The 72,089-nt window shown below is 41.2% G+C and overlaps 2 protein-coding genes across 2 annotated transcripts; one reads left to right on the top strand and one right to left on the bottom strand.

Moving 5' to 3' along the window:
• Nucleotides 1-13,707: 13,707 nt before the first annotated feature.
• snx33 (sorting nexin 33) lies at nt 13,708-41,767 on the bottom strand. The gene is made up of 2 exons (XM_033635386.2): nt 40,191-41,767; nt 13,708-14,286 (listed from the first exon to the last, which is right to left on the bottom strand). Exons 1-2 carry the CDS (start codon nt 41,620-41,622, stop codon nt 14,033-14,035), a joined length of 1,686 nt encoding a protein of 561 aa, XP_033491277.1. The 5' UTR covers nt 41,623-41,767; the 3' UTR covers nt 13,708-14,032.
• A 4,540-nt stretch (nt 41,768-46,307) lies between these two features.
• Nucleotides 46,308-65,322, top strand: snupn (snurportin 1). The gene is made up of 9 exons (XM_033635387.2): nt 46,308-46,426; nt 49,722-49,886; nt 50,215-50,401; nt 52,645-52,749; nt 61,613-61,709; nt 63,145-63,242; nt 63,408-63,485; nt 63,998-64,078; nt 64,243-65,322. Exons 2-9 carry the CDS (start codon nt 49,729-49,731, stop codon nt 64,561-64,563), a joined length of 1,125 nt encoding a protein of 374 aa, XP_033491278.1. The 5' UTR covers nt 46,308-46,426; nt 49,722-49,728; the 3' UTR covers nt 64,564-65,322.
• The last annotated feature ends 6,767 nt before the right edge of the window (nt 65,323-72,089 follow it).

Consider the following 72,089-nt stretch of genomic DNA (forward strand, 5'->3'; position numbering starts at 1 on the left):
GACTAATAAATGCTTCCACTGGTGTGTGACGTGATGCAAGCTTGGCCATTTTTCCACAGGGAACAATATGGCAGCTGGATGGTAACAAACAATCTCAAATTACAGCTAAACAGTACACTAAAATATGTTCCTGAAAACATTTCAGGCAAGAAAGCAGTAACAGAATCTTGGTTTATGTATTTGATCAGTACTGCTTTTTTTTTACGGTTTGATCTCAGTTTTTTCCGCCTCCATTTTCATAATACAGGAAACAGTTTGGCACCCACATCCTGTTCACAAGCTCTTGTATTACAGCCAAACAGTGCACTAAAAAATGTTTCTGAAGACATTTCCAGTGAGAAATGGGCAGTACAGTGGTTTAAATTTAATGAGCACCGCCTAGTTGTACAATTTGATCTGAGTTTGAGAGAAATTTGATTAACATCTCTCTCCCTGGATTTGCTTCTTTACTCTTTGTGTCCATGTTGACAGGCATATGAAAATGCGGAAGTAGAGAAACGGCCCTAGAGCCGGCAAAAGTCTGCTGGAGATGAGCAGGGATCTGGGTGCTGGTAAGATGAAGGAAAGTTCATCACAGTTCATTTAAACACACTTCTCACATTATTATGATACAAACTTGATTGAAAATTAGCAAAGTATCCCTTTAAGTTCATACTTGATTAAATGCACTTTTTTTCCCCCACCACTGGGTGTCACATTAACATACGGCCTCACAGGGAGTGATCAGTGGTTTAGGACTATTTTCCCAAGTAAAATATGATGCTGGCTCATGAATTTGGTAAATTAGGCCATAAAAACAGTTTCCTATCTATTATCTGTGGAGCCGCTCCAGGCTGTACATCAGCCTGACTTCTTGGCTCTCTGGTTTTTCATTTTGCCAAAGAATTGTTCATGTTGATAAATGCTGAGTGGACCATCCTGAGAGCAAATCAATGAGTCAGGATTTAAATGTCTGTTTTTATTGTGCAGCAGAGAGAACAGAAAATGGGTATTTCATGATACACCCTGTCCTCTGTGGTCAGCACTGATGTCACTGCTGGGTGACAACCATGTTGAGGCTGTTGTGACATGATCAAGTTGTCAAGAGACCTTCAGAAAATGAAAGTCCACCAGAAAAACATTTTATTGGGACTTTCCGGAAGAATGTGGAAGCATTTCGGGTCCAACCCACTGGAATGTCCTCACTCATAGCCAGGCAACGTGTTTGAGACCAGCCTTGCTTTGGATTAGTAAATAAGGTGTTTTTGGCAACTGTATTAGGTGTGTTTAAGAAAAACAAGTGTTAATATGAACCTGAGATGGATACTTGCATCCACAGTGCCCTCCAGGATTATCAGATCAAACATTCAGTGTAACAGTAAAGCCAGTGCAGACGTGACCTTTAACCTCAGAGTGCAGCTTTGATCTACACAGAGCAAATTCTGGGTGGTAGTGTGTGTGAACTTGAGTTTTGATTATACAAAGCCAAACACACACTAAGTGGGACTGTCAATGCCAAGCTGAAAAGCCATATTGACCATTCAGTGGCTTTAATCTGGAATCTGGGTAAAATAAAGCACTTGAAATGCACTTTTCTGATCTGTCTGGACAATCAGATGCATCTGGAACCAGTCAGTCTGATGTCTGGGTCACCCCTCCCCCTCAACAATGTGTGGGTGGAGGGCAGTGAGACAGAGAGGTGAAGGAGGGTAGACAGAAAGACAGGCTCAGACTTAAATACAAAGACAGTGATGTAAGAAAAGTGTAGCCTAGTTAGCTCACAATGAAAATTACATAATGTCAAATGGGAGACAATGGACAATGCTTACATGGAGAATGACTGGAAAGAAGCATTGGATTGTGTTAGAATAATTTTCCCGGGCAAAAGATTGCGAGAAATTCAATATAAAATTTTTCATCCGCTAAACATAACCCCAGTCATCCAAAATTAAATGGATTTTAAGCTTCAGTGGAGTTTCAGTGTTTGCATTTGGAACGGCAGCAAAGAACCATTCGCTATGTAAAATATAGTGGAATAATGGCATCATGAGCAGAGAATGAAGTCAAAATCCCTCCATTTGGGTTGTAATCCGAGCGTCTCTTTTCTTTGTTTTGGTAGTTGGGCCGCTCGCACTTACATGTTAGTACATGGGGTGTGCCGCCATTTGCTAATGACATGCTAATTACTGTCATTCTGCACTGTACTCATAAGGCAAGTACTGCCACTGTGGGTCAGGAAAGGTAACACTGTTAGCTCTGTGAACATAGTTGCTGTTGTTAGCACTGCTAGCCGCCACCATTTTAGCTCAGCTACTGCCATGTGTGCTTGTGAAGTCAGAGGGGAGATTGGTGTGCAGGGAATCCCGGCTCAGACTCTAGTCCCCTGCATGCTGCCTCTACAAGGGGGGAATTTCATGCCATTATGCCACTTCATTGTTCTGTATAAAAGGCACAATGGTGGAATGGATGGACAAGTGTGACATTTTGAGGATGTGTTATGTGTGTGACTCACCACGGTACATTTAAAAAGTAGGTGGTAGCAGTTAGCAGCTATCTCAAAAAAGAAAAGCAGTAGCCAAAAAGGTCTGCAAAAATTGTTGTGACAATGAGGTTTGGGAGCCCCTTACCCTCGGAGCAGAGGACAAGATTAGCTGCTATATAATTGGTATAGTAAATTATTGTTGTGTTATTGTTTATACAGTGCTGCTGATGCGTTTGTTATATTTCACAGTAGGGGCCGATGCTGTTGTGTCACACGTCATGTCTGTCACTCCTCTTTTGCTTCTGGGATGCCAGTATGCTGTGTAAAATCACACACTGGAGCAGCATGATGCCGCCAATGTTTGTTTTTTTATAAAAATGCAAAGGTGGCATAAAGAAGGGACTTCGTTGCCGCCCCATAGCGCAACATCTGTGTAAAAAACAGCTTCTGAATGTCATATATAGCACTTTTAAGAAGAACTGGATTAGTCAATGCTCGTGCAAAAAAATGTAATTACAGCATATGGGTGACTGGTAATGACTCTGAATTCTCTACAGGTGTTTCAGAAATTATTAAAAACACATCTCAACTCGGCAGTGGCCATGTTTTCATCCGTTAAAAATCCCCTTAACCATGTTGTTGTCATCTGTTAATCAAACTATTAGCTGACGCTGACTGTATTTAAACAACATGAGTTACACTGGCTACATCTGTATACTGTGTACTGTTTATTCTCTAAGGGCTTTGATTCAGGATGAAGAATGAATGTTCAAGTTAAGAAGAAACATGACTCATTTGCTGAGAGACTTACTTCCCCACACGTGTCAGTTTATAACAGTTTATAAATAGATGTTCGTATTTTCTGGATCTGTTTCAAATTAGTTTCACAAGCGACAGGTCAGCGTTCTATAAAAGTTTCTTATGTCAAACAGGCTGAAAAATTGAAGCATTCCTATTGCAGAAAATCACACTTTATCAGAGTTTTTTTCTTGTGAAATATTTCTGCCTCTTCAGGGCTAAAAAAAATGTTTCAAATTAAACTGAGAGGCTAAAAAGTTTGGAACCTCTGCAGTAAGAAGGTGTCTGGATAATCCCATGTGTCTCTGCATAAAACCGAATTAGAAAAACTCTTACCATGACCTCTCTGGAAGGTCCAAATTAGGCTTTTACATGATTATAGATTATTGCCTATATCTGTACTTCAGTGAAGGGACAGAAATTACCAACAAAGAGTTGCAAAGTCAGGATTCGTCTTCCCCAAACTAACTCACAAATCTGGTTTGAATGTTGGCTTTTGGCCCTGCTGTGACGCTGGCCCCAGCAGCAGGCAGCAGGCAGCAGGGAGGAGGAGGGATTACCAAACCCACCATGTGTGCTGATTCGACCATCTGTTGCCTTTGTTTCCTTCACATGCTTGAGGAGGAGGACGCTGTAATCCTCTGCACCGTAGAGGTCAAGTCCATGTCAGTCCAGCCAGTCCACGAGTGAGATAACAGTCCTGTCTGATTCATGAAAGTGATAGCAATGACATATCCCTTTTACTACTGTACATACATATCACATACTTCAGGGGAGTTTATACAAGAGAGTGGGGGAAATTTGAGGTTTAAAAAAGTCTTGTGTGATTCATGTCTGCAGACAGCTGTACTGCTGCTGGGACCTAAATGCTTCTGTGCTCTGGAGCTCAGACTGATTTTTCATTAAGGGAAACAAATGAGCACTCTGGGTACGTTGTGTCCTCTGAGGTATCCTGCCGAGGGGCTGGAGGCGCACTTTTTCTCCCCAGGCTATGCTGACATGCTCCTTTCCTTCACTCACCATCTTGTTTTTTTTTTCTTTTATAGACATCTGCTGGCACTTTGGGCCGTAACACTTTTACCATGTGCCCCTGCAGCAGCAGCACTGCAGACCTGAGAGAAGAAATCCTTTCCCCTTAGACGAGCCAGGTGAGTTGCTTTGGGAGTTTTGGGCACGAGGAGAAGTTAAGAATGTGCTAAGTAATGTTAATGTGACTTGCAACATGACGCTCAAGCATGACGGGACCAGTAGCAACAGGACATTTTGAGTTTTTTTTTAAACAATTTTCACACCACGCTGGACCTGTTTCAACAACTGTTCCCTTCTCCTGGAAAAGAGGTAGTTAGCTCATCCAGGCTTCAGCTGTGTCTGATGGAAAAAGCCTAAAAGGAGGCAAAGTTGACCGGTTTTCATCTCCCCCACTTCCTCACTCACACAATTTGGGTTGCTGCGGAGAAGTGCACTGTTAGCATTACTTTGGCAAGGCCTCAAGGTTTTGGAACTTTTTTCCAAGGTGTCATTTTACTGCCATTGAGGCCTTTTTGCTTCACTAATATCCTCTCATAGAAGTGTGTGGCAGACAAACTTAATTAGTCTGAAAATCTGCTTTCACCACTCTCATTAGTGCGGTGATTTATGCTTCAAATTTAGATTTTCATGCCTCTGTCAGTCTTGGGTTTCTGACTGAACTTGCTGACGTTTCCGTCTGGCACATATCATTTAGGTGACATCACCTCGCCGCTCCAGTTGCATACCAAAACCTGAGAGAGTCTGAAACATACCATCAGACGCAGGCTTTGGGTTCAAAAAGAAACATCTGGATCTTTTTTCTTCTTTAAGTTGAAAAGGTTGGAAGTCATCAAGTGCATCTGTAACTGACACTAATACTCCTGACATACAGTGGAGCAGCTGCAGACGCAGCTTAGACGACTGAGAGGAAGTTTGACTATAAAGGTACAAAACAGTACGAAGGCACCTGTCGTAAGGGTTAAAACAGAAGAAGGAGCTACGTATAATGAGATCTATGCCAGCACCTCATTCACTTTAACAACAGCTGTTGATTCGAGCTGTCCAAATGAAATGTTTGCTTCCGAAACATCTGGAACAGATTAAAGGGAAAATCCAGGGTTTCACTTTAACGTATTGTGCTAGGCTACAGTTTGGCATCCATCAGCTGTCTCCAAGAATTAACGCAGCAGGAGGGCCTCACTCATATAAGGAAACTTTCAATAAAAATTTCCTTAAGCTAAAAGTTAATATCAGAATGGGTGTTAACTGTTTCTTGGAGGGTTTTCCTCAAGATCCTCCAGATTTCCTCAAAACAACAGATACTGTGGCTTTTAGACAATAGTGACTAACACATGCTGTCTGATGAGTTACAATAACTGAGCAAGAAAATATAGGAAACAAGCCTAAGGGCCCGATCTTACACAGCAGCGCCCCTCACAGCCCAACTGTCATCGTTAGTTTCACACCGATGAAGTTGTTATTTTTGGGGCTAGTGCCCACTTTGTGTAAGTAACAAACGTACTTACACTCCTCATTTGCATAAAGATGTCCGCTAGGAGAGATGCTATGCGCATTTATGCACGAGAAGCAGCATAACTTCAGTGATTATTTCAGAAGCTAAAAGTTTAGTTCTGTTTCCTCTGTCAACTGTATAACTAGTTTGTAGTTTTGCTGCTTAAATGTCCAACGATATTTGCTGCAGTGACATCACTGTTCTTACTCTCAACAGAAAACCACCCACTTTGCAGAATCCACCATGTAAATTGCGGTGCGTCAGATGCAGACGTACTTGGCTTTCAACGGAAGTGGGAGATGACCCTCTGATTTGTTGAATCTATGTAACATTCAAAACACACCTATGCATTTTGACTAAATACAACTCTTCCTGTGCCTTACTTTGTGCCCTGATAATGCACTGTTGAACGAGCAAAAGTGGAGCTGGACACAGCCTACATGCACTGCACCATGCACTATAAACTACTCTCACTGGCCACTTCATTAGGTACACCTTGCTAGGACCAGGTTGGCCCCTTTTGCCTTCAGAACCACCTTAATTCTTGGTGTCATAGATTCAACAAGGTGCTGGAAACATTCCTCAGAGATGTTGGTCCATATTGACATGACAGCATCACACAGTTGCTGCAGATTTGTCAGCTGCACATCCATGATGAGAATCTCCACCACATCCCAAAGGTGCTCTACTGGATTGAGATCTGGTGACTGTGGAGGCCATTGGAGTACAGTGACCTCATTGCCATGTTCAAGAAACCAGTTTCCATGCAGACATATGACTTGTGGACTATAATCAGACTACCATCTGAATGTGGCAGCAGAAATCCAGACTCATCAGACCAGGCAACGTTTTTCCAATCTTCTATTGTCCAGTTTTGGTGAGCCTGTGTGAACTGTAGCCTCAGTTTCCTGTTGTTAGCTGACAGGAGTGGCACCTGGTGTGGTCTTCTGCTGCTGTAGCCCATCTGCTTTAAGGTTGGACGTGTTGTTGGTTCAGAGATGGTCTTCTGCAGACCTTGGTTGTAACCAGTGGTTATTTGAGTTACTGTTGCCTTTCTATCATCTTGAACCAGTCTGGCCATTCTCCTCTGACCTCTGGCATCAACAAGGCATTTTGGCTCACTGGATATTTTCTCTTTCTGGAACCATCCTCTGTAAACCCTAGAGACGGTTGTGTGTGAAAACCCCAGTAGATCAGCCCATCTGGCACCAACAACCATGCCACGTTCAAAGTCACTTAAATCACCTTTCTTCCCCATTCTGATGCTCGGTTTTAACTTCAGCAGGTCATCTTCACCATGTCTACATGCCTAAATGCATTGAGCTGCTGCCACATGATTGGCTGTTTAGCTATTTGCGTTAACAAGCAGTTGAACAGGTGTACCTAATAAAGTGGCCAGTGAGTGTATGTGCTATAGATGGTTTGAATAGGTCCTTTTTAAGAGTCTACAGCCATGCTAGCAGCTCTGTGAGGGTCTACTTACTGTAAGTAAGTTAGTAGAATTCATTGTTTAGGGAACATGAATATCTGCAGCAAATTTCACAATAATCCATTCAGTAGTTGTTTTGATATTTCACTCAAAACCCAGTCAGCCTCTCTGGTGGCACTGCAGGAACAGTCCGGATCACAAACCTCTGTAGGCTTCAGCTTGTGGCAATCATAAATGTCTGTACAAAATTTCATGGCAATCCATCCAGTAATTGTTGAGATATTTCAGTCTGAACCGACCGTCTGACAGAGCGATGCCAGCCGCAGCATTACCATGGCTACAAACACAGTGAAAAATGCTCTCTGGTCAAAACATACAGATAATAGACCTAACAGACTGCCTCCTCCAACCCGACCTTGGATCTGATGTGAAGAATGCTGCTCTACTCAGACTTGTAGCAAGACGTGTGTACAAATCCGTGTGTGTGTGTCATTTATTTTGGTGTAACGTCACCGTGTCAGTATGTTTACGTGTACACAGAAATTTGGATAACAGCTCCTGGCTGTCCTTGTTTTGGTTATGTTCAGGACAAACTGTTTGTGTGTGTCATCACATCCTGCTAATAAATATCCTGATGCGTTAAGTGTGGATAGAAAAAATACGCCATTGGTGCTCTGACTGAAAACAACGGCTCATGGAAAGCATCAGTGTTGCTTTCAGTTGCTTTTTTTATACCTTCAATGGGAGTTATGTGGGTTATTGTAAATAAAATATGACGCTCACATGTTCCAGATATAAAACAGAATACTTGAGTGGTCCAGATTTGTCTGCCTGGAAAGTAACTCAGAGTATTGCTGCACAAATCCACAAAGAAGAGACAGACAGTAGGCAATCACCATCATTACTTTTATTACAATTTTTAGGTCCCCTTCCCTTAAATCAAGTGACAAATTACTTACTGGAAAATCACCATCTGTTATTTCAGAGACTGAAACTAAAGCATAGAGCTCCTGCAACTCACCCAGTCACACATCCATGTTGAGAAACAGTCACCTGTGTGAAATGCCTGGCATTTAACTTATCATGCAGCTTTGGAACATGAGAGGAGAGTGTCATTAGGAAACCAGACGGGGGCTGCAAACGCTTCTTTGAAGGGGTTCTCACTCTTTCTGTTGCACCTTGCACACCTTTCTTCTGCCCAAAATCTGTCGTTGTCTTTGGTTTCCTTTATAGTTTCTTTGTGGAATGTTGGGGGTTTTTTTTGTTTTGTTTTGTTTTTTTTGGTTTTTCCAAATGCTCTCTTCACATTTTCCTCAGAGTAGAACAGATTCAATTACAAAACCAGAGAGCACATTCAATTTCACTTCAACCAAAACAGAGTAAAAAAGGAAGCCCGGTAGAAAATGTCTGACTTCTTTGGTCTTAGAGAAACTGTGATGAGTGCAAATGCTGACAGAACTTTAAACAAAAACAATGCTGAAATATGAAAAGCAAAGGTTTGTTCAAAAAAATAAACATAAACAACACCACATTCAGACTGCAAAGAGTTAAAGGCTGCAGATGTGGACTGAACAGTACCAGTAACTGAGACACTCATAAGTGAGTCATGCACACACGCGCACGCACACACACACACACACACAGGGACCATTTGTTTGCTGAGAAACCTGCAGTCTGAATCAGCACTTTCTTTTGTTATGAGAGAACCATAATACGCCTCTAATCTTTAATTCTGAAACTCACCAACACCAGGCAGAAATATCACAAAATAAATTTTCTCACCCGCACCTAAACACACCACTGAGCGATCAAACCCTCTTCCATCAACACTGGAAATTGCTTCAGGAGAAAGTCACAAAACGTTTCCTACACTTCTTGAGGTAATGCATATAACTGCAATGCAGACTCCACATAAACCTCTAAAGTTAACACGATGCTAAAGATAGTCTTGTCAGACCGCAAGTTGCCATGAAATCTTCCTCTTGTTAAACAGGATGAGTAATGTTACTGGAACAACTCTTATTTGGTAATAAACACTCACTCAAGCCGTGAAGAATGGGACTCGAATCCTCAGAGTCACTAAAATCTTATTCAGTGTGGAAAATTAGTGCACTCACAGGCGAATTCACAAAAGGATGGCGCAGCTTTTGTGGCCGCAAATAAGACTAAATGAAACCGTGAAATTCTAAAAGGGTGACATGCAGCTCTAACTGTGCCAAGCAAATAGCATGTTGGTGCTCCTGTGCTGTTGGCATGGATGTAAATTACGTAACATGCATAGAAATTTAGCCACCTAGTATTTCCTGTTCCTCTGTGATGGGGCACAGGCAGATCTATGACGTATCCCTGCTAGGACCTTAGCAGGTCCTTGACTGGAATGAGATCCCCTGACATGATAGACAAGTTGTAATGGTGTATCTGTCCACCAGGCAGTGCAGTGATTATGGAAGCTGAAGTGGTTTATTGCAGCTGCAATCAGCTGATGAATCAGCTGTCCTGTACATTCCACCAAGGCAAGAGTTTCAGTGCACTGGTTTTTGTTTTTGTCAAGGAAGTGCCATCTCATGGTGACACCCTGAGAATGAATGGGTGTGTTTACAGTGGAATCTAGTCACGAGATGTCAGGCAACAGAAAGAGCTGGGGAAATTCTCAGTGGATGTGAGGTGACTGGCAGCCGGCTGGCAGCCACAAGGCCTTCAGTTAGGAGGGGCAATTCTAGGCGGCTACATCTGTACATTTGATGCAAAATTTGCCCCTTTTTACACAAATTAGCCTCCCTGCCAATTCACAAAGATCTGTGCTAGTTACAGTGAAAATATTAGCATCTTCAGAAAGTTGGTGATAACTGAAGCTCATTTAGCAACACATTTACTCATTCAATTCATTCGACCGTGTCACATATTGACGCTTGGTCGTGGACTTTCCACATCAAGATATGATGTTCAAGGCACCCTGGTACATGTCATGTCAACTTCTGCCTGTCCCATGCTTTGTCTGTTTTCAAAGTATACGTTTGTTTTCACGGGAAATGTACAGTTTGCATAAAGTCTCTTTCAAAATAAATGAGCTAAGTTGGTACAACATCGTGAATTGACGTTTTTTTCCTTTTACAACAAACACACATGGTTACATTTAGCCAACGCACGCAGGAGGTTGGGATTAGGCAACAAAAGCACATGGCTGGGTTTAGAAAAAAGAACAGGGTTTGGCTTTACAATCCTACAGGAAGCGAAAACCGGCCTCCTGGGTGAATGTCAGTGGCTGTTGGACCCATCAATCTCCCAAACGCCCAACTCAGACTTTTCGCCCTCTTCACTTGCGTTGTTGTTCTGCCATGTTTCCCAGTAATAATGATAATAAGGGATAATAGTAATGGCAACAGGTCGAGTATCATGCCGAGAAGAAAGGACAACTTTTGTCGTCGGTGTCTGATGCCGGAAGTCATTGCCCAAGCACCAATATTCGATGACTTCAGAGCGATACCGGGTTGCATTTAAAAGGGGTGTCATGCCCAGCACTCACCCAAATACACTTTCTCTCTGTCATATCTATATTCCTTGCCTGAGGTTTAGAGGAATGCCTCCTCACCTTGCCAGTCAGGACCTGTCACTTACATTTTGAAAATTTCAGTTTTCTTTTTCTCTCTGCCTACTGTGTTCTTGGTGCAAAGGCAACATTTATACTCTACTCTACTATACTTAAAAATCAGATGCAAAAAAGGGCAAATTGCACTCACTTGTAACTCAACTTTATGGGAGTGTTTGTGCTGTATCTTATACTGTATCTTTTGAGAATCAGACGTTGAGACAGGACAGATAGCAAGTGATGCGTGGTTCATGGTGCCATCAGCGGCTGCAATCCATTCTTTGTGCATTCGCCCATAAATCCGAAAAAGTAAATATAAAATGTGATACATCACTGTGATCACAGCTGAAGGAAGAGCAAAAAGATGTAAGCTATGTATTATTATTTAAGGAAATCTTCAACATCTTTAGGAAATATGCATATTTGCTTTCTTGCTGAGAGTTCGATGAGAAGATTGATGCCACCTCCATGTCTGCAGGATAAATTTAAGGCACAAAGCCAGTCACAATATCTTAGCATAAAAGCTGGAAACAAAGGGAAACAAAGCTACCCTGACTCTGTCCACATGACTAAATCTGCCTCCCAGGACATTTAAAACTCACTGATTAACACGTCATACTTCGTTAGTTTAATCCAAACAAAAAGTCAAGTGTAAGTTGTGGTTTTACAGGAGGTGACGTACTGTAATATTGTCATGAGTCATAGCCCCAGGAAGAACCACAAATTGACATTTTTGCTCAGATTAAACAAATGAAATATAACATTTTTAATTGGTGAGTAATACAAGCTTTGAGCAGAGCCAGGTTTGCTGTGCCTGTCTCCAGGCTTCATGCTGAGCTCAGCTAACTATCTGCTAGCTGCAGTTTAATACTCAAGAAAGCAAATAAGAGTATTTCCCAAAATGTAAGAACAATTTCTTTAAGTTATTATGGGTACAGTGCAGAGATAATCTGAATGATATAATGTGGCTTTATATGTTGTGTTGTTTTAAAATACTTGATATGAACATTAATTCATACTGTGTTTTGACCCAGACTACATTTAACACGTAACTCTAACAAGAGGAAGAATTTGGTCTTGTGTCAACTAAAAGATTTAATACAAACACTGAAATGCCAAGTTGACATTCTGCCTCTACAACCAGTCAATCCACTTCAACTATGCAACTACGTTTCATACTGGCTGACTAGATAAACCTGTTGCTACATAAAAAGATATCATTTTTTATTTTCCGCCGTGGAAAAGGGAACTGATCAGCACAGTAGTCGACTCATTTCACTTGCTCACCCACACATAAACACGCCCCCACACAATATGACCCACTAGTGTATATAAACATGTGCAAACTTGTTTCTAAATGCAACTCATTCGAAATAGTTTCCCCCATAAGACACAAGCCATGCTACAGACAAATGGTCCATTTAAAATACTCCATCAGAATGCCTCAGATCCTTAAAGGCACTTACTGCGTGAAAACCATAAAAAAGAGACATCACTGAACTGAATTACATGGTATCAGTAAGTCTTCCACGTGGTGCAAAGTTAAGAGAGACATTTGTGACTTGCACTGAGAGATACCAGAGGAACTGATGTGAATTTCAAAGCAGTGAACACCTGAGCGAGATGAGCACTCAACAAGATGATGGTGAAACTAAGTATGCAGTGCATACTTTCTTTTCATGGTCTGAAGAGTAAAATCAATGACATCAGTAAATCCTAAAATGCTGCATTACAAAAAAAATGGAATGTTAAATGGATGTTGGTAAATTCACCAAAATATTGTGTTTGTTTTCTAGAAATGTAGACATTAAAGGAGCAGTGTGTAGGATTTAATGGCAAGTAACGGTGAGGATTGCAGACTGCAATCAGCTGAAATTTATCCTGTATGCCAAGCATGAACTCCAGGTTAGGGGTCGTACACGTTTTCAATGTAGACGCACAACAGGCGCTCAAACAGTAGCTGACTTCTGAAATAAACTGAGTTCAACTTTGAAATGCAGTACTGCGCACCGCATGTCATGTGATGAGGAACAACCAATCACAGCCGACAGATATCTTTCCTGTCTTACGTAAATATCAGTCTGCGATAAATATGGAAAAGTTGATCATGTTAGTGCAGAGCTACCAGAGCTTTACATCTGTCCCATCGACAACAGACTTACATACTTATAAAGAGCACCTGGAAGAAGATCAGCTCTGCACTCAGGATCTTTAGGTAAACGGGCTGTGACATGGTGCTTGCTAAGGTTGCCTAGCAACCTCAGATGCAACCTGCCGCCGTGCTCTTGAAAGCTGGCTCCCAAAAAGGCACAAAAGTAGCACCCAGCGCCCAACCTCGCGTTTTCCAGGGGGTTAAAGACGTGGCATGTGTACAGCCTCTTAGGATCACTTGTTGTTTGTTGTTCAGGAGGTTTTTACCGGGAGCTGAAATATCCGCAAAGGCCTCTCCAAAACAAATGGACGCAGTGATTTGAACTGGTAAAAACAGAGTAAAGCAGTTTTGGCTCATCGCAGAGAGGCTGCTTACTACGGTGACCACCACAAAAACGTGGATGGCCCTATCTGGAGTCACTGTTTGGTTTCTCTGGGCTATTGTAGAAACATGGCGCACTCCGTGGACAAGAACCCGCTCCCTGTGTAGATATAAATGGCTCTTTCTATGGTAACAAAAACACAACGATTCTTATTTTCAGGTGATTATACACTCAAGAAAACATACTTGTTATATTATATTCCGTTTTTGCCAACATATCCCCCTAAATCCTACACACTGGACCTTTAAAGGTAACTTGAATCAGTCCCAGGAGAAGCCAAAGTGCATGATGTTATAGAGAAGGGGACAATTTCAGAACAGAACCCGTTTCATGGTGTCACACTAAAGAACAATCAACTATAGATTCGCTATGAATCTGAAACCTATATTCTTATTTTAATGTTACAAACACCTTAAATTATGTAAAATAAACAATATGCTGTGACACTGCCTATGTGATGTGTATTTCAGAAATAATAGGTACAGTAGGTTTTTAAAAAAAAACAAAAAAGGAAACTTTGAATCCATCAAAGTGAAAGACTGACCGGCTTTGCACGTCTTTCCAGTAACTACTGTTTCATTTATTTAAGTCTTTTCAAACTGAACCAAACAAAACGCCTTGATAAGAGTCAAGACTTCGATTACTCCTTTTCCGTCTGTCCTGTGTTTTTTGGCATCTTGAACTGGGCAGCAGTTCAGCGTCCTTACAGACAGTCATACATGCGCAGGGTGCGCTCCAGTTGCTGGACAACACGCTGGTAAAAGGCTATTTGCTCGGTGAGGTAGGCCTGCATCATGTCTTTGAAGTCCACCTCTCGCTGCTGATGGAAGTGGGTCATCTCTGCCTGGAGGGCAAACCCAACCGTCCGGCAGCGTTTCCTAATGCCGTCTGCCTCGTCTTGGTCCATCTTCCCTTCGTCACTCATCCGCTGGCTCTCCTTCACCTTGGCAAAGGCACCTGAGTCAAGATGAAAAGATGTATTATTTTAAAAACTGTAATATTTTAAACACATTGGTGTCATTTTTACCTCCATCAAGAAAGTTATGTTGTCGGTTTGGTTTCTTTGTCTGTCAGCAGGATTACAGAGAATCTACTGGCCTAATTTTCATGAAACTTGGTGGAGGGCTGTAGCATGGGCCAAGGAAGAACTCATTAAATTTGGAGCGGATCTGAACAACCTGGTCCCGCAGAAATATGTGAAATGACCACAACCTCTTAAAACCACATTTTAACTGAAAACACAATCTTTTTCCAAATCTTACCAAGTAGTGTTGGTGCCTAAACCCAACCGTGTTGCCACCGCGTAATTTCAACACAATAAATGCCAACACCATGCAATGTAGTGCTCAGAGGTCAGGGTCACATTGGATCGAATCATAGGGCAGACACATACTGTAAAACTTCAATTAATAGCCTGGGCTATTCTTTGCTGAAATCACTGAAATCAACGGGCCTGTATTTGGGACAAGCTTCTATATGGGACAGGCCTTTAGTTCGATTTACACGCTGTTGCTGAGCAAAGATCGCGAAGTACAATGAAATTGTTTATTTACACCAGTATGAATATTACTTGTGTAAAAATTAGGCTTCAGATAATAAATCAGTTATGAATCATTCATTTGATCTCGCTCCAACAGACAGCACATCAGAGAGAGACTGAGTTTTGCCGCTCAAGGATTAGTACACCCAGCATACTGACACAACACACTCTATCCTGGTAAAACAATACTCACAACTTGGATTAATTTTTTAGTAAAAACCCTTGTGATTCTTTTGATCTGAGGACCCTCATGGACTAAAGGAATGTTAATAACTTACAGGGTAATCAAGGAATAGACACATAATTTGAGACAGCCAACAACCCGGTTTTGTACATCCGAAGAACTTCTATTAAAAAAATGATTATATTATTATATTCTATTAAAAAAAACAGAAAAAAAGAACTGCTTGGTAACCAGACCAGGCATCTAATTGAGACTGAGAAATCTGTAGCTACACCGGGCTAGTAAGAGGGACCTGGCGTTTAATTGGGACTAGGCTTTTAACTGAAGTTTTACGGCCACTTTTCGTCAACATTGCAAAGAGGGCATTTGGCTCTGTCGCAGGTCTGCGCTTTATAAGCGCCTTTCTAGTTAGTATACTGTTATGGCACAAACAGTCAGCTGGTTTAAGGCCATCAAAATGACAAGGTTCACCTAAAGTGGTATGTGGTGATGCAGATAGTTTCGGGTTTACTTCCTAAATTTTTTCTGATGTTTCTGCGTCCATCCAAATACAACAAAAACATATTTTGTCATTTACACCTAGTTGGTAGCCATGTAAGAAGTTTTTGTTTCATTTTTTACTTCTTAAGATTTCTGCCTCCATCCTAGTTGTTTGTTTGTCTGTGCCACTGACAACATCGTGTCTTTACAGAAACATTATGTACTGGTTGTTCTGTATAATCCACTGAACACAACCGTTTTTACATAGGGACCACTTTCTACCAAAATATAGTCTTTCAGAGAGCTGCTGAAAGTGCAGCTGCTGACTGTTGTTAAATTTAACTTTTTATACAGTTAGCACCACAAACATTTCTATAAATCTGATTTCATAGATATTAAAGCGACAAATAAACTGGGCAAATATAACCGAAACCACTTGATCTAAGTTAGAAAATATGTTTGTTTTTTGCATCTGGTTGAACAGACATGTTAATGTCACCATCAACTAAAAACTCACTATTTTCAGGCAATGTAAAACTTATATAGCACGTCCCCGTAAGATGTTCGCAATGATAAGCTCATGTATGGAGTCACTAAAAAACTGTAAAATGTGAAAATAAGGATAAAAATAAAAACCCTATAACAAATGTTGTAATAAAATTTAAGTATAGTTAAAAACAGTCTCAGATTTTTATTGCTCTTTGGGCTTTGGGTGGGTCTGTGTCCATGTATGTTCTGCTATATGAAAAAAGCAAACTGCCACAGTAAAGTTATACCAATACCTCCGCCGTGGTTCTCAGCAGTAAAGACCAACATCTTAACTTTTCCCCCCACTGTAAAGCTTAACGCTTTATAGGTAGAGCACGGACCACAAAATTACTTTTTGTTTCAGTGCATACCAAACGTCTAGTTTCAGTATGATGTTGTAACCACATTCATCCAGACTGAACATGACGTCACTTTCCAAGGAAGAACATGGCAGCCTAATGGCATGTGGCCGCACTGCATTTCCCATAAGATTAGTGAGTCTCAATCTCACACAAGCTAAGCTCGATACCAGTAAGAAGACATGCACATAAGCTAACTAGCAGGACGAGTTTGCACAAGCTTGTTGTTATTTCTTTAATGTATCTGCTGCAGCGTTCAGGTTTTATCCATTAACTGTATCTGTGAGTTCATGCCGCCCTGGATTTTTCATGGAATTCCTGGCAGAAGTCTGGGAAAGCATGAACAGCACTTCCAGTCTGTTCCAGCAAGGAGGCGTGTGGACTACGGTCTGTGGCAGTGACCTACATTCATGTATTCTGTTTTCCACATGAGAGGAGAATGTGCATCACCAGATAGCATGTCTGTGGGACATAAAGAAAGGCTCTCATGGTTGTGTGTATGTGTGCGCGGCAGGGGAATAATAGAGGGGGTTGAATCAACATTTTTGGATCTGCTATTGAAAAATCTCATCACAAAGAAAACTTGACGTGTTCTCCCTCCCAGCTAAATCTGCTCTCTAAATTCATGCAAAACTATACTATTACAGCCACAACATACACGCCACAAAAAGACTCACTGTGGTTAAATATAAAGCAAGGCTGTTTAGGTTTCCTCCTATTCTAAAACCCACTTCTTCTTTCAACATGTTCGGCCCAGCTAATGCAAAATCTCATCACAAAGAGATCCTGATGTGCTCGTCCGTGAAGCTAAATCTGCTCTCTAATGGATGCAAAACTATACAATTAAAACCGCCTAATACAAGCTGCAAAAAGAAAAGCTGTGTAAGTTTCCTACAATTCTGAAAACCTATCCCTCTGTCTCACTGTAGGCTCTCTGTGTCTTTTCACCGAGTTAACAAATGCTCTATGATACATGGCCAGTGGTCTGGAAAATCACCAGATTTGTTTATCTTGCCCAACCAGACTGGCTACCGCATGTTTTATGGCTGTGGCCAGAGAGAGATTTGAACTATTTCACATGTGACAGCTTCATGGGTCTGTGCTGGGAAGATATTAGCACTCTGTGGGGGATTAGGAAGGAGTGAGAGGAGAGGAGAGAAAAGGACAACAGTGTGCAGGGGAGCTGAAAACAGAAATAAGGTTTCTTTAGCAGGGTTTCTGCAGAGTTCACCAAGTTAAATTTAAGACCTTTTCAAAACCACACAGAATGCATACTTAATACCTGTTTCATGATCGTACCTGCCAAAGTGTGAAAGACTGATGGAAAACCAGAGGGGAAAATATGGCTGAGAATGATTTATTATTACATCACTTTTTTTCAGTAGTTCCCAGCAGTAAAATAGTTCCTAATTATATAATTAATCCAATCAATGAAACCTGGACTTGTTTCAGAGGAATGGATGGATCAACCAATTTAAAATGATTAATGTCTTTATGTTCATCAAGGGGACAGTTCAGATTTTTTTGATGTAGGGTTGTATATTATCTACATTAGACTGCAGTTGGCACGCCCCAACAGGCAGTAGTAGCAACACAGAAGCTGAGCAATGTACAGCTTATGATATTAATGTAATTATTAAATTATATATTTTGGGTGGGGCAACACAATGGTTTGAGTTGAAGGTGTGAGTAGTAGTAGTAGTAGTGTCAGATGCTGTGGGCTAATGGGCATGTAGCTACTTCCATGTTTCAGATGATACGTCATGTTTGTAGTCGACCAATGAAGATGAGTTTACATATCACCTTGGGTTCGTCCTTCACCTTCTCAAAATGATCCCACACTTTGGATTTCCTGCCCGACGTGTTATTAACTAGCCTGTGGAATAACCGCAGGTACCAGCTCTGGAAATTAACCTGACTCCTGTCTGACTGCTGAGCGTGGACACTTCCTGTGTCTGTCCTTTCAACTTAAATTCCCACATGGTCCAGTCATATCGGTTTTGATTTATTTTGACAAAGCGCAGCTCCTAATAGAGTTTCACGTTTGTTTGTTTGTTTGTTTGTTTGTTTGTTTGCTTAGTCGCAGAAAAAACCAAAACGAAATGATATCTTGCAGGCTAATGACCTTTCTGGTCGGCTGATGTTTGGTCACCTATAAGGGGGCAGCCCTATGTCAGACAGCCCTTTGCGACAGGGAACTGAAGCCGCTATAGTGCTCTCTTCAATGCCACCAGACTTCAATGACAATAAACAGTAATTTTACCTCACTGAACACAGGAGCTGCTAGTCTACCACGACCTGGATTGTTTAGATTGTTTGTGTTATTGTATGACTTTGGTGACTCTAAACTAACCCTTTTAAACTCCAAAGTTAGACAATAACACAAACAAACAACTGATTGAGGCAGTGGCAGACCAGCAGCTCCTGTGTTCAGTGAGGTAAAATTACTGTATTTGTCAATGAAGTCTAGCTTTGAAGAGAACATAGATAAGTTTCATTTTCAGTTCAGTTCCCCGTCAGAAAGGCTTGTCTGACAGCAAGATAGAGTGGTGAAAAAATTATAAAAAGAGCCTACACTTAAACTCATATTCATTTTTTAGGTGACTAAAATACTTTTTGTTACTGTCCCCGTCCATAGCAGCACATTGTTCAGCTTCCATGATGGGACTCCTGTCTACTTCTACAAACTGGGGTTGTGCCAACCACTTTAGGTAATATACTGACGACGGTTAAGTGCCTCAAAAAAAAATCCGAGCTATGCTTTTGAGTTATTGCCAAAATCAACAATTGTGCATTATGACATGTTTGCTACAGATCTGATGTTGCTGACTGAAACTTCCCACTTTCAGTTTAAGTATGTACATTAAATTAGGCACATTTCTGCCTATGTCAAGCAAGAGAAAATATTTAAGACTTTTTCATACCTTCTGGGCCTTTTTGGAGGAAAGTGAATTCAATGCTTTCAGTCTTTTTAGCCCTGCAGACACCCTGACTAGTTTAATAAGTCACACAGTATGTGTCTGTATGAGACAGGGAGAATAAGAATGAGGACGGTCGAGAGTCATTATGGCCACAACCCTCTGGGGAACTGAACTCAGGCATCTGCTAAATTTCCCATTACCACAGCCCGAGGTCACTGTGGGATGAGTTCAGGAAGTGCATAACTTCTTCTGTACGTCTTCATCTATCTCCTATCCGTCTGACACAAACATGAAATTGAGAACGTAAGTCCTTCTTTAAGATGTGTGTGTATGTGTTTACAGCATGTGTGCTTGTAGTTAGTGTCGATGACATGACAGCCAGCATTATTTTTCTCCACAGATTGCAGATTCCTCTCAGATCCAAACTTTAGCACACAGCAGTTTTAAGACGAGTGGGTCTAATTTTAAGTCATTCTCATCTGGGACTGTTTCCAGTCACTGCCAATTAAATCATTCTTCCTGTTTAATTCTTAAGTGGAGGTGTCATTAAACTGGAGAGGAGCCTCTTTAGTTGAGGATAGTTTGTATAAATCAGCTGACCCCTGTTATGTCTATGTAAACAGGTCACAGAACATACCATGGGCTGATAGGTGGTGTGCTAGTATCAACTTTAGACATGAGACTTTGGTGTAGTGGGTATGTTTAGGAAGTTACATGTAACGTGACTTGGGCCCAATCCCAGTACACCCCTTGCCCCTACTATTTTTTTGCCCCTCTGTTTTGTACATTAAAGAAGGAATGTGTCTCAAATCACATACTTCCATTAGTACACTTTAATGTGGCGCACTAATTTCAACAGGGTAGTGTCACACAGCCATTTTGCATTTACCAGAAGTGACAATGGCTTATTTTTCACTGCCTCTTCTTCTTCGTCGTCTTCTTCTTAAATGGTGAATTGCAAACAGACGGTGGAGCATTATCGCCAACACTGTCTCCACCCACACATAAACCAAACTTATGCTACAACGTCAATGCTCGTAGCTAAGAGCAAGTTAGCTAGCTAGCAAACATAACTGATGGCTTCTATTTAACAACAGCATTGGTACTTAGTGCAAAACTGTTGTCCCAAGCCGCCATGTCAAAAGTTGATAAGTTTGCTACATCACAAAATGGCCACCGTTGAGTGTGAGAAGTGTCCATCACAGGGTTGCCAACTCTTACGCATCTGGCGTGTGACACACACATTCACCTTCCATCTCACGGTCTCACTCTGCCCAACCAATTCTCACGCCAGCGACGAACGCTGGAAAAAAGGCTGGCAGCTGAGTATTTTAAATTAATTTCAAACAGCCGTCGCGCCTGGTGGGCGGAGTTGAAGTTTGCAGCCAGACTTCAGAGAGAGGAGAGGGGTAGACCAGCATACCGATTGAGTGAAATGGAGTGCAGCCAAATGTTTCTGTGGAAAACAACTCTCTGATTGCCCACCTTCCTTCTCCCTCCAGGTCACCTTGGTGAGTAAGTGGCTTCATTTTGAACCGCAAACCCCTTTTGACAAAGTTCACTGCTAACAGTGATAACATAGTCAACAATGCTAAAGGGATTTTACATCTCAATACTGAGCCACTGACTCACCGGGGCAAGCTGGTGTTACTAGCGATAATGGCTAACGCTTGCTAGCTCCGACCAGACCCAGGTGGTGCACAGTGCAGTAAACTGTCGAGTAGTAACCTACAGATCAGCATGTGTGACCGATGAAAAATAACCTCAGTGGTCAACTGATTAACCGTTAACTGCTGACATCCTAGTCCGGACAATTGCAAAAGAAGGCATGTAGCCCTCTAAAGAGAAATCACCACTGAAGAAGACACAAGTGTCTGGCAACACCTTGTTACATTGTTTGTGTAAATGCCAGCATACCAATGACAAATCAGGGTCTTAAAGGGTTGTCCCATTTCATAGGGTAAGTTTTCAACAACCACCCATTGTAACTCTGTTCAGAGAGGCAAGGTGGCACTCGATAACGAGGGGTAGAGGTAAAATCTGAAATGATTAGGCCCTGATTTGTCTAAATTGTCAACCAGATGAATAAAATACTTTTTAAAATAAATCTCCAGCTTGGTTCTTGCAGTATAATAGCTCATGTCAGTGCTGGAAATAGTTAAGTCTGTTTTCCTGCAAAGTAATTAGCCCTTTTAATCTCTTCCTGTAAAAATGATTATATTTCCAAAACAAAGCCATTAGGAAACTGTTATCCAGGATGACCTTAAATTACCCCATCCTGACAAATTAAGATATGCTCCTTCAAAAGTTGTACTTTCTCTTTAGAGGTTTAGTTGAGTACAATATCTAATTTTCCAAATCATTACTTATTGCTTCACAGTCCCCTCAAGGTGTGTGAGTCTGACAGTGAAACAGTACAGCACAGCCACCAGTGTGTAATGACTTCATTGCTGCAATGCAAACCGCAAAACAAACAACACCCTTATTTTCCCTTCAAGACTTGGAACTGGGCTAAATTTCTCTCTTAAAAAGTAAAAAGTAAAAATATTTGGCAGGTAAATTGCATGGCGCTTTTAAATATAAGATATGGTTTGGTAAACCAAGTGACTGAAAGAGACATTACTCATGTACATTGTAACACTAGAATACAGTCAAGTTTAAATACTGCAAGTCTGAAACCCTTAAACTGCTTTATTGTCCAAATACTGACGAGAGTGTGGCGTCGCCTGGTATTCCATTTCCAGTTTGCGTAATCACAGTGAGTCAGTATACTGTAAAACAAACTAAAGACTTCAAACACAGGAAGGACTAACGTGACGGGGAAAGATTAGTGGATGTTTTCTGCATCGGACAGACGAGTAAACAGAAACATTTCTCAACTGAGGACAAATGAGGCTTGTCACCACAAAACACTGACCATTAGTAAAGGGCTGTGAGTGTGTGTGTGAGTGTGTGCGTGACGTCTGAGTCAAGCACCACAGTGAACTGATGAGACTTTTGTTCTCTGTTGACCTCTCAGAAAAAAAAGTCAGTGAAAATAGCAACAACAACAAAAAAGGCTTCTTTCTTAAACATATTGACCTGGTCATCTCTATATTCCCAGGGTCCTGTGTTCTTGAAATAAATCATATAAGATTGGTAATTGCAAATGAATGAAGGGGAGATGGACATTTCAAATGAGAATTAAATGCTAAATATCTGTTCAGCCACTGAACTTTCTAAAGAAAGAAAAATGGTGTAGATTTCAAGATAACATCAGTAGCCTATAGCGTATAGGTGGGTGATTTCAACATACTGACCCAGGGAAATACACATTGTTGAGAACATAAAACCTTTTGAAAGGTTTTATTAATGCATCAGTTTAGGAGGATATAAAACTAGGGAACGTAGGGACCCAAGGAACATAGATAAACCCCCATATTGGCAATACAAAATGTTCCCTTAGCTGAGGTCAAAGCAGAAAGTGGCAAAAAAAAATGCATCTGTGAATCTATGTGGAATGGGTGCTAGAGGCTTGCTGACGTAAGTCGGGTTTCCATCCAAATGTAGCTCAATTTTTAACCAAATTTTCAGAAAATTAAAAGAAAAAAAAAGAAGAAGCAAATTTGTGCACTTTTGCAACCACTACCGTTATGCTAGTATTCAGAGGTGGTTCATTAAAATGAGCAGTAAGTGGTGCTAATTTTCCAGTTGAATGCCGTTATACCACTGCAAAAAAAAGAGGACACAGCAAAACTGTATTGTAACTTCAATGTAGCACTAATGACTCTACATTCAGTGAATGTAGAGTCTGTAGGCAAACCCCAGAGATCTTGCCTCTGGAAGAAGAGCAGAAGAGCCCTGGTTTCCGGTTGTAGGCTGTTTGTAGTCCGCGTGATATTGACCAATCACGTTTGAGCCAGCTGCAGTTGTTGCCAGGTTAAACGGTCCATGCGGTGAACTAACGAGGCAGAACATAATTGGCATCACTGCAAACTCTGAATCCATCGCAATGGTTCAGCATATTTACTTACATATAAACGGAAGTTGGAAACGGAAATTCGCCTCCTCCGCCCAAATCAAACCAGAATGCCAAAAAATCGGGGGTCTGCCCCCAGAGGCTGTATCACCGTCTGCCAGAAGTCAGACGCCGAATACAGCCGAAGGGTTCCAAGAATGGTCAAAGGTGTACCCAATCAGAAGCAACGTGTTTACAAACCAAACTCTGGTAGATCGCTTCTTACTATACATACTTTTTACAACATTTTGTCGGGGCTGAACGCAGCCCTGGAAGACCTGGAAATGCTAACCAATCAGAGCATACTGGGCTTTTTCAGGAAGAGGGCTTAAAGAGACAAGCACTAAAACAGAGCGTTTAAGACAGAAGGTGAATCTTATGTTCCAGCAGAGACAGTATGAGGAAAAAGTGTTTTTGAAGCTTAAAGTAAATAAATATATTCTACTAGAAACCCAAATACAGGTATGAAGCTAAAAATGAGCATCATAGGTCCCCTTTAAAAGTGGAAATGACTGGGCCTTCAGTCTATAAAGACAAGAAAGATCAAAGTAAAGAGGCCACTGACATAAAATCTTGATGGAGGAGAGGAATGGAGAAAAAGCAATGAGGGGAAAAAAACAGGACGAGATGTGCAGAAAAGCTGAAAATCTGAAAATAACAGAAAGGGGAGGCTTGAGAAGAGAGGAGAGGAAAAAGAAAAACTGAGACACAGCCTCAAGAATGCATGACAGGGTCAAAAGGACTCTGCGATATCTACCAGTGTTTAATGTGGGCCTTAAAAGCCCAGAGGATCCACAAACATGACAAAAACCACTGCTGAGTAAGCTAACAGTAATATTGTTTACACCAGCCAATCAGATACACAGATAAAAACAGAGCTGGAGTTTGTGTCCTGAGCTGGAATGTGCTCCCAGCCGATTTTTGCCATCTCAAATATCCTTTGGCCATTTATCTTCGGGGCTAATTGGCTACGGGACACTGAAACAAATATTTCCAATACTTTGATTTTTTTATATTACTTCAGGGTTGAGGAATGTTCAAAACAGCACCACCCTCTCAAGCCTGCACGGAGAATTAGTTACCAGAAATGCTTAATCTCAGTGATCGGGCAACTGTCTCTGCACGCTCGATAATTTTCTGCGCACATCTACGACTCTTTTGACTGTGACTGTAACTGTTACACTCACAGAAATAAGACGTGAAGCTTCCAAGAGCTCCAATTGAAGATCCTAATTAAAGCCATGCAAAGAGATGTTCAACAGATGTTCTTTCTTTTTTAAATGTGTACAGTGAATCTGATATAAAACTATTATATACTTAAGTTTCGCACAGATGGTGTTGTAAATCCACGCTCCTGTCAGACATGTTCCTATCAAGATGCATTTGTTTATGCTCAGCTCTGATCTTGAAGGGAAGTGTTATTAATCACCCCTAATACCCCCGCATTTATCTCAGCATTCCTCTGCAAAGGGATTTATTTCATCCCTCTTAAGCTCAAGTTTCATACATTTGTAAAAAAAGAGGGTGTTGTCACTGAAATCAAAACTTGGACTCGATTCCGATAAAGAATATTTGGGATTTCCAGCTGCCATATGAAACAAAATGAGCTTCATTATGTTGGCTTTTTCAAACTCAGCCAGCCTCACCAAGATCGGATATTTAAAAAAATCTGTCATCACACATCACGTAAAAGAAATAATCATGTCAGCATTAACAGTGACATCATAATCCATTTGTATAACTTATCTTTATTACTCTAAGCTTTGTGAGACAAGAGTTGTGATGTCCTACAATCCCTCCAGGTCTTAAGGCTTTCCGTTCTGTTTCTGATTTGGACGTTCAATTAATTTCAGTTTAGACTCTTTTGTTATGAAGCAGATGTATCATTTCCTCTGTGTGTTTGCCCTGTAACTTACGTCTAACTGAGGAGTGTTGCAAGAACTTGAGAGAGACAGTAAAATAAAGAAAAATGCAAGATGTCCCTCTGATGAAAGATGTCTGGCTGATCAGACTGTCAGCTGTAATTGGTGACACAGTGCGATGTGGATATCCAACCTCAACTGACACGTCCTAACAAATTAAAGACTCGGTCAAATGACAAGGGCTTTCCATTGTCCTAACTTTTACGATGGTGTTTTTCATGACACAAGACCAGAGAATGCAACAGCTAACAATGCTCTCCTCTGAAGGATGGCGTCTCCATGCCAACCACAAGCATCGTGTCAGCGCTACCATGACTACAGCTATGTTGGCAGACACCCAGACCCTCTCTGACAGTTTAAGCTTCATTCCTGTCAAGGGAGGGAAAAGATTAGCAGACTGGTGGCGACAAAGAAGAAGAAGTTTTAGTTTAGGGTTATTTTAGCTGCAATGGAGTTCAATGGACAGAGCCAGAAAAACAATTAATGTGTGAGCTAACTGGTGACAAGATGCCAAAAAATGGATTGATCAAAACATGAACAAATACAGATGCCAATGACTTCTATTTTCCATTTATTCATAACAATCCAAGCACTCGGAGACTTCCAAAAACCACTTTCCTGTTGGCGGGTCGACGGGGAGTGGAGCCTATCCCAGCATGCAGTGAGCACTGCGTAAGAGGCTGGGTACACCCTGGGCAGGTTGCCAGTCTATCACAAACATATAGACTGGAAAAAACCCATTCACATCTGCAAAGCATCTTCAGGTTTTCCAATTAGCCTAACCTGCATTTCTTTGGGCCTGAGGACATCTGTTCAGACAGACAGAAATAATAACAACATAGTACTGACCTCTAATGTCTCATTTCCACTACATGGTTTATCTTGACTTGACTCAACTCACTTGTAGTACAGGGCTCGGGCATTATCAGAGTATTACGGTATGGCAGGGTATTCAGAACTTCTGTTGGTATGAATTTCAACAACTGAAAAATACAGACACTCCACTTTCTATTAAACTGATATGGAAATGCTGTATTGTAGTGCACAGCACGCACCACCAGAGGTCAGTCTCTGGAACAAGCAGCTGAGCTGAGATGGATGGCGAGTGCAAGTGGTGAGGATAACGTTAGAAAGCCTGGTACCCCCTCAGTGTTTGTGAAAGTCTCAGCTTATTGCTATAGAGATGCTGCATGAAACTGCCTTCATCTTCAATGTGACACTGATTGCTTTCATCAGCAACCAGAGATCAGCAACATCTGCATTTCGTCACATGAACAGCTTAGTGTACGTAGTGTATAGTGTCGTTTTGTGGGGTGCCATTTTTTGAAGTCTGGGTCGAGTGAATAAAAAAATTGCAGCTGCTATTGAAGATAGCTTGGCTGTTTAAAAATGACAGGTTTGTGAGGGATGTCCCGTGTCGGTACGGTTCTCTCTGACCAATCAGGAGTCTGCAGTGTTTTAACTCAACCCTCTATTATTGGCTAAGTTCACTTGGAACCTCGACCAAGATGGTACCAAAAAAAAAAATAAACAGGTACTGTACACAGCTTTTGTTAATGGAATACCAAGAAAGAGCGAGCCGAGTCGAGCCGTGCTGTACCATGCGGTGGAAATGGACCATAAGCGTACTTGGCAGGCTTTCAGACTGAAAATAGTTCTGCCTTTAAGCTGTATTAATTAACGTTTTGGCCACTGGACAAAACACCTGAGGTATATCTATTCACACATCAGACACAGAGCAACAATAGCATCCATTATCTCTGTTGGGATGTCAATGGTAAACTGTTAATCAGTTCACTGCCTAGATTACTTTTGACCAATTATGTATGTAAGTCTTTAAGGTAATTCTGCTACTCTTCAGTTTACTGCACTGCGAGTCACCGGGATTTATGGGAGACAGACAGACAGCTGCATTAACCGCCCACCCTCCAGTCTCCACTGGTTAGCTAGCCTTGGCCATTCTGCACTGCACACCAGCTAGGTTGGATGGGAGCTAACCAGCAGCACCACTGATTTGGTGATTACCACTGGTAATGCTAACCCAACAACGTTACTGTATAAACATTGTGCCCACCCTCTGGTTTCCCACAAGGTCGCTCTAATGAGTAAGCTGTTCAGTTTCAAACTGCAAGCCCCTTTTTAGCATCACTGTTAGCTCCATTAGCAGTGTCAGCACAGCTAGTGGTGCTAACATAATTAACAATGCTTAAGGGGTTTTGCAGCTCAAAGTTAAGTCACTCACTCACCATGGCTACTTGGGGGAAGACTGGAGGGTGGGTTTTGAAGCACAAAGCATTAAAATTTCACCTCCTAAAAATGGATAGCGCTTTGAATTGTGGTGATAAAGCTCACTAAGTCAATTGAGCGCTAGCCCAAAAGGAAAAGCCTCTTGTATTTCAAGTCATGTTGCTTTTTTTTTTTTTTTTTTAAAGATGTGTTTTTGGGCATTTTGCCTTTAATTGATAGGACAGCGTGTGAAAAGGGGAGAGAGAGAGAGAGAGAGAGGATGGTATGCAGCAAAGGACCACAGCCTTGTTCATGGGGCGCCTGCTCTATCCACTAAGCCACTGACGCCCCAGTTTGCATTTTTTTTTCCTTAAAATTTAACAGCATAGTGGGGCACCCAGTGGCTCACTTGGTAGAATAGGTGTCACACGTACAAAGGCTAAGTCCTTGCTGCAGCAGCTGCAGGCTCAATGCCAACCCATGGCCCTTTGCTGCATGCCATCCCCTCTCTCTCCCCCCTCACGCTACCAGCTCTCAAAATATCTACTATCAAATAAATATGAAATAAAGACAAAAATGCCCCCCAAAAAAAGAAAGGAACAGATTAGTTGATGGTTAATGGGTGTCTGGCTATCAGAAGCAAAATAAATTGAAACTCACATCTCTACTCTCCACCAGCTTGTTCAGAAAAATATCTGTCTCTTTAACTTTTAAATGCTCCACTGTTTTCTCTAGCTAGTGGCTAACCGTCTGTTCACCATTAGATGCTGGGCAGGTAGCCGGCTGAATGACACTGAAATGCCCTCGGTCCTACCAGGAATGGGTGCATACATGGACTTTATTGGCTAATTCAGTCCATGCCAAATTACGTTTCATTGTGTTGATGTAAAAGCTGAACATTACCCAACTTGACACGGCTCAGGCACCAATGTAGTTGTCTCATTGAAATAAACAAGGAGGCTGCATTTGTAACCCAGGGCTGTTCTTTGTTCGGATGTGGCCTTGATAGCTACAGACTAATAGGTTCGGCTGTGTTGTAATTGAGGTCATAGCTTGTGGTGATGTTGCATCGTACACTGGGAGGTAAAAGGAAAAATGGTTTTGTCCAATTTAAGTTCATGAGCAGGACAGAACATATATATATATATATATATATATATATATATATAGCTATTAGTCTTTTCAAATATAAGCTAACTCCTCTCTTACCTCATGCCTCTTTCAGTCTAATGACACTGTACCACACAATCTGTGGTTCTTTGAGAGGAGGAGGGGGGTGGCGGTGGTAAAGACCGAGTTCTTGGAGACATCTGTAATCTCCTTCAGTGTGAAACAGCAGTGCACTGGGGCCAACACAGACAGGAATGCAGAAGCATGTGGATACACAGTGTGTGTGAAGAAGAGGGCCTAGCCTTTGTCGAGATTTATGAGTACGCAAACAGGAGAGAGAAAACATTTGCTCTCCATAGTCACCACAGGCAGAGACGGGGACTGCAGCCAACAAAATAACATACAATCAATGTTCAAAAGGTGCCATAACTGGGCCACTGCACGCTCCTGAAACCCTCGACTGGTTTCACAGCCTTCCTGCTGACAGTGCTGTATTTTCCTGTATGTTGTAACCAGTGTATGGAATGTTAATCTGTAGCATGTTTATCAGACAATATAAATACAGCAGCACTTTGAAATATTAAAAAATACTGAGAGCTGTTCAGACAAAACACACTGAGACACTGCACAATCCCAAAACATAAAGTAAGACAAGCCTCTGTTGCAAATCAAGGAGACATTCGACACATACATTTCCTCAGAGCTGGCGACAGAAAATCTTTTCCTTCGAACTGATAGAGCCTGCATGTGTGCTGCAATGTGTTGCCATATGGAGGACAACTAACCTCTTGTCCAGATTAAAAGTCTGGCTGGTGTGCTGGAGGCATCCCAGGGGAGCTAGCTCATTCTCAAACTGAATAATGCTCTGCTCTGGATCTCAGAAGGTTTTATCCCACTATCAGCAATAGCTGAAGTGAGAAAGACCACACTGTCTATACTGAAGAACAATCTAAATGCCAAAAAAATGAGTCAAGATAAAAGGAAAGCAGCTAAAGTTTGGTACATTTTATTTTGAAAAAATGCACTGCAGATTACCACAGCACATTTGTCACGACTTTTGTTTTGGTTTTATGTCACTTATGACCTTTTACTTCAGGATTCTAAACTGCAATTACTCCAGTGTGGCCTTCTCTAGCTAAGCCACCACTTGAAGTTCAAATTTAATCATCTTGTTTTGAGTTATCCACAACAAGTTAACTGTAATTGTTGCCGTACTTTCTTTTTTTTTTTAAAGATTATTTTTATTGGCTTTTTGCCTTTATTGACAGGACAGAGGGTGAAATGAGGAGACAGAGAGAGAGCGGGGACTGACATGCAGCAAAGGGCCGCGAGCCGGATTCGAACCCGCAGCCGCTGCGGCGAGGCAATGCCTCTATACATGGGGCGCCGGCATTATCCTCTACGCTACTGACACCCCTGTTGCCGTACTTTCTTAAAGTGAACTCCAAGACTCAACATGTCATTCTGGGGACACAGGTGATGCAGATCCAGGTCTCCTACAGAGCAAACGCCTCAGATTTCATCTTACACAACGTGTGATTAGATCAGATCAGACTGATACCCACACTGCAGGGCGGGTTGGTTTCACTCTATTGTGGAGCCTTTTGTGTTAATTCAATGCTTCATGAGGTGGTTTTGTCTCAGATTTGTGCCTCAGATGTTGCCAGATACAAAAACTACGGAACATGATATCTGCCTCACTCTCTCGATTAGTTGACACGTTAAAATTGCTGTCAACATAACCTTACTTCAAGAGAATACACATTTAATATTTAAGGCTAGATTGATTCCAGACAATGGATATGTTACATTTGCAAGATATTATGTAGCAGAGACATTAAAATGTATGGTTAGGGTTAAGCACAATAAGCACGTGATTATGGCGAGGAAAAAATCATGTTTTGGCTCAAAGCCCAGACACACCAAACCCACATCAAAGAACTGGTGGGGACAAATGCTGACTGTTGGCTTATGTCACCAGTGTCTTGGTCAAAAAGTTGCAACTGAACACGTCACAAAGACTACAGCCAACTAGCACCTATGTTCTGCGACTGACTCTAGATAGCAGCAGGCCATGGTAGATGGTATTCAGTGTTGGGAAGATTACTTTTAAAATGTAATAGGTGACAGATTATTAGTTAACCTGTTGTTACAACTAATGTAGTAAGTAATTTAACTGTTTTAAACACTTCATCAAAGTAATGTAACTTATTATGTTTGATTAGTTTTTGATTAGTTTTTTAACAAATGTTGAAAGCTGAAAAGTCCTATAAATATAAATTTAAACCAGTCAGTGTGACCCTCACAACAGTGCTCAGCACTGTCAAACTTTTATTACTGATCAATGTAAAAACAAGATGGCAGCCATCTCTATCAAGTCTGCAGCCAATCTCGACACAAAAGTACCCTGGAAATCCAGAGTTCTCGCGAGAGCACAATTTGAATTTGCTCAGCGAGTCACTCTGGCAATCAGTAATGATGCTCATTACCCATGCCGTTGGAGCCGAGCTGCACCAATCACATCGGTGTATCTGATATAGGCGGGCCAGAGGCAAGCTAAACAGATGACAACAGCACTGCGACAACAAAGTCCGGAATCAGTCAGTTTTTTGAAACGGCTTTGGCCGCTACAATGAACGAGTTAGACTTGGCTTTTTCTCTAAAAGAGGAACAGAAGACGGTGCTCGAGTCTTTCCTTTGCAAGACGGACGTTTTTGCTGTTTTGCCGACCGGATCCGGCAAGAGTCTAATTTACCAGTTAGCTCCGCTGGTAGCTAAGCGCTAAGTATTGTTCTGATTGGTCGTAGTGTTATCCAATTGCGTGCAGTATGCATGCTTGGTGCCACCCCTCGAGTTGGGCCATTTGCATTACTCATAGCCAGACCCTAAATCTTTCTAGATTTGGGTCTGGATTTCCAGGCTAACACAAAAGTGGACAAGGTCCAAAACCTGATCACACTGTATGGTTGAAACTTGTTGATTTTACTGTTATCCCATTTGAGGACATTTGGACTTCATCACCATCTTATTTGTGGACAATGAGACTTAATTATCGTTGACAATGTTTAGTGTTTTGTACTTATCAGGTCCTACTGATAACAAATTCGCTGGGAAAAATTAAAAATGCAAACCAAACAAAAGTTCAGGTCTCAGGAGGATATAATGAAGAATATAGAATGTTATATTCTACATATAAGCTTTTTACCCTAAGAAATATATTGGGGTGAAACCCTTGTATAATCGCCAACATTTTGATTAGTAAATGTAATTTAATTACACAGTTTTTCTCAGTAACTGAAACAGATTACACTCACATTTATTTTGTAATGTAATTACATAACTCCATTACACTTACTGTAAGTAGTAACTCCCCAACTCTGTTTGTATTCATCATTCAAAAAGGGAAACCGGAAGACTGACAGGATGGATTCAAGATGCTAGTTAGCCAGTTAGCAAATTAATACCACAACCCCATGTTGAAAGAACAAATGATATTTTCCGTGTGCTAGTGAACAATAACACAAATAGTTACAAACTGCTTCTGCTTGAGGGCTTTAAAAATAATCTTACCCAGTATAATGAGTTTGTTTTGATCTGACGCCCTTTTGACTTTAGCTGCTTGTTTACGCTCCTCTTCTCTGTTTCTTTTCTCATGCACTGAGCTGGGCTGCCAATCAGAGTGATTTCATTAACCAATGGGCTCCGTCGTGCCTGATGCAGACTCAAAATGCTGAATTGGCCAAAGAAAAGCTTTCAAGGGTTGACTTCTTTCTTTGTTTGTTTTTTTTTGTTTGTTTTTTTTATATATACTTTATTAATCCCCCTGAGGGGAAATTCAATTTTTTCACTCTGTCATTCACACACAGGTCCGAAAGACACACACATGCACAAACAGGACCTAAGCATGCACAAAGTGGAGGGATGTCAGGGTGAGGGGGCTGCCTTGGTCAGGCATCCCGAGCAGTTGGGGGGTTCGGTGCCTTGCTCAGGGGCAAAAGGAGGTGAACTGGCACCTCTCCAGCCACCAGTCCATGCTCCATATTTGGTCCGGACGGGGACTCGAGCAGGCGACCCTCCGGTTCCCAACCCAAGTCCCTATGGACTGAGCTACTGCTGCCCCCAATGGTAAAGGACACACTGCAAAACTAGGACGACAGTTGACCATCAGCGGCCCAACACTTGGTCCTTTTCAGCCCTCTAAACAGACTCAGAGCAATGACTAGGCATATTTTTTGCGCATACGTGCACACTCCAAGAAAACTCTTTGCTTTAGAGACCCCTCTGAAGCAAACCAAACTCAGACCACCTCCCGAAGCGTGGTGTAACGCTTGCAAGGATGCAGGACAAGAAGTAGTTTTAGTTTGGTCCACAGAAGATACTGCACGTCTCCAAGTGTGGAATGTAGAATACCTCAAACAACAACAGTCTACAGCACAGAAACACTAAGGTTTTCCTCTAAGAGCAAGAGGCTTCATAACTGCACTGCATCAAAGTATAAACAAAACTACATCAATATATATTATATATAGTGTGAGTAGAAAGAGGGCTGAGGCCCATCAGACCTGAAGTGGAGTCTCTTTTCTGTTTGTTCACTTTTTGGTCCATTTTAAGAGGACTGTGTTTGGTTTGCTTAAAAAGGGTTATATGCGAAAACACCCTTAGTGTGTCAGGGCCCTAAAAATACTCAGTTTTGGTGGCACAATCGTGGCAGGAAACACAGCCATGTCAGTAAAGTACAACTGCTTTCCATGGCACTATACCCACTGGAACAACAGCTACACATCATTTAAAAACACTCATGTTTGGTGGCTAAAAAGCCAGTGAATATGCAGCAATGTCTCGCTAACAAACAACTGCTTTTGTTGTTTGTTGGTCTTGGACAGTAGTCTGCAGCCTGGTAGACGTCTCACCTAGGTGTCACGTCATCCACCATCCTCTCCACCTCAAGATGACAGTCCGCTCATGTACTGCATCACTTCAGAAACACTGATATGATGCGTATAATACATACACATGTAATGTATTTGTAGTTTGCAGAAACAACAATGCATATGAGTCAGCACAATAAATTTCAGAGAACAGGATTACCAAGGAGTAATTGTAACAGGCAGTGCAAGTGTAGCCAGCAGTGCTCACATCTGCTCACACTAAAGCATCAGAGGCCCTTTTTTGAATAACAATGCTATGTAATGAACCCTATAGCTCAAGACTCTCAATTGTATTCAAATGAGATCAAGGTCTATGGGATTAAGTCTGGCAGAGGTTCAGAGTACAGCAGAGCACAGCTAAGAGTCCACGCCTTTGGACCAAACTAGATTTACTTTCTCCATTATTGAAACCAGGGTGCTGCCCAGACAGACAGTTCTGATGTGGATGTCTTAAGGGGGAAACATGAGGGGGAAAGATGAAAAGAAGAAGGACGTGAAGAGGATAACAAAACAGACAGACCAGTAGATTGAGCAACAGTAGAAACCAAAAGAGAAGAAACTCAAAGATCTGCGGAGTAAAAAGCTAAAGTAGGACAAAGAGAACGAGATAAAGAGATGTATGAAGCACACCCTGACATTTTTCTGACATCACCCCAAACCCTTCTCCTCCCTAGATCCATTTTATCAAGGCCACATGCAGCCCCTGCCCAGCACCACAGCTCAGAGACAGTTAACATTCCTGCAGTTCACATGCTCATCAGGATCACTGTTAACAAAAAAAAATCAGCTCCTATAGAACTCAGTGAAGGGAAAAATCAGGCAGGAAAGAAGCAATGAGGACATGAAGAGGAGGAGGAGTGCACCGGAAAAGGCTGACCTCAGTTCTGTGTGTTCTGAGTGTTGCCACAGCTGTATCTGGTTCAGCAGAACACAAGTCACATCAAGGGGAGTTATCTGGACCGGCAGGGAAGACTCAGCAGAGGGAAAAGGTCTCTGACTGCACAAAAACACTGCTGCACAACCTCCTCGGGCACTGTATTTGTTGTCTCTTTGCTAAGGTTGGGTGCCGTTTTACAATTTTTTATGCTGTTTCCAATAGCTTCAGCACAGGTATGAAAATTATACTTTTCTTAAATACATTGCTTTGAGGAATATATACATTTTATACAGTCACTTTTTTCATTTAACAAGTTGAGCTTTGAAAACAGCCAGTTGCACAAGGTATCGCCTACCTTAAATAGTCCAAACTTGGCAAAATTAGGATTTAAGATAGGGACTATTTGATTAAAGAGTAAGTAAACAACACCACTAGGTATTTGTTGTTGACTTTTAGTATCAATATAACGACCAAATGAATGAATGAATGCCAACTCTTTGAAGTATCAAGGTTCAATACACAGCCTTACTCTTGGCAAGCATATGGAAAGGCTAGAATAAAGTACTGGCCAGCTAAGTTGCAAAAACAAAAATGCATGAAAAAAAGCAATACATGACAGTATGTTAACAGCATTTGCCACAAGATTACCTCGTTTATTAAACTAAAGTTCAGTTGACTGTTCCCAATTGGTCCAGCCACAGGTCCAGATTTCTCATAGTCATTAGTTTAAGGTCCACACAGTTTATTATATGAAGCATCATACTTGCATTTGGCCATGTCGTCAAGCTAATTTGCTGTCACTGGTAAGTAGCTATCCCTTGGTTACTCACCACTCACTCTACAGCAGAAAATGGCACTTCAAAATAAAAGCTCTGTGCCGGAAATTCACTGTACTTCATAATACATTTATTTATTTATTTTTTACATATGACACATTCGTGAGTCACTTGCTGTCCACTCAGAATGAACCCACGACCCACTTTTGGCCACGACCCACTAGTTGGGAACCACTGTATTAGATGTTGCAAACAATACCTTTGTTTTATTGGCATGATGCACACAATTGACCTGTACACACGATATATAACCCAATCTTGCAGCAGAAATGTTTGGATGTACAGATCCGTTGAAACTTTGCATTTAAACAATACTGTGGTTAATGCGTGGCTAAGTTTAGGCACAAAAAAATCCTGAGGTGGAAAAGCCCTTCTGTGCGGAGTTTGCATGTTCTCCCCGTGGGTTTTCTCCGGGTACTCCAGCTTCCTCCCACAGTCCAAAGACATGCAGGTTAATTGGTGACTCTAAATTGTCCGTAGGTGTGAATGTGAGTGTGAATGTTGTCTGTCTCTATGTGTCAGCCCTGTGAAAGTCTGGTGACCTGTCCAGGGTGTGCCCCACCTCCTGCCCAGTGTCAGCCCCGCAACCCCCAACAGGATAAGCAGTTACAGAGAATGAATGAATGATATGATGTATATGAAATGTACAAATGTAATGTATTTGTGATGAGCAAAGACGTACAATGCCAACATTTTCTTCTAGAAACTGGGCTGCAATATCTCTGATCATCTCCTTTAAAACACTTCTGTTCATCATCTTTTATGGATTAAAAAAATCCCTTAGTGTTAATATAAATGCCCAACATGTTTGCAAAAACAACAATGAAATACCTAATTATACTTTATCTCTTTTCTCTTCCTCCTAGTTTTAATAATGTTCCCTTCTGCGATGCCAAGTGACTTTTGATGAACAGTGTGGCTACAATTGACTAAGTGAATGGTAAAACAGGCTCAGTAGTGTCAGTAACACAGCAAATTCCGACTAAAGTTTGCCAAAATTAGCCACCACAGGCTTGATTTGAATTGAGCAGACATTATTGCTTATGAGCTGAACTTTTCATTTGAAGCAGAAAGAACATGTTGTTTCTTCTTTAAAAAGTTAGTGTTGTTTCAAAGTGTCAGTTTGCCAAAATTAAGGAGAGACATATTTTTCTACTTAACCCAGTGGTGCACCGCCAAGCAGATATTTTTGGGATATCCACCTTTGTCATCCCAATATAACGAGAACGAATGGAATTTCCTGTGTGGTGTTCCAAGCATTTAGAAATTAAATTTCAGAGCCAGATATCTCAAATCTTTGGCACGTCACAGCCTGACACCACCAAGGTTGAATAATAACATTCACTTTTTTTGTGATTTGGGCAGACTGAGCCTTTAATATCATTCAGATGGCTTTGTTTTGCTCATTTATCGGTGGTGGGAGTAACTGAATGTAACTAGCTGAACTGTATCCCAGATGACCTCTGTGATAATGTTTGCCAGCTGTTTGAAGGAAGATAACATTTACCAGTGGTAGCAGCCCTTTCCTTCCTCTGTAACTAACTCCAATCAGCTGATACTGTTATTTGTCTGAGAGCTGACACAGAACGCTGATATGCCACTGCTCTCATGGGCCAATCTAAAAAGGCTGAGAGGAGGAAAAGGCCTGAGTTGCAGTGCAGACCTTGGCAGAGCTAATATTCCACCATGAGGTTAATGAAAATCAGCCGTCACAAACGCAGTCGTCACAAAGTATTCAAATCAGGAATGTACAGTTACAGGGAAATGCTGTGCTTTATGATTCTGATTACTGATTAAACATCAATATGCTTTTGAGAGTAAAATAAGCCACTGGCTCCAGTGAAGGAGTGACACTTTGCAACAGACATAACAAGTGAATTTCCAACATTAGCTGCTTATAGCATCTCTTGTCACTGTGGGCATTAATGCTATGATTCACAGATGTAAGTACTGATAATGCTCAAAAGAAGCATCACCTTGCTAAATTTTGCCACATTTATATGTGAGAGGTATGTGTGATCTTTAAAGTAGGTTTGCAGGAAGTGTTGGAGACTCCAGTGTGAACTGTATCATCCTATAAAAATAGTGATAACAGAACTCTTTCTCGGTTCGTAGAAACCTTTGCATCTGCCCAAAACTATGTTTGGAGTTAAAGATAAAATGGGCATTTGGCATACAGTATGTCTTGATGTTAAGACCACAAGGAGAAGGACAGAGATGTCAAGACAGTTGCCTCTGAGAACCCCAAATTAAAAGACCACAGGAATGACAACTGAACACCAAGGATTTAAAAACAAGCTATCTTAAAGACAACTACTAGGCTTGGGCAGTATCAAGGTATTATGGTATAGCAGGGTATTTAGAATTCCTAAAGGTATGATTTTCACTACCATCAAAAATACAGACACTCCTCTTCCTATTAAACTGATACGGAGATGCTGTATTGAGATGATGTATTGTAGCGCACCGCACATGCCATGACAGGTCAGTCTCTCGTGATGGAAAAGGCTGCCGAGCTGAGAACAAGGGTGACTGAGATTGGTGAGGATCTTAGTGTTAAGAACTCCCCTTTTTATTGTGTCTAGGAGGAACTAGGAATAGTCGTAGTTCTTAGGCCTTTTTTAGTTTTTCTTTTAGTGTAGGTACTGTCCCAGCACAAGAGGGATCATGAGTGATGGAAGTGTAGGGTGACTGTCAAAAAAACTAGCGAATGTAGCACCAGCAACCGCCATTTTAAATGCTATTAAAAACCTGTTGGTCATGTAAACCAGTGGTTCCCAACTGGTTCAGCCACGGGTCAAGATTTTATCTTAAGTCATCACCTCAAGGTCCACACAGTTTAACACATTCAGAGTCATACTTGAATTGGGCCATGTCGTCGAGCTAGTTAAGGAGCTGTCCGTTATTCACTCACTCTACAGCAGGAAACTGCACTTCAGAATAAAAGCTCTGTGCTGGAAATTCACTGTAAATGAAGTGTGTTTTTTACAAAATTGACATGTTCACGAGTCACTTGCTGTCCATTCAGAATGGACCCGTGACCTACCCTGGAAATCCAGAGTTCTTGCGAGAGCACAATTTGAATTTGCTCAGTGAGTCACTCTGGCAATCAGTAATGATGCTCATTACCTATGCCCTTGGAATCGAGCTGCTCCAGTCACATCGGTGTATCTGATATAGGCGGGCCAAAGGCGAGCTAAACAGATGACGACAGCACTGCGACAACAAAGTCCGGAATCAGTCAGTTTTTTGAAGTGGCTTTGGCCGCTACAATGAATGAGTTAGACTTGGCTTTTTCTCTAAAAGAGGAACAGAAGACGGCGCTCGAATCTTTCCTTTGCAAGAAGGACGTTTTTGCTGTTTTGCCGACTGGATCCGGCAAGAGTCTAATCTACCAGTTAGCTCCGCTGGTAGCGCTCTGGATACGTCACCCTGTGTATTGTTCTGATTGGTCATAATGTTATCCAATTGCGTGCAGTGATATTTACAAATGCATGCTTGGTGCCGTCCCTCAAGTTGGACCATTTGCATTACTCATGGCCAGACCCTAAATCTTTCTAGATTTGGGTCTGGATTTCCATGCTACCCGTGACCCACTTTTGGACTGCAGTCCACCAGTTGGGATCCACTGGTATAAACAGACAACAGAAAACACAAACAGCAGCTCTTAGTAGGGAAGAAAAGGGGTAGAAAACAAGGACAATTGAACTGAAAGTAAAGTATAGGCTTTAAATATACGTGGCGGGGGAAATACAACCTGATTTGGACTTGCAATACCATCAGTCAGCTTACATCACTTCAGCGTTCTTATTAGTGGTGCAAATGCAAACAGAAAAAAAAACCTTTGAAGGTATGTAGTTCTCAGGGAAGCTTCATTGTGAGCGGTTCCTCTCAGGAAGTCCCTAGAACTATTTGGTCAGACAGCGCCTAATGTCACACATCCAACAATGACTTCTGTCTCCAGCAGCTCAGCTTTTAGGCCACATCTTTTCTCCTAACAAATCCTGTCATATACTGTATATCCCCAAGAAGTATCAGGAGGCTCTATCTTATTCAGTTACATTTTGAACCTTAAGATCTAACAGCAATTTTGAGGAACACCAGCATCAGAGTGGCTAAGATAAGCTGATAACATATCTCTTACACATAAGCCACTCCCTGTCCGTGTTACTCAGGTGTCCTTGTCACATCATGGTTGTTGGTTGTTATATTGCACTACAACAAAGCGCCTGCCTATTGGTCTCATCAAAGTTTGAGCAGAACGTAGAGCTATTTAAGGTGAACCCACTAAAAAACACACACCCAGTTTTAAACAGAATATCAATGGTAGTTTTGCAGCATCGCTAATTCCGTAAATAGTTGAACTGAAGGAGGTGGAGCAGGTGACCTCAGATGCTGTAGGAAAACACTCTGACCTAATATTAAACTCTACACACACCATGTCTGTGTGTGTGTGTGTGTGTGTGTGTGTGTGTGTGTGAGATGCTGGAGGCAAAACCTGACCTAATCTGTCATCCATAACAAAATAAATCGCACAGATTGAGAAGCAAAACGTGATCACGGGCCGTCAGCTCGGTTTGTTCCCAATGGCAGACACTTTGTATATTATTATTATTAGTAACTACTATTGAAGCTTTTGCAACACCAGTGCAGCTGCTGCTTGTCTCGACTGTAGGACGCTACAGCACTTGGTTGTGTCTGGGTTCATTGATAACCTGCTTGCCCCTCTGATAACTCCTATTTGCTGTGTCATGAAGAGCTCGTTATGTGGCCTGATGGCTAGAAAAAGGAATGAAAATCAGATGGGAGGCTGCGGATACATCCAAACATCTGTGTTGATTATGGATGTAATTATTAGTATGATTTTTTTTATAATTTCCCTGTAATGGTGTTTGCATGCACGATGACATCAATGACATCTCACACATTTAATCTACTGGTGGATGATTTTACCTTTCTGTAGATGAATAATGTCGGGGAAGTTGCCCAGCAGGCCTTGGTAGAGTGACAGCTTGTCCAGCATATGGAAGAGGTCATACTTAGGTTGCTCTGCGAACATCTCTCCAATGTTCTCGTAGGTGCGGCCTGTATGGGAGATGGCGTTGTTGAGGGCCTCGGAGCTGTGGGGAGGGTCCAGCATGAACGACTGGCTGATGGACTGGAATGCATTCCCCAGCCGCTGGAACTCCTTCCTGAACCCACCCAGGTGTTTACGCACCAGCTCCGAGGCGACGTGCGTGAGCTGCATCACGCTGTCGTCCATCTTCTTAGCGAAGGCCTTGAAGGTGTCAACGCGCTCCTCTACATCCTGAAGGTCCTGGTGTTCATTGGGGATCTGGAGGGTCAGCATGAAATGGGCACCCACCATCTCATCTTTCTCCGCTCGTCTCTTGCCCAGTTTCCACTGCTTGTCATCAGCGCACATCAGAAAGTGTTCAAAGCCTTCGTACTGGGAGAGGACTGGGTGACTGGTCATGTGGTTCATCCACAGTATCAGCCGTCTCTTACGTTTCTCGATGAAGTCTTCCTCGAATCGCCCCGTGGCCTGCTTCTCGGGCAGGTGAGGCACAGAGATCACAGTGAACTTGTGCAGCAAGCGGTTGTACAGCCAGTCAAAGTGTTTGTAGCGTCTGTAGACAGGACGCCCAGTGTGGCTCGGCGTGACCCTGTACGAAATGTACGTCTTGATGCCCTTGAACTTTGTCTGTTTTGTGGGGTCTTCAATGGAGCAGGAGAAAGGCTGTGGGTTGTCCTTCCACACGGGCCCCACGGGACCCATCTCGATGGTGTACGACTCAGCTATCTTTGCCATCATGGGCACGTCCCCCAACACGAACGCTTCGACCCCTGAGCGCACAAAGCTGGAAAATCTGTTCAAGTTCCTGCCCACCATGCTGCCTTTCCTCGAGCTGGAGATGCTGTCCTGTCTTTCCATGTGCGGCTTGGCCCGGTAGTGCACATTGGGGTTGTTGGACAGCGGGCTCTGATGGGCATGTCCATTGGCTCCTGGGCTCCTAGTGTGGTCACCATCGTCCACCACCGTTGACCTGTCGTCCCAGTCGTCCCAGTCATCATCGTCGTCGTCATAGTAACTCTGCTGCAAATGCAGAGTGGTGTTTGGGGTTGAAGGGAAGTAGGAGGAGTCATTTCCTAAAGATCCCGCCGGGCTTATGGAGCAGTCAGTCACATTAGAGTTGGAGCGAGTGCGAATAATCTCCACATAGGACGCAGGGAAGAGACCCCTCTCCCCTCGGCTGTTCTCCCCCTGAAACCAGCCGTCCACCGACTTCTCGTCGAAGATAACCAGTTCCTCATTCTCCTGGATGCTGATCTCCTCTTTGTTTTCACTCAGGAAAGTGTAGATCGCTTTGGCTTTCACTGACATCTTGATACTCCAGCGGGTCCAAAAGCAAGAAAACTTCTACATGCACATAGTGCCTAGATGATGCTGCTGCTGTCCTGATGCATGCTGTGTTGGAAACACTAGCTCACTGTAATATTTAAACTCATCTCAAATTACATGGCAGCTGTCAGATCAGGTGTGCAACAGCAGAGTATGACTGATGTAAATTTAATGATCTGACGCTTGGTAAACACAGGAGAAGTCAACAGTTACGTAAAACTATTACACCAACAAAAGAGTCTAAAACAAACCTCCTGTGCCCACGAGCATCCTCAGCCCATTGAGATTATCACTCTATTGTCTTACTATCTAATATGTGTAAAAGTCTAACAGTAACTTCAGGCTATAAACGCTCTATAACACACAAACTTCCTCATAACACAAGGACGCTTCCTCCTTTCCTAACACAACAGGTTCAAAAACAAAACTGGTTTCACAACAGAGCTCCTCCAAAAGCACCGACGGTGGCTTTAATCCTCAAAAACCGGACAGCAGCTTCGCCTTGTTCCTTTACCGGACACTTGTTTCTCATCCCGGAGCCTAGAAATGATCCTCGGTGCAAATATCTTGAAGACAAAGTGGTCCGGTGTGGTGAAAAACAGAGGGATGAGTAATGGTATCCCTGTGCATTGTGAGCCCGCTCCGCATTCCCTCACACTGAAACTTGCTGCGTTTTCCTTGTAAACAGGTTCCTGCGCATCTTCAGTCGATCCTTGAAAGTGGAGGAACAAAAGCAGAGTCAGCACCCAGACAGTGTCCTCCTGCAGAGGATCAACACACAGCACAGCTCTGTATTGTTTCTTTGGGTTTATTCCTGAGCGCGCTGCAACAAAGTGACTCTTTCCATGACGTGACGCTTCAACAATTGGAGGCAAGTTCGCCTTTTTTTCATCAGCTCCTTTATACTCTTTGTGGAGCAGAAACTGGCTCAACACCGCCCCCAACAGGACAAACACGTTATTACAACCTGCAGCACAGATTATCCAACAGATACTCAGGCTGCAGATGATGATCATGACTGCTGTATCAATCAGTCAAACTTTATTTATATAGCACTTTTCATAGAAGAAGAATGCAACACAAAGTGCTTCACACAACAAAAACAATAATATTTTTCACCTCTTGAATGTATATATTTATAACTGTTACTCTTATTCTATTCTTGTTTTATTCTATTGATGTATATATTGTAGTTAAACTATAACACTTACAGTCTCAGCACAGTGACGATATATATTTTATTTTTTATATTTTAATATCTTAAGTACGAGGGTTAACACTGTGGCATAATACACCTTTTATTTATATTTAATGCATATTTTCATTTTTCATTTCTATTTTATTTTATTTTATTGCTTTATATTTAAATATTACTATTTCATACTCTTATTCTTACTTCTCATAATTCTCTATTCTTTACATTGGAGCGACTGTAACAAATCGTAATTTCCCCTCAGGGATCAATAAAGTATTTCTGAGTCTGATTATGAATCAAATTGACTTCTTTAGTGAAATCCACCAGTATAATTTATATATATATAACTTTGTTCATATTCCAAACAGAACATGTTTAAATTCAACTTTAAATTTGTGTGTATATTGCACTATTTCATATTCGTAATCAAAGTGCTTCTGAGGACAATTAAACTAAGAACATCCCTCAAGTACAGTTTTGAGGTACTTGTACTTAAGTATTTTTGTTTTATTTACATTTCAGAGGCAAACATTGTACTTTTTACTCCATTACATTAATTTAACAGTTCCCCTCAAAGTTTGAGGTTTTACAAATCATCTGATCAGTTTATAATAAGTATTATCACAATTAATAATGTATGTCTTGTTCTTGATTAAACCAGTGGTTCCCAAATGGTGGGTCATGGTCCAAAAGTGGGTCACAGATCCATTCTGAATGCACCGCAAGTGACTCACAAACATGTCAAGTTTGTATAAAACACACTCCATTTTGAAGTCCAGTGAATTCCTGGCACAGAGCTTTTATTCTGAGGTGCCATCTCCTGCTGTAGAGTGAGTGACTAACAGACAGCTACTTGACAGAGACAACAAACAAACTCGACGACATGTCCAAACCCAAGCATGATGCTGAATATATTAAACTGTGTGGACCTTGAACTAATGATCAAGGAGAAATCTGGACCCTGTGGCTGCACCATTTGGGAACCACTGGATTAAAATGTCCAAATGTAGATTATATAAAAGAGTTCAAATTAATTTTACTTTGACCAACCATGTTGAAGTAGACCCACTGCTTATAACTTAAAACTTACATGACCATTTTGCACAATGAGTAATTTTACTTTTAATACTTCAGTGATAACAATTATGTATTTTAAAGGCAGTGTTTATTATGTGGTACTGCTACTTTTACTTAATGATCTGAGTAGTTCTTACTTACATACCCGCACAAACACAGTGGTGGAATGTAACTGACGCAACATGTGCTCAACTACTGTACATCAGTACATTTTTGAAGTACTTGTACTTCGGTAATTCCATTTTACTTATTGGCCCACCTGCTTTTTGTACTCCTACTCCACTACATTTTGAGGGCAAATATAGTGCTTTTTGCTCCACTGCATTTATGTGATAGCTTTAGTCAGAAGCTACTTTGCAAAATATGAATAAACTAACAAATTATGATATATTATTATGGGTCAAACTACAGTGTTTAAAGTAATTAAAAATGAGTCCCAGTTTAATGCAGCTGCAACATCACTGTCATTCTAATGTCCAATATATAATATGCATTGTTCTGAAAAAAGTAATTCTCCAATACTTTTGGTACTTTGCGCATATTTTATTTCACACCAGACCACAGCAACCAGACAGAACAAACTACAGACACCAACATACCAATACAGTGACAGAAAACAACAACGCCTGGCCTGAAAAGGGGATGGACGAAGCATAGCTTTTAAATTTCCATCCCCCATTTACATACATACATAAAGACACATAAAGACACCATCAAGACATACATAACAACAAATAAATAAATAAAAAAAAAACAAGCAAGCAAACAAACAAACAAACAAACAAACAAAAACATTACAAACTCCTTCAACAGTCCTACATTTGTCCTATATTTATCTATTTATTTTATTTAATTTAACCACCCCCATCTTCCCTACTGTACAAATCAAACATCTGTTGTTTAAACTTTCTTTTAAACTCACTTAGGCTTTTACTATTTCTAATGCTTTCGGCCAAACTATTCCACATAATTACTCCACAAACTGAGACACTCATAGATTTAAGGGTTGTTCTTGTGAGCTGCTGTGCCAGTTTATGTTTACCCCGAAGGTCATATCTCTTGGCACTTTCCCTTTCACAGAAAAGTCCTTGGATGATAACAGGTAGTTGATTATGTTTTGCCCAATAGGCAATTTGTACAGTTTTTAATTTAATCAAATCTAGAAATTTCAATGCAGCTGCCCTCAAGAACAAGTCATTAGTATGTTCATTGTACTTTACATTGCAAACGATACGGATTGCTCTTTTCTGTAGGATAATCAATGGATGCAAATTGGTGTTGTATGTGTTGCCCCAGACCTCCACACAGTAATTCAAATAAGGAAAAACAAAAGCATAATATAGTGCAAGTAAAGACCGATAATTTAGTATATGCTTGACTCTTCACATGACACCAACACTCCTTGCAACTTTGGAACAAACATTTTTTATCTGAGGTTTCCAGCACATTTTTTCATGGATTATCACTCCAAGGAATGTAGTTTCTTCTACTTTTTCAATTATTACATTGTCAATTTTAATTTGAACCAGGACATCAGTTTTGTGTTTATCAAATAACATAATCTTTGTTTTATCCAAATTTAGAAATAGTTTGTTCAAAGTGAACCAGTTTTTCAACTTGTTAATTTCATATGTGGTCGTTTCCAGGAGTTGCTGTAAATTTTCGCTGGAGCAAATAATGTTGGTGTCATCAGCAAAGAGTACAAATTTCATCACAGTTGATATCAAACAAATATCATTAATATACAGTATAAATAAGATGGGGCCTAATACCGACCCTTGAGGTACACCACAAATTATATCCCTACAGGTTGAAACATGATTATCTATTTGTACAAATTGCTGTCTCTCATTCAGATAGCTTCTCAGCCATCCTAGAGCAATACCCCTAATACCATATCGCTCTAGCTTGCTTAACAAAATTTTATGATCTATGGTATCGAATGCCTTTTTAAGATCAATGAAAATACCGACTACAAATTTCCTTTTATCAATACAATTTGTTATTTCTTCAACCAAGTCTATTAACGCCAGAGCAGTTGATCTTTTTTTCCTAAATCCATATTGGCAGTCTGAAAATAAGTTATATTTCTCGACAAATACGTTCAACATATTAACAAAAAGCTTTTCTATAATTTTTGTAAACTGTGAGAGGAGTGAAATGGGCCTGTATTTTGTAAAAAAATAAAAATAAAAAAAAAAAAGTTTAAAAAGTTTATTTTGATGCTTAGAATGCAGGACTCTTACTTGTAACAGAGAATTTTTACATTGTTATATTGCTACTTTTGCTTTAGTAAAAGATCTGAATACTTCCTCCACAACTGCACACACATAGATGTAAGAAAATACAAAAATCACAAACCCTTAAATAGACCGCTAACTCAGTATCTCTGCAGAAGTTCGCTCTGGCCAAACTCCGGGATAGTTCGCTGCTGCAGTCGGCCAACTCAAAGTCGCCGCTGGTGGGAAAGATGACAGCGTGACGTTTCAGCAGCAGCCTCCCTGAATGTCCACGGTATCTATTTAACTAATGATGTTATTAATGCTTTTATCTGAACAAATCTGCCGTCTAATACGTGCTCTGGGCTTCATAATTATGTGTAGCTAGTTGGAAATTAAAGCGGTGACGCTAGTGTTGCTAACGACTAGCCGGCTAACTGTATGCTAGCAGGTTTAGCACGATGCTAGCTGCTAAGATGACTGGCTGACTAGGTGCAGCGGTAGCTAGCAGCCTGTCATACAAGGGTCACTTTTATTATATTTTATCACCTATTTTAAAAGACGTTTGTTGTCTTGGCGTTCTACGAGTGCGGAGATTACAGCGAGGTGGCTAAAACGTCCTGTAAAAGGGACATTACGTTAACAGTTACATGATGTAGTACTAGCTACGTTACACTAGCTTAGTGTAACGTTGGGATTAAAACTAACTAACCAGGTAAAGCCCCCTGCTTCTTCTGTGGTGCCTAAACTGTATCTAAGGAGTTACTGGTGGAGGGCACAGACATAATAAATGTTTCAAGTATATGAGCACATGATCCGATGTTGTCAAAAACTGAGAGATTATGCGATTACATGTTTACAGTAGCTCTGCTATCTGCTATATAGGCACACAGTGTATATTTTGATAATCAGTTCAGTTGCTATGAAGCTTTTATGGCTTCAGCTTCTCATGTCTGAGGATCTGCTGTTTTGTGTCGTTAATTGCATGTAAATGGGTTTTACACTGTTGGCAAAACAAGTAATTTGAAGACATCACCTTGAACTCTGGGAATTTGTCACTTTTTTCCTCTGACATTTTATAAACTAGACAAATATTAAAGATAATCAGTAAATATAATTTATTGCAGCACTGATTCATACATTAAAAGCAGTAAATGATATTCTGATATTCATGAACCTGTGTGCCATCATGCAAACGTCAAACAGACTGGCAAAGGGCTGAACTGCCTAAAGAAAATGACACCTTTGTCTCAGATTCATAAAAGGCTATAATGTAGTATTGGTGTTTCGACAGCATCACTATTATAGTGCAGTATCGTTCATCCCATCCCTCAAAGGAGTAGATTCCATCTTGTGAAGGATCATGAGTAAAATGGTCTCAGTAAAAATATAAAATACAAACCTCTTTCAAAAACCTGTTGGAGTTTGTGCAAAATTAAAATGCCTTTATTTTACATGGCAATATGTATTTAAAATGATCAGTGCTTTGCAACAGATATACAGTCAGGTCCATAATTATTTGGACAATGATACAGTTGTCATCATTTTGGCTCTGTACACCACCACAATGGGTTTTAAATGAAACAATGAATACCTGCTTAAAGTGCAGACTCTCAGCTTTCATTTAAGGCTTTTTTCAAAAATGTAGTATGAACTGTGTAGGAATGACAAGCATTTCTTCACACAGTCCCCCAACTTTAAGGGCTCATAAGTATTTGGACAAACTAACATAATCATCAATTAAACAGTCAGTTTTAATACTTGGTTGCAAATCCTTTACAGTCAATGACTGCCTGAAGTGTTGGACACATAGGCATCATCAGATGCTGGGTTTCTTCCCTGGTGATGCTCTGTCAGCCCTTTACTGCAGCCGTCTGCACTTCCTGCTTGTGTTTTGGGTGTTTTGCCCTCAGTTTTGGCTTCAGCAAGAGAAACGCATGCTCAGTTGGATTCAGGTCAGATGATATGACTTGGCCATTGCAGAACATTCCACTTCTTTGCCTTAAAAATGTCTTTGGCTGCTTTTGCAATATGCTTCAGGTCATTGTCCATCTGCACTGTGAAGCATCGTCCAATGAGTTTTGAAGCATTTGGTTGAATCTAAGCAGATAATGGTGCCCCAAACACTTCAGCTTTCATCCTGCTGCTCTTGTAAGCAAGACAAGACTTCACTAGAATAAATACAGAGGGTTTATCACAAGATGCAAACCATTGGTTAGCCTTAAAAATGGAAGGCCAGATTAGAGTTTGTCAAAAACCATCTAAAAAGCCTGTACAGTTGTGGACCAGCATACTATGGACAGATAAAACAAAGATCAACTACCAGAATGATGGGAAGACAAGAGAAGGAAGAAGGGAAGGAACTGCTCATGATCCAACGCACACCACCTCATCAGTGAAGCATGGTGGAGGTACTGTTATGTCATGGCCATGTATGGCTGCCAGTGGAACTGGTTCTCTTGTATTTATTGATGATGTGACTGCTGACAAGAGCAGCAGGATGAAAGCTGAAGTGTTTGGGGCACCATTATCTGCTCAGATTCAACCAAATGCTTCAAAACTCATTGGACGATGCTTCACAGTGCAGTTGGACATTCACCTGAAGCATACTGCAAAAGCAACCAAAGACATTTTAAGGCAAAGAAGTGGAATGTTCTGCAATGGCCAAGTCATATCATCTGACCTGAATCCAACTGAGCATGCGTTTCTCTTGCTGAAGCCAAAACTGAGGGCAAAACACCCAAAACACAAGCAGGAAGTGCAGACGGCTGCAGTAAAGGGCTGGCAGAGCATCACCAGGGAAGAAACCCAGCATCTGATGATGCCTATGTGTCCAACACTTCAGGCAGTCATTGACTGTAAAGGATTTGCAACCAAGTATTAAAACTGACTGTTTAATTGATGATTATGTTAGTTTGTCCAAATACTTATGAGCCCTTAAAGTTGGGGGACTGTGTGAAGAAATGCTTGTCATTACTACACGGTTCATACTACATTTTTGAAAAAAGCCTTAAATGAAAGCTGAGAGTCTGCACTTTAAGCAGGTATTCATTGTTTCATTTAAAACCCATTGTGGTGGTATCACTGTCCAAATAATTATGGACCTGACTGTAGGTCTTCTTCAGCAGGTCAACATCCTACAGATTAGATTAGAGTATTATTTATTTTGAACATGTAAACAGAAATGTCATAAGAAACAAAGCAAACAAAAGATTCTCAACACAATTTCGCAATTCGGTTTACATTTCCGTAAAGGAGTGGGAAGAAGTACATACCTACAGATGATAGTCTCCCCCTGCAATGAGCCCTTTACAAGATTGAATAAGCAAAGTAAAGTACACCTGAAGTATCCAAAGAGCACCTGTATGTGATCACACAAAGACCCAGCAGTGTTTCTGCCCCGTTGTCCTCTGGCATCAGTGCTGTTCCCAAAGATTATGAATAACTTTTGACACTAATAATGGCTCTGTTTTCCAATTCAGACTTGTGTGATACTTAATTGAATTCATCAACCACCTTTTCTCACAGTAGAAGCAGGGGCATTGGATTTACTGTCTCGATAAACTTACATGGTTGTATTGATTTTCCAGAGTCCCCATGGATGACCTGACCCAAGCCCTCTCGGCCAGCTTTGCTGTGTCCAAGGAGCCCAACAGCACAGCCGCCCCCCACCCTCGGCTGGCCCAGTACAAGAGCAAGTACAGCGTGCTGGAGCAGAGCGAGCGACGGCGGCGCTTCCTTGACCTGCAGAAAAGGTAAACATCCTCATATTTATATTTCAATATTTGACTGTGGAGTTTTCCATTGTTAGTTCACAGTATGAAGCCGGTTCCTTCTGGATTAGAATTTCTCCAACCTCAAATCACGACTCTAAATCTTATCTATCTAATCTAATCTTATTGTAATACATAATATAATGGTTTTCTGCCCTTCACACATCTGTACTGTGCCATGAACACAGTAGTGGTGTTTGAATGACCAACATACCTTGTGTACAGGTAAATCACACAGATGTTTACGTCTTTAAAATAATGCCATAGCGCATGTATCTGAATGAGCCTTTTTTTCCATCACTAATTTCAGTAAAAGGTTAAACTACGTCAACCATGCGCGGCGTCTGGCTGATGGGGACTGGACAGGGGCAGACAGCGATGGAGAGGAGGACATGGAGAAAAAAGAGCAGGGGGAAAAGGAGCAAGATGGCACCACAGAGGAAGAAGAGGGGATGGAGATTGAGAGGAGGAAGCTGCCAAAACATTATGCAAACCAGGTCAGTGTTTGATGTGTTATTACCCAGACATATTATTTGTATTCACGTGTGAAAAGCTGCTTCGACTCAGAGATTCCACGATAAAGCTGCAACAGCTTAGCTCTTTTTCATAGAGAATACAGAAAGCAAACAGTGGTGGCATAATGCCCCAACAGTGTGTGATTTTAGATTGTACACTGGAAGCAAAAGAACCGAGATGTGTAACACTGCAACGCCAGCCTCTAGTGTGGCATGCAATGCACGCCTCGGGCAGAGCTTTAAAACAGTAACAATAGAATATCATGACAGTAACAATCTTTTACTGTCACTCAGTACGTTTACATGACACTTGAAAAAAACGAATTATTGCCTTAATCCGACTATAGCTGGACAACTGAAGTGCATGTAAATGCGTTACTCCTATTAATACCGGAGTTCTCCAACTCCAATTGAGACACCCAGATAATGCGATTGGAATTCGATTTTCTCCGGCATGTGTACACCTTAATCGGAGTTAAACTAGACAATGCATGTGCACATGCTCCACACCCCCCGCGCTGGCGTATGACCCCGGAACAGACAAGACATGCTATTGTTGTAGCCCTCCAACAGCATACGGCGTTCTTGTCTGTCTCTCGAAATCACCATGACCACGAGGGATAGTGTGCACCTTATTTGCACAATCAGTAACGCCTACATTACGTACGAAGCTATGAACAAAACTGTACGATTATCCATCTTGCTGTTGTTCGAAAATGCTCGTCTGCCACCTGACTCCAGTTGTTTATTATTAAGTGACATAATAGGTCAACCAGAAAGGGGGCCGTATTAATCCGCTGAAACGACGCATATCGCCACCTAGTGTTGAGGAGGAGGACACGTTCCCGTCAGTAATTCGATTTTCTCAGTTGCATGTAAACTGGGACAAGGACAGAAGTCCGATTAGACGCCAAAATCGAATTTTGAGCATAGCTCGATTAAGCTGTGCATGTAAATGTACTGACTGTTATGTAGCAGCAGATCTCGTCTTCTGTTAGGAGGGTAAGGAGCCCCTGGACCTCATTTTCTTACCAGTATGCTAGCTGCTAACTGCTTCTAGCTGCTTTTTAAATCTCCTGGCAGTGAGTCACACACAAAGCGCATTTATACTTGTGTGTCAGCTCTCTGCAGAGCCTATGCACGTTGCCTGCGCCATTGTGTGTGGTGTGTCTGTGTCACTCTGCAGTTACATTAGTCGGCGATGGGGTTTCTGTGAAGTGCTTGAAAGTTAAGTTGATTCAACACACACATTAAACACACATTAAACATGGCTTAATGGAGACAATTTCAAACACAAGTACACAAATCAGCTTCACTGTAACTCACAGCATTCACAGACAAACACTTGTCTTTATCTGGACACATTTTCCCCACAAATACAACATGCTAACATTATTAGCACAAGCCTAAGGCATTTTACTTTGTAAAAATTAGCCTAGCAGCTAGTGGACATTTCCTCTACTCATGAAGCCAGGGACAACAGCAACATTTAACAAAGGTAACGTTACAAAATTCAGCTACATTACAACTCACAAGGTTCACTGACAAAACAGCTGTCTTATACTAAACACGTTTTCCAAACAAATACAACATGCTAACGTTATTAGCACAAGCCTTGTATAAATTAGCCTAGCGACAAGCGGAGATTTCCTCTGCTCATATGAAGCCAAAAATGCTATTTTTGTGGAGGCTTTATTGTCTTCACAATTTATTGTTTCTTATCTGTGAAATCAAAGTAAATTAAAGCTTTGTTTCCACTGAGGGAAATGGTTTCATCTTCTGCGTCGCCGCAACGTGTAGTTTCATCTCTGGGGAGGTGCATGTCAGGTTACAGCGGAGGGTATGGCGCAGAAGTATAAATTCCTCATAACACGTCAACAAAACCTCACACTCCTCCTGTCCTGCCGGCTGTCCCTTTTTACACAGATAGCAATTTTGAAGTGTTACTACCCCTTCTGTGTGCTTAAAGGCGAGACAACTCTGCCTCCCATTCCACAATTATACCTTTTATACATAACGGTAAGGCGGAATAACGTCACATTTCTTTTCTATTGCATTCTTCATCTTAGCCAGCAGAGGGAGCCAGAGTTTACAGAATGACCCCCCAACAAGCTTTTTGAATGCCAACAGATTGGACATTGTCATTTTTGGACTTTTTTTTTAATGCAGTGTTGATGAAGATGAAATTTAGATTTGCTTTTAACAAAGTTCCTCTTCCTCCTCAGCTCATGCTGTCAGAGTGGCTGGTGGATGTGCCATCAGAACTGGACACTGATTGGCTGATGGTGGTCTGTCCTGTGGGGAAAAGATCTCTCATTGTTGCCTCCAAGGTGAGAACCTGTCACTGCTTTTCTGTGATGTGTTACTGCAGCTCCTGAATTTCTGTATTCAGCGAGGAGTAACATGATTATTTTATGGCACCACATTGATAATTCACCACAGAGCTGTCAATCAGACACAAATGAGATTCTACAAGCTGCTTCTTACTGGCTTTTGAACTGGTTTCCATCTTGGCTGTTTTTTGATGTGTCATCTTCCAGCCCTGATGGAAAGTCTCACCACTTTCAAAAACTTGATTAACATAAACAACAGCCGTCAGGATATTTCGTAGTCTGGATGCACTGTCACGACTGCGCTGAATCAATATTATGAGAAGATTATTGTACTTTGCATTTATTGCTTGTAAATTCAGCACTGCATTCCTGGTATCGAGAGGAAGACAGGATGAGTTGTGCCTGTGAGTAAGATGAGCCAGCCTGTCTACGCAACATGAATAATGTGGGAAGAATTCTCCTGAACCTGTCGGAGAGAGCAGTGAAAAGGAAGTAATTTCATTATGAAACCATAAAGATGTGCTCTCATAGTATGGCATGAATCATAACATTATTATTTTTTAATGTATTTTGAGTCTGAGTTGTGATGTGAAGCAGTTTCATTAAAATAAATCAATGCAGCTGCACATATAGCAACAGGTTTAATTGTTTTTAACACTCAAGAACATCACTCTGCTACATGCCCACATGAATATAACTCAATAACAAAAACTGGTTGGCCGTGACTCTAAAGAAGTGTTGAGAAAATCGAAGAACAAGAAGTAGCCATAGTGCATTGTAGGGATGGGAATCGAGAACCGGTTCCTGTTAAGAACCGGCTCCAACTGGTCCAGTTCATCGACATCATTAGCCTTTATGCTTAATGATTCCTTATCAATTCTTTTCATTACGCCGAATCTATGCTCGTCAGTCAGCAGCCCGTTCAACAACAAAGAAGACGTAATGGCGGAGAGACAGAAGCGGTCAAAACCGTAGCTTCACTTCAGCTGTTGTTAGCCTCCCTGGAGCTGCTAGCTCACTGTGGAGCTTCGGCACATCCCCGCTCCAGGTGGACAGCGGGCAGGGCGCTGTTGTTGTTAGCCTCCCTGGAGCTGCTAGCCAACTGTAGAGCTTCGGTGCATCCCTGCTCCAGGTGGACGGCGGGCGGGGCGCTGTTGTTGTTAGCCTCCCTGGAGCTGCTAGCCCACTGTGGAGCTTCGGCGCATCCCCGCTCCTGTTGTCAGATTTCATGGGAACACCAAGGATGGTAAGATGAGGGCAGTTGAGTTGATTTGCACGCTATTTGTTGTTATAATATGCTGGGCTAGCTGCGTTAGCTGCCTCACCTGAGTTAGCTGCACTAGCTGCGTGGTGTTGACACACTCAGGCTGGGGATGCTTTTTTCCAAATCTTTCTCATCATCTTTCTAAACTAGACCATGGCTTTAAGGTTCATAATAAAACGTTCTGAAAGCAGATGTATTGGGTTACAAACAACAGGAGGTGATATCATTAATTCACAGGAGGAATCGATAAGGGAATCGATAAAGAATCGGATCGATAAGCAGAATCGATAAGGGCATTGATATCGATAAAATCCTATCAATTCCCATCCCTAGTGCATTGTGTCAGACCCAAAGCAACACAAATGTTGTAACACCTGTTGTATTTAGCCACAGTGTGTCTCGTCACTGATATGGAAATAAGAGAAGTTGTCATCATGCTGATGTAACGTGAATTATGTCATTAGATTGTAATATAGGAACAAAAAGAAAGATAATCAGAAAGGGAAGGATTTCTGCCTCCATGCTGGAAAGTTTTCACTTGTGTAATATTTTATATCCTGCTCCAGGTGCATTCAGCCCACAGACCAAAGGGTTTTTCTCATTTCTGAAAGTGTTGTATCTGTAGCCCCTTTTAAACAGGAATTGTGCAAATTTGCAGGAAAGCCCAATCAGTCTTCTTTCAGCATTGGCAGTATAAAAACAAAATCAGGGAGTATGGCAAAATGGCGCCTACCTACTTTTGTTGATACAGAATGTGCCTTTTTCAGGGCAATGGGGGGTGTGAGCAAGTAACAAAACGTGTAGCTCCGTGTGTGACGTAACCAGTGACATGGGAGGTAAGCAGCGGCTGGTCAGTCCTTCGGCGATTCTCTCGTAAGTTGGCCCGTCCATCATCATCCCCGTCATCTGACAGTTAATGGCCTCTTCGTTTGCGAGGGCAAGGAGGGCGCGCAATTCCTTGTCTCCCCAGTTGCTCATCTTTACAGTGTCTGTCAGGTTTGCGTTTCCCTCTTGCTACTAGCTGCTCACTAATTCCTGCTATCAGCCGTTTCCTGTTTATCCACCGCCAGTGGGTCGCACGTGCGGCGTCATCAACAGCTCCTCCCACAAGTCATCAACAGCCCCTCCCGTTGCGGAAGGCCGCCTTGGTCTGTTTAAACTAAAAGGGTTTCACCAATATGTCTACCCTACGAGGCGGAAAATTGGGCTTCTCGGATCAACTTGCCAATCCGGCTCTGTGTGTCTAAACACTTGCAGCGTGCCGGCCAAACGGCCCAACATTCGCAGAAAATCTGGCAGTGTAAAAGGGGCTTATAGCAGTGATTCCCAAACCCAGGGCTGTGGGCTTGCCCTGCACTGAGCTTCAGAGCACAACTGGTCTTTAAGGAAACAATATAATTTGGTATAAAGGCTGAATGATAATTATAAATTCTCTCAAAAAAAAGTTGTGCAGTCATTTCTTTGAATTTTGCACGCTCTGTCTGTTCTGCAGCTAACAATTATTTTCGATAAACCATTTCCCCACTACAAAGGCATATTATTCTTAATATCTTAAGTACTAGTGTTAAACATTTTAGCATATTGCACGTTTTTATTTCAGTTTTATTTTATTACATTATATTTACATACCTATATTTCATACTCTTATTCTTACTTCTTATAATTCTGTATTCTTTACATCAGAGCGACTGTAACGAATCACAATCTCCCCTCAGGGAACTATAATGTATTTCTGATTCTGATTACTGCAGTGGCTAAATTATAGTTACTGTACTCTGCCTTTTTATTACATTAAACAGCTTTATAGGTAATGCAAAGGTAGTAACAGAGAAAAAATTAAGCAGCCCCCAAGTATTATTCTGTAGTAATATTCATTTCATCAGGTTTGACCTAAGTTAAGAATATTAGACATGTTTATCACTGATCTTGCTCTGGTCATTGTCACATCAGTAGTTATTTTCATCATCCTCATGTTCACCATTAACTGTAATGAGCTTACTGGGATTTTCCTCGGTCTGATAGAATCCCAAATTTCCAGGAACCCGAGGCCCAAACACAGCAACAACATTTACTGACTTTTGCCCTGGGCTTTGTTGTTACTCCCATTTTTATGCCATATTTTCTCTTTAGGTGAGAGATTGAACCAGGGAATTCTGTCACAAGATGAAACAAATATCCAAAAGTTTAAATTGAATCAATTTTAATCAAAATTGTAGTCACTGTGCTTGTTCAGCAGTGCCCAAGAGGCAAACTGGCGCCTTTCCAGCTACCAGTCCAAGCTTCAAACTTGGTCCACACGGGGACTTGAAGCAGTGACCCTCCGGATTCTAGGCCAAGTCCCTGTGGACTGAGCTACTGCCGCCAATTAGCTACTCGGCCTTCTACAAACACTACATTATTATACAGAAACTTGCTAACATGAATGCAGAAAAAAACAAGATATTGAGGGTGTGAGAGGTTGTTTCAGAGTTCCCTCAAAACATTTAACTTTTATTATTTTCTTAGTAGCCCCCAAATAACATTGAATTTCTCCTCAGGGGGATTAATAAAGTAAATAAACTTAAACTTAACTTAAACCCCACCAAAAAAAGTTGTAAATTTAAAACGGCAGTTTGGATTTAATTTACGGAAGCGTATTGCATTCACTCGACAAATTTAAAAAAAAAAAAAAAAAAAAAAAAGTTTTATTGAGTAATTTTTTCTGTTTTTCAGAGGTTTTTTTTTTAATTTTCTGTTTTTCAGTGTGATTTTTTTGTGGTAATTTTTTTCTGTTTTTCGTGGTATTTTTTATTTGTTTGTTTTTCGGGGTAATTTTTTCTGAGTTAAGAGAGCAATAGAACAACAGACGCTTTCATTCCTTTCTTGAGAGCTTGATGTAATGGAAGCAAACATGACCCACTTGTTTAGTTTAATCCAGTTTTACTTTGTTTTGGGTTTGAGACACTGGAAGATACTCTTGTCTTTAAGTCATATAGATGGGTGTTATCATTAGTTTGTCAACTTTACGCAGGCACCTTAAGACTTTGCGGTTGTTCAGACGAAAAGCCCATCAGTTGGATCAGTTGGACACGTATGGCAAGCTCCATGGATACAAGATGATGCATCTGAAATGCATTCAGGATGGCTACATGGTGACTCAAGTAGGGTGCCTGCGTAAAGTCGACAAACTAATGATAACACCATCTATATGACTTAAAGACAAGAGTATCTCCCAGTGTCTCAAACCCAAAACAAAGTAAAACTGGATTAAACTAAACAAGTGGGTCATGTTTGCTTCCATTATATAGAGCTCTCCAGAAAGGAATGAAAGCGTCTGTTGTTCTATTGCTCTCTTAACTCAGAAAAAAATACTCAGAAAAACAGAAAAAAATTACCCCGAAAAACAAACAAAAATACCACGAAAAACAGAAAAAAATTACTCAATAAAACAGATTATTTTTAATTTGTCAAGTGAATGCAATATGCTTCCGTATTAATTCAATTCAATTCAATTTTATTCATAAAGCCCAATATCACAAATCACAATTTGCCTCAGAGGGCTTTACAGCATAAAAAAAGGAAAAATAAGAAAACAAATCTTTAACAGGGAAAAAAACAGTCTCCATCTTGTCAGTTGTTGAAAACAAAAAGAAAATGTAGATTTGGGAGAGAAGTCGGAGCCAGGGTGACACCGAGTACAGGCAATTTAGTGGCAGCCACTCAAGCTCTGTGTTGTAGGGATGGAAATAGATGAGGTTTTATTTATACCGGTACCATTATTGATTCTGTTCTATTTCCTTTATTCCTGATCAGTTTTCTGTGTGGAAAAAAATGTAGGTCTTTAAAAGTTTTTAGCATCAATGCAACTGTTTTATTCATCTTTTAAAATAGATGAAATGAGAGAATTTTTGTACAACATTCTTCTTCATGTAAGTTTTCTTAGTCAAAGAAAAAATCTGCCAAGCCTGCCTGTGACAGGATATTTACTCTTTTTAACAGACGTGCTGTTCAGTTGGGAAGCAGCAGCACTTGTGTGTAGTGTTAAATACAATTAAAGCCTGTGTTGTTGCATAGAAAGATGTGTCACCATATTGCTGGTGTTTCCACACTTACTTGATATGATAATTTTACATTTTGCATTACGAGCAGCACTGTTGTCATCGTTAGTCATGAAATTAAGCCACGGCTTGGACCGTCTCTTCCTCCATGTCTCTTCCTCCGTGACTCTTCCTCCGTGACTGTCTTGCTGCAGACGCATAAGATTGACGTCATTGTTTTGCAATGTGCTGCTGTCAGAAGAAAATGACACCATTGATAAAAAGGAATAGATAAGCTCATCGACATACAATTCTCGATGGATCTGACAATTTGTTTCTCAACTGGAACCAGTTCTTGTTTCTCATCCTGACTGTGTTGCATCGCGAGAAACCTGTCAGTCAAATTAGATGCACCTCCAAACACTCCCCTCTTTCAGCCTTCCTCTAGTTTAGTTTCAAAATCATCATCATGACATAGTTTATTAGAAATGAAATTCTCTGTCAGATACCTTCTTGTTAAGAAATAAACCTGAGGTTTTCCAGTTTACGTTCTTACAACTCTGCATGTGTCTTTCTGTGGTGGTGTAAATGTAAACCAGTCGCCTCATTTACCAGGTATTGTGACAGTTCTGTGGTTCATGAGTAATGAAAAGGGTTGAAAATGCTTATCAGCATTAGATTACTGGTAACTCTGGTACAACATGCCCGTCCAGTCATACTGGCCGTAGACTGCAGTTTTCCTCCGTGAGCACACAGGAACCTTTGTTGTAGCAGTGTCACTCCACACCCTGTGATGCAACCATCTGTATTATCATAATGACAGTCATCTGGTTTCTCATTTCATTGTTTTAGATCTTGACCTCATTGACGACAAATCTCTGGAACACCACAGCACAGCACTCGTTATTAAACAGAAGCAACAGATGGTTTCCGTTGCTCAAGGAAAAACTGAAAGAGACAGGTTTCATCCGCCTGTGAGCGCTCACATTTATTTGTCAGAGTTACCCAATGAGACACTGCGATCTTTGAAAGCTCCTGGGCAGCTCTGTGGGAAGTTAAGGCACTAATGCCAAGAGTTTGGGGTTTGACAAGTGTTCGGACCACCTACGCCTAAAAATCCCATTATTCTCATGACCTCAGCAGGTATAATCATCTAGTTGTCTTATGAACTTCAGTCACTCATTTCTATTTTTAAGTGCATCTAGGGAGCTCCAAATACAATATGCCATAAAATAGGATATGGACTGGGCTCAGTAGTATTGTCCTCATACTTTAAGTTAGAGCTCCACAATTAATCCATAAGTTGATAACTGTTAAACTAATCGCCAACTAGTTTGATAATCAATCTGTTTAAGTGATTTCTTTAAATTAAAACATTTCTCTAATTCCAGCTTCATGGTTTATGCTTAAATATTTATTGAGTTTTAGTTTGTATATACAACCGTGAGTGTCATTTATAACAACATTCTTTCCACAAACAGAATGGTAAAGGAAATAAATGAATACCCGTCATTATCAATTACTCAATCATTTGTATTTCCAAGTTACATAACTTTTAACAGAATTTCTTTAATTGTAAGAATCAAATATTTGGAGAATTTGTGTAGCTTGTGACTGATTCCAGCCTCTTAAATATGGATAGTTTCTGGAATCTCTGCTCCTCTATGACAGTAAACTGAATATCTTTGGGTTTTGGACAAAACAAGACACTCAAGGACTTCATGTTAGGCTTTGGGAAACGCTGTTTTTTTTACATTTTAATTGATAAAATAACCAATAAAAACAATCATTAGTTGCAGCTCTAGTTTCAGTGAGATCATGTTGTGATGATTAAATTCAGTTTAATTGCTTTTATGTCAATGAATACAATGAAATTCGATGCTCAGAATAAAACAGAACTCATTTTAAAGTAATAAATTATAAAGGATAAATCTTCATTCATTCATGCTCTATACACACACTCACACTGCCCACACATGCACACACATTCGCGCACACAAGCCAACATGTGTCGTGAACATAAATTAAGTTAAAATTATTCGCTTATAAATAAATAAATAAATAAATGCACATAAATAAATAAATAAATAAATAAGCATACGTGGCACTCAGTAACAAGTAAACTAGCAGAATATTTATTAAAGAGAGCCGCTTTACAGAGTACTGAGCTGCTGCATGTACACGCACCACCATGTATCCCCTAATCAAGTAATCGTTTCAGCTCTAGTAGTGACACTATCACACTGTTTTCATTTGACTAAATTCTGTTTTTCAAAGTAATGATTCGAAATCAATTGCAATTCAGAACTAAAGAAATGAGCGTGACGCAGTTTATAGAACATCACTTTCATAATGTTACATGATTTTTCCAGTGTTTGCCACATCATAAGTCATCAGCCCTAATTTTAAGTGTTTTGGTTTCTGTGAACATTTTTCCAAATCATCAGTTTATCATTATTATAAATCCCCCATGACTGTTGGAGTGTGTGTATTAGGTGACCTTTAGTTGGGCTCAGTTGGCAGCTTTCAGAAGCATGTGTCACGGTGGTGTAGTGGGTAGAGTAGGTGTCCCATATACGAAGGCGATTCTAGCCTTCGCTGCATGTCATCCTCACTCTCTCCTCCTTTCACGCTTGGTCTGTCCTGTCTGACGGGCAAAAAGCTGCCCAAAATAATCTAAAAATAAATTAAAGCATGTTCACGTAGTTTCACAGTGTTGTGAACAAATGCCTTTGTAAGTATGTGGAGCAGTAGCGTGTGTCCCAGGTGGCACTTTGGAGAACTGTAGTGGGTACAGGATATTTTTTGGGAATTTTAATTCATAAAGATATTAGTCATACATAATTCCTAAAATAATTTTAATTTATATTACTGTATGTTAGGGCTGCCACTAACGATTATTTTCATTGTCGACTAATCTGTCGGTTATTTCTTCGATTAGTCGAGTAATCATTTCATCGAAAAATGTGTTAAAATGTTGAAAAATGACGGTCTGTCTCGCCCAAACCCCAAAATTATGTCATCTAATGTCTTGTTTCATACTCACGGCAAAGGGTTTTAGTTCACTGACACGGGAGAGTATGAAAAATGACTCAAACCAATTTGTCGACTACTAAAATAGTCACTGATTATTTTAATAGTCGATTAGTCATTGATTAGTCGACTAATCGTGGCAGCCCTACTGTATGTGCAACTTATCGAAAAGATGCAGTTCAAGATACCTTCAGTGTTGTCTTAGTGTTACTGCATGATGACAAGAATTTATTGAAAGTTTCAAACATACCAAAAGTTGTGCTGGTCGAGGGGTACTTTTGGTAGGGGGGCGGATACGTTTGAAATAACCACCAGAAAAGTACCACTGATGAAGGAAATACGGTCAACTAGCAGAAGAAAACAAATCATCCAGTGTTCTGATCTCTTTGTCGCCTTTTTTAATATGACCGACACATGAACACCTCACACATGAAATGTCAAACTTGGTCAGATAGTTCAAATAACAGAGTGGCTGACGTGGCAGGAGTTGTTTCCGGAGTCATGTAGCGCCTCTGATTTTGACTTTTTGTTTTTTCTCTCTCTCAAGGGTTCCACTGCAGCTTATACCAAAAGCGGCTACTGTGTGAACCGTTTCCCCTCCCTGCTGCCTGGTGGGAACAGACACAACTCAGCCATGGGAAAAGGTAGGAGGGCCTGTTGTATTTGGAGTGCAGTGGTTCACTATGGTGGCCACTCAGGGTCATTTTAGCAACACAAGAACGTGTTCCACCAACTGTAGGTTCTCCCATCGACTCCCACTCATCAGTTACTTGGAGTTTATGCAGTCATGATTTTAGTGAAGAGATTTTTGCAATCTTGATGATGTTTAAGGCTACACTATGTCATTTTTTAGCAATTATGTAAAGTTATTTTTTTATGTACCTGTCACTATAGCCTCAAGGTGGTACATGAGGCAGATAATCTGTGCTCCTCTGCCTCCTCATAGAACTCCAAATGGCATTAGCAATAATAATGAAAACAACCAATCAGTGCTGGGGGATCTCTAATGCTGCTGTCAGTTATATCAGTCACTGCTTGTGAACTGTGGTCAGACTGTCAAACTGGGCAGTGCTGATCACATATGAAACAAGTAGGACTACCCACCAATAGTCGACCAAAGGTTAGTCAACTAGAAAGGTCTTTAGTTGGCGAGATTTCATTGGTCGCTTAGTTGCAGGGAAAAAAAACTGAAGAAAAGTTAAACTTTATTAGGAGCTGTGCCAGTCAAAATAAGTCAGATTAATTTCCAGGGCTGGTACCTGCGGTTATTCCACAGGCTAGTTAATAACATGTCGGGCAGGAAATCCAAAGTGTGGGATCATTTTGAGAAGGACCAACCCAAGGTGATATGTAAACTCATCTTCATTGGTCGACTACAAACATGACGTATCATCTGAAACATGGAAGTAGCTACATGCCCATTAGCCCACAGCGTCATCAACAGGCGGCTCGCTCAGTGTGTGACGTGCACTTGTAGATAAAATATAGGCTGGGTCACAAGCTTTCTCATTCTACAGCCAAACAGGACATAAAAATAAGTTTCTGAAAACATTTAAGGCAAGAAATAATTGATGTAGTAAAATAATCTTGATTCATATTTGATCAGTGCTGCCTAGTTTGAGATGACTGACGACTGCTAATTCTGAAAATGTTCTGTGCTTGGCCAGAGTCTCCCGTCTAAAGCCTGAAAACAGAGCCAAGCTGAAGTGCAGAAGTCCACTGTTCTCTCAGACCTCTTGAATTACAATGTGCTCAAAGTTTATTATGAGATTTCTACTGAAAGATGCCAAAATTAGACTGCTTGCCCGGGCTTTAAGGGGAATTAAAAGGAAAAAACTGAAAATTAATGGGGTCAATTAGAGCAGATCTGACTCAAACATCAAGCGGGGAGTTGATTTTGTTGCTATGATACACTTCAGTTTTTTTGCAGTTTCTTTTTAATCGTCTTCTGGTTAAACCGTTGTCTTATTGCCTTTTTATTTAGTAAATAATAGTTGAGATAATAAGGGATTTTAAGTTAGTTTTATAATAGTGTATTCTGTGTGTCCGTAAATGGCCCTTTGTGTTTGCCCCGTGCAGACTACACGATCCTGGACTGCATTTACAGCGAGGTGGACAGAACATACTACATCCTGGATGTCATGTGCTGGAGAGGCCACCCGGTCTACGACTGCCCGGTAAGACTGGCTTCTAATCCTCCAGCGATCCAGGAATGCTTGTCTAATTGCTTAAGTAGCAAAGTCTGGGCCACAGATGTGCTTTTTTTGCCACGTTGCCCATCTCATTGGCTCGGGATCCGAAAAGGAGGTTTTTGTTTACAGTACTTGTTTTCTCATCAACAGACTGAGTTCCGTTTCTTCTGGCTCCAGTCCAAAGTCCAGGAGACGGATGGCCTATCAGAAATCGCCAAGCGCAACCCCGTGAGTTATAGGAACAGAGCCTCTTCATGCCCCATTTTGTCCCTCCTAGTTTTCAGTACTCAGTATTGTTATTTGAGACGCTGCAACATGTTTATTCAATCTGAGGTTTTCTGCATTTTGTGTTTGTTGTGCTTAATGCCTTGCTGCACCTTATTTCCACATATGGTATAAATAAAGTCCCAAACATGAACTTCCTCAGGGGGAAATGAGACAAAGGAAAATTAAAGGCAAACTTCCATTACCGTCTTTGGTACTAATTGTGCACTAAAGTGATTATTACACACAAATCTTAAAGATTACGGTGCTTTGGGGGAAGCCTGGGTGAACTTTGAGTCCAAGTTCCACCTCTTAATCTTCAGTGTTTTTGTGCGGCGCAGGCCAGCAGGAGCTAAATCAGGCTTAGTCCTCGTAGAGTAAATTTGCCATTGGAAAGCAATTTCTCACATTTGACAAGAAGACAAATTGTGTTTGGAACTAACAAGGTGGTGCTCTGGTTTTGTTTGGTCCAACAGTTCCGGTTTGTGAGCCTCCAAAGTACAGAGTGCACAGCAGAGCTGATTCAGAAAGCCCTGGCAGCCGAGTACAACTTCAGCGTAAGAAATGTTCTCCTGTTCTGCAGCCATTTTCTGCTAACACATCACTGCTGCACCCTGCAAGTGGTGTTAAATGCTAAAAATGCTGTGATGACTTTTTTGGAAGATAATCTTTCAATGAAACGCACACAGAAAAACATTTAATTCTGAATTTTTGGCTGCAGGTGGATGGTCTCCTCTTCTACCACCGGCAGACTCATTACACCCCCGGCAGCACCCCTCTGGTGGGCTGGCTTCGCCCCTACATGGTCTCCGACATCCTGGGCATAGAGGTTCCCGTAGGAGCCCTCACAGCCAAGCCTGAGTACGCCAGCCACCAGCTGCAGCAGATCCTGGAACACAAGAAAACATCAAGTGAAGTCCGCCCAGCCAACAGAAGCGGAGGTTATGAGTTAGAGTACCTGTCCACCCCGACCCGGGACGGTGGGGACACTCTGAACTTTTTAAATCAAAAGCCAATCAGGGAAGCACACATGGAGATCTGAATGGGAGGCTTAAACGAGATGCAAATCACTAACTCCAAGTGGCGGCGGCCCACATATGGCTCTTTAGAATGTCTGCTGAATGGTGTTGCAGATCTGACCAATTGCAGAGCATGGCTAATTCTAATCCGGCACTGCACAGGACGCCCTCAGAGTGCAGATTAGTAGAGCTATGCCCTATATGTGTTTTTAAATGGCTAAAAACTCTGTCACCTACATCATGTACCTGTTGAACCCCGAAACAGATCAGTTTCTTTGAGAGTAATTGCCCAGTATTCAGCTGCTACAATAACTCAGTCACGGTGTGTTGCAGTCTGTTACATAACACCATGGGCAGGCACATATGATCAAAAAATAGGACGGGAGGTTTCACATGGGAGATACACTGCAAAGTGCAGCACGGTAAATGTTGTGGTGAAGTGTTGTTTTACTGCTCTGCACTTTTTGCACTTAAAACACATCTCACACACCAAACGTCCACGCTGCTATCAGCTGTTGGCAGGTTTTCTGCATCAATCATTGTTGCTTACTCAACAAAAAATACTGAATTTTGGAGCAAACTACGACTTAAAGCAACAGAAATGAGGGCTGCACACAGTGATGTGGAAGGTGAGGTGTTGCTGACTGGTCAGACCCTGTGAGCTGCGATCATTGAACAGCAGCAGTGACATGGACTTTTACAGTTTAATGTTAAATTTGAAATTGCTTTGAGGATGTTTTAAAGTGTATGTTTCTAAATAAATTGATTTTTTTTTATTCGCAGATACTCTGTTTACTGTTTTTTTCCACAATTAGTGAGTCCATCAGGGATCCTGCAGCTTAAAGCAAGATTTAAGACTTTTTTAATGCCACTTAGAATGAGATTTAAGACCAATTTTACAGTAACTAAAAAAAACATGGCCTGACATCAATTACATTTAGGGTTAGGATTAGGACGGTCTTACTCAAATGTTTACTGGAAAATAAAACATGAGGTTTGGGGGGAATTACCTGGCAGTTGTTGGCAAATTTCCCAGCCATTTTGTGTTTCTAACTCTGCATATGGGATTCCACTACCTTGCTTCCAGCGAGCGGAGTTCGGAAAAACTTACTGCATGAAAATAGTTAAAAGACTTCAAGAAAATTGTTAAAAAATTATAGCATGCTCATTTAATCGGACACCTGTTGGACCTCTTGGTTTTTGAGGGGATGCAGTTAAAAGTATTAAACCAATTACAAATATATACATTTAGGAAATGAACATTTAAATTTGGTCACTCAAGTCCATTACTAAATTATGATTATTTGATTTATTTTATTTTATTTAACCTTTATTCAACCAGGACGTCCCAGTGAGATTGCAAGACCTGGCCAAACAAAACACATTTGAAGTGCAACAAATACATCATATAATTAAAAAATCTACAATAAAACAACAACTATTCAAACATAGTGGCCTCTCAAGACAAACAAGCACATGTCTCTGTCACCACATTCTTTATGATGCCCTTCAGTTCATCAAAGGATATAAGAGTTTCTAATCGCTGATCTTTTTTAAGATTGTTCCATGTCTAAGGTGTCCATGGTGATAAAGCAAAGTTTGATCCATAAAATAAGGCAAGAAAAAACTAAGTTCCATATAATTTTTTTATACAGTAAAGTTAAGTGGAAATTAAGTTAAGAAAATCCTCTTCAAACATCTCAGACTTGACGGTACATGCTGATGTTCCAGTCTATGGTAAGATGTGACTCATACTGCTGATACCAGCGCTCATCAGCAGAATTCATGAGCACCTCTTCCCCTCTGCGCCGAGCTTACTGTGCCATTTGCGTAACTGAAGAGCTGGGCGGAAACAGGAAGAGACGTGAAAGTGTCTGGCAGGGTTGTGAACTTGTGAGGTTTCAGCGACCTGTGCTAACACGTCCTCTGAGAAAGAACACCTAAGACCATCGCCTCAGGTTATCAGATCTGGGCTGTATGAAGTAGTTTACAATCTCTGAGGAAGGGAGGCAACCTGGTTTTCTTTCTCCCTTTTGTTGCTCTGGTTTTAGTGAGAATAGTAAAGTACTCAAGAAGTTGTTTGTGGTTCTCATCAGAAGTGAAGTTTTTAAATTCAGTGAATCTGTCTCCACCTTCGACATGCTGAGGTCTATTTTTGTGCAATTAGTATTTTGCCTTAGCTGAAGAAGTAGTGGTTTCAAAGTAGCTGAGGAAGTAGTGGTAAATTTAAAGCAACTATCCACTCAAACTATTCTAATTTCTTTTTAGCAGCATGGCTCTACAGATGGTATCGTCAGTTGGTCAGTTCACTACTTTGGTCCAGACTGAAATATATCAACAACTATTAGATGGATTGCTGTGAAATCTTGTACAGACATTCATGGTCCACAGAGGATGAAGCCTTTGGACTTTGGTATTCCCTGACTTTTCTTCTTGAGCCAAGAGTGGATCAATGTTTTCACTTATTCTGTAAAATAATGCCAAATCAACTTGATGGGATTGGCACATTTTTTGTACCAATGTTTATGATCTATCCTCATGACTTCTTCGCCGTACGTGAAGAGCCTGGTTTCCATTCACTCTGAATTTTGTCTGGATTCTGGTTTCGGTCTAGAGAGCGGATCCGGAATTCACCAAATTCACCAAAGTAAAAGTGTTCACCAAAGCAAAACTTTAAATTCTGGTGCACCATCGATTTACAATAAAAGAGAAAGGTTAACTTAATGGCTTGGGGCTTTTCTTGTAAATTATATTCTTTAAATTAAAAAGTTTCACCGCATTTTTATTAGCTTGGTGCTTTTATTTAGACGGAAAGGCGCATCCACCGAATTCCGGATCCTGTCTCTCTCGCCCTGGTTCCGGTTCCTTAACAAAATGGCCACTAAACGGCCCCAGACTACCTTAAAGATATCAGCCGAAAAAAAACCATTACCAAGTAGTTTAAAAACATCTTTAGCCAAACGATACCTGCATTTGATTCTTTATACACCAGGGGTCTGATCCCAAACCATCCTGACTCCCCACCGGATAAGTAAACCTGCCCTTGCTGTAGTCTCTCAAGCAGCTCCCCTCCTAGTGAACATTAAGTTTAATGTCCGCCTGATAAACACGAGGTAACAAACAGCAGTAGCAGCTGACATCTGACTCCGAGCCCCTGAGCGGTCCCAACAAACTCGCACCCTAACTGAAACGAAACTGAAATTTATGATTATTTTCTTCACTTAATCAATATTTTTATTGTTTCTATTTGGCTGGTCATCACTTACTTGAATGTGCTGTCATCATGCAGTTTGTAGCTCAGTGAATGTGACGTATCATCTGCTGTGCAGAGGATTGTGGGGCAGAATAGCCAGAAGAGCATGCTGGCCTGCATACTGCAAAATCGGACCAGATGTAGTAGAACATCCTGGTATTTTTGGCAAACTGATTTTGACATACTATGTATTGAGGCATACTAAATATTTTCCTGGCATGTTATATATTATGGTAGTACGGGTATTGGAATGCACAGATATTGTTAAATGGGTGTACAATACGACCGAGAATGTGATCTAAGGGGTTAAAAAGGCCTTTGTGTCTTCATCTTGACTTCTGGGGTCCTAGTGTTGGTACCGGTGCAGTAGTTTTAAACGGTACCCAGCCCTACTTTACATTTTACAGTATGTAGCACCAGTTTTGGCCAATGAGGAAATACCTGCTGAACTGACACCCCCTTTCACCTCGGCTGTACTTTAAATTAAGGCCAAATGATAGCAACACTCAGATAGTAAACATTATATCTGCACATGACACCTGCTTACCATCAGCATCTTAGCATTGTCAGTGTGATCACGTAAGCATGCTGATGTTAGCATTAACTCAAACACAACCTCAGAGAGCTGCTTGGTCAGCTGTGGACTCTTTGTCATGTTAAAATACTAATAGTAGTACTTAAATCTTTTTTGAGCTTAGTTTGTCATCTGGAGATATATTTTTTGTCCTAAGTGCAGATAAGACACATGCACTTCAGGACACACTGCTATCAATGGAGCGGAATTTCTCTTCAGGGGGATTAATAAAGTAAATAAACTTAACTTAACTTAAACTTAACTTAAAGATTTATGCTGGCTGAACGGTACAGGATTTTGTGTTTGATCAAAGAGTATGCACCTCTTTCCAAAAACATCAACATAAATGTCCAAAAATCACACAGTAAAAAACTGATTGTAGAAAAGGCGTAGTTATTTTACCACTGGTACCTTCACTGAAACGCAGACACATGTTGTATCTTGTGTTCGTGCCACTACTCACATTTTCTGCCCTGGAAAGAAAAAAATCTTGTGTTCTTCTGTTCTTGCTCTCACGCTGGTATCACTTTTGCTCTCACCACCTACACGTCACATCGACAGGTGAAAATAACACGTTCACCCCCCCTCACCTCTGTGGGGGATTGTTGTAACTCATTCTGGGAAACGTAGGACTGAAGTAGAGGAAGGTGCACAATGCAACTGAAGGAAACTTTGCATACCACAATTACAATATCTGATCACGCGATAATTCCTGGAAAGCATCGACCATCACAGACTCATCTGTAACAGTAATAGTAGACAGTGTTTAGTAGTAACACGTTATTTGCTTTTTGGTGACATGTCAGTTCAGCCTAAATGTAGAGAAAGCATGTGGTTTGTGATAGATCAGATTAAAAGTAGTAGAATTTCCTCTGGATGATACTCTAGAAAACACAATATGAGCAATGTTTCCCTGTGGTTTTATAATCTCCCGTTGTTTCAGCGCATCTGTGGTCAAAACGTGCAAATACAAATTTCTTTAAAAAGCTCCAAAGTATTTTCCTCCTCCAGACTTACAGTGTTTGAGAACAAGATGTTTTACAAATGCATTTCATCGAGTACAGTCAGGTGTTTTTTTTTTTTCTTTCACATTCAGTCACAGCTAAACCGAGAAGCCTGTCAAAGAGAGCAGAGTCAGGCGTGTGGTTACTGCAAGAATTCAGCTATTAGTCAGCAGCAGCACAGATCACTTTCCAGGAACTGAGCACCTGCCAGTCCTCAGTTACACTCTTCAGAGAATGCTCTGTCTCCCACACAAGTGTGTGTATACATACACACACACACACACACACACACACACACACACACACGCACACGCATTTAATGTCTGCTACCACAGCCCTTTCACAAACCTTCTAAGGAGGCAGATTTGTGTTTCTCCTGTACAGACATATGATGTTTAGCTTACATGGTAAACACTCCTGGCATTAATGCTGCAGTCACATGTTCTTCACGTGGTCCCATTTCCCAAGTTGGAAAGTCATACTTCCAATTTTGGTGTGTTCATGAGCTTTAAGTCATGATGTGGAAACAAAATGGGCCCTGCGAAGATGTATTTTATTGCTCAGAGCATTTAAATCCATCCATCCATTTTCATCCGCTTATCCGGGGCTGGGTCAAAGGGACAGCAGGTCAAGCAAAGTACCTCAGACATCCCTCTCCCCAGCAACGCTTTCCAGCTCTTCCTGGAGGACCCCAAAGTGTTCCCAGGCCAGATGAGATATGTAGTCCCTCCAGCGTGTTCTGGGTCTGCCCCGTGGCCTCCTACCAGTGGGACGTGCCCGGAACACCTCTAATGGGAGGTGCCCACTTCTCAGAGAATCGCCACCTTAACATGGTGGAGGGGTTTGCAAGCCCCCAACATACCGAGAGCGGTGTTGTCTGGGGCTAATAGGCCCTGGTAGGGTCTTCTAAGGCAAAATGGTCCAAGGAAAGGAGCCAGACTAAGAGCGATTCAGGAAGACCTTGATGACACCGCAAATTGGGACACCAGGGCCCTCCCCTGGGGCCAGACCTTGGGTTGGAGCTCGCTAGCAAGCGTCTGGGGCCTTGGGCCACTGGGCAAGTTTGGGCTCAGCCCCAACACATACAGGGACAGGAATCAGGGTCTGGTGCGTTGTGTGGTGGGTGGCAGGCAGGGACAGTGCCCGGGCGTGCTGATCCCTGGCGTCACAGACTGGCTCTGGGGAGCATTTACATGACACATTGATAACGGTTTGAAACTTTCAGGCTTGTGGCTGCACCAGTACATCCCTAAAACGACAATAATATTGACCTGACTCATGCTAATATATAACTTTCTAACTAATCCGGGTCACTCTATGTGGACAGACACAATCTAATATTATATCACAAATAACGTGAGGAGCAAATTGACATGCAATAAGTGAATTAAAGAGGAACTTCACCCATTTTCAAAATTCATACATGTTATTCCTGTGGTCTGAGACAGTCCAAAAATATTAGTAAAAATTAACAACTTTCCCCCACATAGAAGAGCCAGAGTGCTAAAACTCAAATTTGTGATGTCATGAAGTATAAAATCTGGAGCTGCTCTATAGACAATGAATTTCGAAAGATGTTATAGACGACACTAGAAGCAGCCAGGGGGGATGTTCTGAGTATATGAGAACATTTTCTGTTTCAGAACTGAGAACACCATGACAGAATAAAGCTCATTTGGGTATAAAAAAGAAACACAAGACTTTCAACTTGAGGGGGTGCCCATGTGAATTTTCCCAGTCAACTCAGGAACTCCCAGGAACTCATTTACTGATTATCCTGACACCACATGGATGCAGGTAATGTCTAAAAACAGAAAATAGTATGATGTTGGTCTGTAGATTCACACAGGACTGTGAGGGTGGCAGGGTGGTGTAGTGGTTAGTATTGTCACTTCACAAGGGGGTTCCTGGTCCGAATCCAGGGTGGAGTTTGCATGTTCTCCCTGTGTCAGCGTGGGTTTTCTCCAGGTGCTCCAGCTTCCTCCCACAGTCCAAAGACATGCAGGTTAATTGGTGACTCTAAATTGTCCATAGGTGTGAATGTGAGTGTGAATGGTTGTCTGTCTCTTTGTGTCAGCCCTGTGATAGTCTGCTGACCTGTCCAGGGTGTACCCCGCCTCTCCAGCACCCCTGCGACTCTCATCAGGATAAGCGGTTACGGAAAATGAGTGGATGAATGAATAAAAACTGAGGCACCACCTCATGCTATAATACTGATTAAATAGTAATTAAGATTAAACCACTTTCGTGTCTGGCTAGCCATTTTCCCCATTTCCCAATCTTTGTGCTAAGCTAAGCTAACCAGCTGCTGACTGTAGCTTTAAATTTAAAGTGCAGACACAAGAGTGGTATTGATCTTTTCATCTAATTCTTGGCAAGAGAGCAAATACTTCCCAAAATGACGACCTTTAGTGTGTTCAGTTATATTTTCTGGCTAGGAGTCTGGTTCAAAGCCTTTTCACACTGCCACAATACAATTCTGGAGGGAGTAATACTTAATTTGTTTTTAACTTTCTGGTCGGAAACAATTAAATTTAAGCATCTGTAGTCTGAGGTCCTCTTTAAAACCTACATTCTCAGACACCATACTGAGGACATGACCTCTTCCTTGTCCTCTGGTAGCTACATGACCCTGAGTCCACAATGTTTTGCTAACGTTTCTTCTTAAAACCCAGTCAAATGTGATTTTCATGCAGCCTTAGCAGAAATATTTTTAGA

This window comes from Epinephelus lanceolatus, chromosome 5 (assembly GCF_041903045.1).
Source record: "Epinephelus lanceolatus isolate andai-2023 chromosome 5, ASM4190304v1, whole genome shotgun sequence".
NCBI lineage: Eukaryota > Metazoa > Chordata > Actinopteri > Perciformes > Serranidae > Epinephelus > Epinephelus lanceolatus.

Excerpts from the sequence above, each read along its gene's own strand:
- snx33 (XM_033635386.2), bottom strand. The coding sequence starts at position 41,622 with ATGTCAGTGAAAGCCAAAGCGATCTACACTTTCCTGAGTGAAAACAAA. Across the intron at positions 14,287-40,190 it reads CATTATTCATCTACAGAAAG|GTGCCTTTGCCAAGGTGAAG; the intron begins GTAAAATCATCC and ends ATCTTGACTCAG.
- snupn (XM_033635387.2), top strand. The coding sequence starts at position 49,729 with ATGGATGACCTGACCCAAGCCCTCTCGGCCAGCTTTGCTGTGTCCAAG. Across the intron at positions 49,887-50,214 it reads TTCCTTGACCTGCAGAAAAG|TAAAAGGTTAAACTACGTCA; the intron begins GTAAACATCCTC and ends CACTAATTTCAG. Across the intron at positions 50,402-52,644 it reads CAAAACATTATGCAAACCAG|CTCATGCTGTCAGAGTGGCT; the intron begins GTCAGTGTTTGA and ends CTTCCTCCTCAG.